Source organism: Lygodium microphyllum, chromosome 15 (genome assembly GCF_053477565.2).
Source record: "Lygodium microphyllum isolate KBCC chromosome 15, Lygodium_microphyllum_v1.1.10, whole genome shotgun sequence".
Taxonomy (NCBI): domain Eukaryota; kingdom Viridiplantae; phylum Streptophyta; class Polypodiopsida; order Schizaeales; family Lygodiaceae; genus Lygodium; species Lygodium microphyllum.
Window position 1 is genome coordinate 52,757,275 of NC_141149.1, and position 72,089 is coordinate 52,829,363.

Consider the following 72,089-nt stretch of genomic DNA (forward strand, 5'->3'; position numbering starts at 1 on the left):
GGATAGAAATTTTGCCAACCCTAAACCCTAAATCTTTTCATATATGGTATTCAATTAGCTTGCGAATACAATGCATGATTGATATAAACTTTTCTTACCGTTTGCTCAAAATCTAAGATCGCCTAATCAATGATCTCAGATTGAAACTCGTCGAAGCATCGTACGTGTTCTATAGACAATCGATGTTTTAGTCTAATTGTCAACTTACATTGAGAGCAAGGACATGGGACACGTTGATTAAGATACGCCTCGCAATCTTGAACATCACGACCTTCATTGTTTTCCATTTTGTCTATGTTACGACAAACAATTTGTTTTTGTTATTATTCTTTTTTTCTCTCTTAAATTGTTTGAGAAGGGAATTCTTCTCTTATAACTCAGCAAAAATTAATGTATGTAAAGTCTCCACCCACCCACAAATTAACGTATGTCGGAGTGTTTCCCATCTCGTGGTATTACGCGGACCTCGCCACCACTCTCTCTTTGTTTTTTATCCATTCATTCTCTCCTCTCCTTCCATCTCTCTCTCTCTTTATCTTTCTTTATTATGTTGTATGTTTATTCCCTCTCTCTTGTTCCTTCTTCATTTTTCTCTTCCTCCCCCTCTCTCATTTCCTTTAACAAGCCATATCTCTCTCTCTACTACCAATTTCCTTTAACAAAACATCTCTCTCTCTCTCTCTATCACTACCATACCACTACAATAAACAAGAAAAGAAGAAAAAACAACAACAACAACAACTACCACTACTACTACTGCTGCTGCTGCTGCTACAACAACAAAAAACAAGAAAAGAAGAAAAAACTACTACTACTACCACTACTACTACAACAACAACAACAAACAAGAAAACAAAAAAAACTACTACTATTATTATTACTACTACTACTACTACTACTACTACTACTACAATAAACAAGAAAACCACTACTACTACTACTACAACCATCACTACGATTACGTCTACGACCACGACTATGACGACGACTACCACTACCACTACCACTATAATAAACAAGAAAAGAAGAAAAAACAACAACGACAACAACAACTACTACTGCTGCTGATGCTGCTACTGCTACTACTACAACAACAACAACAAATAAGAAAATAAGAAAAAACTACTACTACTACTACTACTACAACAACAACAACAACAAACAAGAAAACAAAAAAAACTATTACTACTACTGCAACAACAACAAAAACAACAACAAACAAGAAAACCACTACTATTACTACTACCACGACTACGATTATGTCTACAACCACGACTATGACAACGACTACCACTACCACTACCACTATAATAAACAAGAAAAGAAGAAAAAAAAACAACAACAACAATAACTATTACTACTACTACAATAACAATAAACAAGAAAAGAAGAAAAAACTAATACTACTACTATAATAATAAAAAACAAGAAAACTAAACAACAATAAACAAGAAAAGAAAAAAAAAACTACTACTACTATAACAACAAACAAGAAAACTACTATTACTACTACTAGTACTAGTACTACAATCATGACTACGACCGCCACAACTCTCTCTCTCTACTACTACCACTACCACTACAATAAACAAGAATAGAAGAAAAATCAACAACAACAACAACAACTACTACTACTACAACTCTCTCTCTCTACTACTACCACTACCACTACAATAAACAAGAATAGAAGAAAAATCAACAACAACAACAACAACAACAACAACAACAACAACAACAACAACAACAACAACAACAACAACTACTACTACTACTACTACTACTACTACTACTGCTATAACAACTACAAGAAAAGAAGAAAAAACTACAACAACAACAACAACAACAAACAAGAAAACTAAACAACAATAAACAAGAAAAAAAAAACTACTACTACAACAACAACAACAAACAAGAAAACTAAACAACAATAAACAAGAAAAGAAAAAAAAACTACAACAACAACAAACAAGAAAACTACTATTACTACTACTAGTACTACTACTACAATCACGACTACGACTACCACAACAACAACAATCTAGAAGAGAAGAAATTAAACAACAACTACTACTATCACTATCACTACCACTACCACTACTACTACTACTACGACTACCACAACAACAATAAACAAGAAAATAAGAAATTAAACAACAACTACCACTGCTGCTACCGCTACCATTACAACTATCACTACCACGACAACCACAAAAATAACAAATTAAAAAAAAAGAAATTAAACTACCGCTACCACGACTACCATAACAACAACAAACAATAAAAAAAGAAAAGAAGAAATAAAACAACAACAACAAAAACAACCACCTTTCCCTTCTTCTCTCTCTCTCCCTCCCTCTCCCTCTCCCTCTGTTTCTCTCTTTCCCTATTATGTTTAATGCTTTCTTCCTCTCCCTCTTGTTCATTCTTTCATTTTCTCTCTTCCTCTCCCTCTCTCATTTCCTCTCCCTCCCTCTCCCTCTCCCTCTCTTTCTCTCTTTTCCTATCATGTTTAATGTTTTTTCCCTCTCTCTCTCTCGTTCCTTCTTTCCTTTTCTCTCTTCTTCTCCCTCTCTTTCTCTCTTTCCCTATTATGTTTAATGTTTCCTCACACACACTCTCTCGTTCCTTCTTTCCTTTTCTCTCTTCCTCTCTCTCTCTCTCATTTCCTCTTCCTCTTTCAATACACATGATTTTTAACAAAAACAAGTAAAAGAAAAAGAGAAAACACAAAAACAAAGCAAGAAAGAACAATGCACTCACCGTAAAGGCTTGAGGATGGATTTAGCGGCTCCTCTTTGCGATGGCGGCTTCTCTTCGCCATCCGTACACTTTCTCCTCTTCTTCACGAACGGCGGCGGCGGCGAGAAGCTTTCCTTCTCCCTCTTTCTCTCTTTATCTCCCTCTCCCTCTCAAATACAAGATGGAGTTTGCTCTCCCTTTCGCTCTCTCTTTCGTGTACTCGCGCAAAATAACGTGCTCGGGTTTTGACCTGCGTTTTTTTCGTCTGAGCACCACCATTAATAGTGATGCCGCTATTTTGCGTTGGAAAGCACCGTCACTATGCCTTCATATCCTTGTAGTGAATGGGCTGCTTTTATTCAAAGTTTCCATCCAATTATCTAATATCAACCCGGAAAAGAAAATGTTGTTACCGATGCCTTGAGTAGAAGACCAACTATTCATAATATTTATGTGATATCTTTTGATTTTCTTATTCCTATGAAAGATACCTATGATCAAGACCCTAGTTTTTAAGGTGATTGGAATAAATTAATTGCCAATAACTAGATTCCAATTGATTCATTGTCTTATGCTGATGGATTTATGTTTTATGAGAAAAGGTTATGTGTAATTGTTCCATTTAGATCATTTGTGTTGTACGAAATTCATTATTCCCCATATTAAGGCCATAGAGGTATTATTTCCACTTTACATACATTGGTTGAAGATTTTTACTGGCCACAGATGGAATCTGATGTTTCTAACTTTGTATTTGAATGTTTAGTTTGTCAAAGAGTTAAGCGACACCATGGTAAGCAATATGGTTTGTTAATGCCTTTACCAATTCCAAAACGACCATGGAAACATATTTCAATGGATTTTATTACTGGTTTGCCTAACACTCAAGCTAATCACGATATAATTTGGACTATTGTAGATCGGTTTAGCAAACAAGCATATTTCATTCCATGCAAGAAAACGTTAACTGCATCTTAAGCTATTCAATTATTTATGAAAATTGTTTTCACTAACCATAGTTTGCCAAAAGTTATTATTTTTGATTGTGATTCTAGATTTTGCAATAATTTTTGGACTATTTTGTTTGCTAATTTAGGAACAAAGATTAATTTTTCATCTTCATTTCATCTCGAAACAAATAGGCAAACAGAAGCTACAAACATTACAATCTTGGATCTTTTACGTGCATACACAATTTCAAAAACCACAAACATGGGATACATACTTGCATTTACTTCAGTTTGCATACAATAATACTCCACATACAGCTACACGAAAAGTACATTTTGAAATCATTTATGGATATAGATTACCTACACCTATTACTTCATTGTCAAATAAAGTTAAAGTTGCTGATGATATTGCCAATGTGCATGCTACTATTTTTTATGAAGTTAAAGATATGATTGCAAAAGCCCAGCAATCATATACTAGACAAGCTAACAAGAAAAGAAAAGCTATGAATTTCACAATTGATGATTATGTTTGGTTATGCATTGAAAAGCGAAGACTACAAAGTGTTGAGAAACACCCTTTTGTAAAGTTAGCTCCTAGATTTATGGACCTTTCAAAATCATTCACAAAATCAATGGCAATGCCTTTAAATTAGAACTACCCCAACCCTGTCTATGAAAATCCTCCTTTGTTAGAAAAAGAAACTAAAATCCTTGAACCCAAAACAATTTTAGGCATTGATTATATGACCACTAGAGCTGGCAGTAGATATTCTAGATATTTGGTGAAATTTAAAAATCATCCTATTGAAGAGGCCCAATGGATGCATGCTCGTGATCTAAGTGCTTACCCCTCACTGTTGGCTCCACATTGAGCTAATAGCAATTGAGGACAATTGCTATCCCACCTGGGGGTATGATACCAGGAGGTATATTCCACGATGGATTTCGTGAGACCACGGTGGATTCCGTGAGATTTTGCGGTGGATTCCATAAAATTATATTTATTTGCCGGGGCTCGTACACAAGGTGGATTCCTTGTGTGAAAAGTTGACGGAGACGCCTGTCCTTTTTGGGCATCACATTAATTTAATGTGTAAGTTGGTGATTCCGCAAAATACATATTTAAATTAATAGACGTTTATGAGTTTAGAGTGCGCACTCGTATTAAATTAAGGTTAGGACATAGTTCCAACCTATTTATTTATTTTGTAGCTGAAAACTACTAGGTATTCACATTTGTTGGTTTTATTTTATTATTTTTTAATAATTATGAATGCTTCAGTTTGATATGTAGAACATGCGGTGGTGGCATTGGGAAGCACTGGGCGATAGCATGTATTCAAGTTATTTAGAAGAAATTATTATTTTTGATGGGCACACGTCTTAGGAGTGGTGCCAATATTTATTTTGAAGCGCTTGACATATATTTATTATTTTGTATGCGCATGGGTGCACGATTTAAATATTTATTGTTGGACATTGTATTTGGACATTGCCTGACTCTTGGGCCGCCTAATTACTTTATTCTTTATTTGGACAAAAGCAAATACAAAAGCTAAAGCATGCTAATTGTAAAATTGGGCTATTTTTGAGCTTGGAGATGAAAAAAATATTAAATGCATTCTTTGTGGAGCTCTCACACAAGGCATGGGGGGAGATTGTACCCAATTGGTCTTTTTGCCTCATGTCGTGCAAGTCTATTCTCTTGAATTTTGAGCTTAAAGTAGAGTTCTTTGTTCTTGGGGACCTTCTAGTACTCGCTACGTATGCATACGGTATCCGATTTGTGCACCAAATAGGCTACAAAGATAGAGGGAAGTGCATTGGTGAGCTTTCTTTTCTCTTGGTTTTCATGCATGGGAATGGTTGGCTAAGAGGAAAGAGAGGGATAGAGTGGGATTTGTCCAAGCTAGGTGAGATATAAGAGAATTGAGAGTAGAGCAATAGCTCTTAAAGCAATGCGAGATGTGCTTGGCCCTTATTTTTGAGCCTTTACTAGAGAACATTTATTGCTCTTGCGAGCACTAATACCCACCATTTTGGAGAAATCAAGCATGCCTAGCAATCATATTGACTTTTGGTCTTTGTGTGGTGAGCACAATATGCCCAAAATCGATAATCGCTAGACCAACTTTAGATAGGGAGTGATTTTAGAAGATGATAAAAAAATCACAAAAAAGAAAGTTTCAATTAAGCTTGCCATTGTCAATTTGATGTATTTCAAGCATTACATTAGTCATAGAATTTTGTTTTGAAAAATTACTCTTTGTAATTATCTTGAGGCATTATATCAACACCTTGTGGTGAAAGTGTCCAACTCTTGGATACTTGGCATCAAATACTCCAACTCCACCTTTGGCAACTTTGATTCATCAGTGAGCCATCCTATATTCTTTGAAGTACTTGAGGGTCTAACAAGCTTGATTGTGATCATCCTTTTATTGAAGTACTTGAAGGTCTAGCAATCCAAAGAGCTCAAAATGAAAATAGTTACACAAATCCACTAAATTTATGGCTACAACATGAGATAGGAAGTCCAAATTGTTGCAAGGTTGTGGGGTCTATCCTATTGAGCAATAACTTTGTAGTTATTGTACATACTCCACACTCTATTGATTCCATTCGGAGGGGTTTGATGTAGCATCATAAGGTGAACCAACTATGAACTACTTCAACTTCTATTATCTTAGTCTCAAAATGTAGTAAATAGGGAGAGTGAAAGAGAAAAAGAGTAATTGTTTCTCCATAGTTCATTATTGTAAGCTACTCAAAGGCAAGAATTTGGTGAACTTTCCTTTTGGCTGAACTCTAATTACTTGTGAAGGTTTGCACTTAGGACTAACTCAACACACTCACAACTTATGCACAAACATCGATGAAATTATAAACTTCTTGCTAGTGGGTGTAAATCTATTCTCTAAAGTATTATAAATTTGATAGTTGCATTTCAATCACATACCTGCTTCTATGTATCTACTCTACCAAAAGGAGGCTCTTCATAAGCTTTGTTATAATGCAACATGAAACTGCGACTACAATGATTCATGCAATTAAGCTCACCCTTAGTAAAACTACAAATGAGATCCTATGATGTTCATGGATGAAATTGCTTAGGTTTAGTGTTTTCACCCAATAAGTTACCTTGCAAAATAGATAGAGGTAATTAGATATGGAGTTTTGATGTTCAACCTAGTAGCTAGTCTTGGTGCCTCCATCCCTTTATCTTCAGCACTTCTTCTTGGTATGTAATTTATGAATAAACACACACACACACACACACACATTGTGTGTGTATTGTAGTTCATATGACAGGAGAAAACATATGAATCTGCCCTTTTGAGAGGGCATTATCATTGTAAGCCCATATTACCAAGTAGAGATTTGTATGGAAAAGCATATAAACACACCCTAGGGGGAGCATTATCCTTGAGAGCACATATTTTGAGTGGAGTGCTAGACGAAAATGGCTATGAAAACGTTACAAGGGAGCAATGTCCTTATGAGCTTACATGTTTAAGTGGAATCCCATGTGTAATTGCATACAAACACATTGATCATGGCAAGCCTACATTTCCCAATGTCGTGCCATATGAACACGCTCTACTATCCTTGAAAATCCTGGAGAGTGGCTATATAGAAAGGCACATGAATGCACTCTATGGGAGAGCATAGAGCATTCCTTGCAAACCGAAGTGTTCAGAGTAGGATGTAAAGGGTTCTCGTGAAGCACGTGAACGCACTCTAAGTAGTCTGTCTCGTTTTTTTCTCCACGGACCCACACCCACACACACACACACGTCCACACACACACACACACACACACACACACACTCTCTCTCTCTCTCTCTCTCTCTCTCACACACACAAAGAGGGGATTTTATCAGCTGTTAGATCTCCTCTTCCCCCTCCCCTTCTACCCTGCAATACTGCCAGCGGAACTAAATCGATCGCATGCCGACTTCCAAACAGCAGGTTCTTTACAATTCCTCTTTGCACAGTTCGACTTTGCATTTCTTGTATTCCATTCTGGAAATGGCAATGTGGCACTCAATGGAAGAGAGATGAGATGAATGGCAGACATCGAAGAGCAAGTCTGGATTGGCTTTTTAATGAAGCTGCTATCTACCTTCCCCAACAGGAGAGGGGCTTTTCCATGACCCTGACATTCAATCAAGAACTCAAGAGAGGCTTTCTCATGAAGCTGACTTCGAAATCAGCAACTCAAGAGAGGCTTTTTACGGTCACAGATTCCATTGTTTGCGTCTAACGTCTCAACAGTTCTCACAGTTTCATACGGTCATTAATTTTGTGCTCTCATGATGATTCTCTGACATTAGATTTCGAAGGCTTTTAGGGGGAATGGCTTACACGTCTGATGTCGTGGCATTTCTTACAGTTTCATGTGGTTCTCCCTTTTGTGCTCTCATGATGATTCTGTAACATCAGATTTGATGGTTGTTAGGTGGAACGGCTTACACTGGACCAAAGCATGTCGCCTGGAAGCTATTTGCAATCCCCGAAATCTTCTGTTTGGTTGGAGACTGCTGAGGGGATTCAAGAAGTAGTAGAGCAAGAAATTGCAGTCTTGTGTCCACTCATTTGTAGAGAAGCATTGCAGAAAGGTAGAGGAATCTCCAGTAAGTCTGCCATAGTACTGCCACCACAAGTCACTCCAAATGCATTGAAATCCATACTTGAATATTGCCGATTCCATCAGCTCCCCGGGAGGTCCAACAAGGTATCTGCTTAGGCTTTCGGCATGCAATTGTGTGCTCATGTGGATGCAGCTTACATTATGCCATATCCTGTGGTGCAGGAGCGCAAGTGTTTTGATGAAAGATTCGTTCGGGTTGATACAAAGAAACTATGTGAATTGACTTCTGCAGCTGACAGTCTTCAAATGAAGGGCCTGGTTGATCTGACAAGCAGAGCCCTAGCCCGGATGATTGAGGGCAAAAATCCTGAGGAAATTCGTGAAACATTCAACTTGCCAGATGATCTAACTGAGGTATATTGGCTTCTTAAAGAGTGGCACTGTACATCACGTTTGAGTGGATTATTGACTTCACCAAGTGGGCTATCAGGAGGAGAAACTGGAACCTCTAAGTAATGCAACAGATGATCCACGGATCCGGTTGTTGAATCGCTTGTATGCAAGAAAAAGGAAAGAACTGCAAGCTAAGCAGAAGCTAAAGGTAGAGTTTGTTTCTATTTTATCATTTCCTCTATCTGGACCTCTAGTCAAGGAGGGTCTTACATTTCTAAACTTGCATCATCAACCTGGATGTAGGGTGTAGATCAGGAAGAAGGTTTGCAGGATGATCGTTCTTTGGAGGATTTGCTGTCATTCATCAATGGTGCTGGAAAAGGTACTTATTAAATACTTGATATGGTGGCATCTAAAGAAAATGTATGCATTTCCTGCGGTTATTTTGTGAAGGATAGGTTTCATTCATGCCATTGATTATTTTGGATTTGTACTGCTGATTTCTTGTTCTTTTGTGAAGATCCTTCTTCTGAAGCTACATTCTAATGTGGAACTATGAAATTGTTCAATGTGCATAAAGATTAGGTAACACCTGCATGCATGCATCACAAGCTGAAATGCTGGGAATGGCTGTGCAAAGCACTTCTTAGGCACTCACAGTGTAGTTACCGTCATGTCATCACGATGAGATCCTCGATTGATTTTGGAAGTGGAAACCAAGTAATAGCCTTGTCACCTTGAAGCTACCATAGAAAGCCCCAAGGGGTAATAATGCTAAAATTGGAACACATGTAGCTTTCTGTGAAACATGGAGAGGACAGGGAGGAGAGGGATCTCGGACAAACGGGCTAGGTGACCTTTGATCGTCGCGTGAACTAGCACAAAAATCTCTCCATCTCTCAGAGGAAGGAACAAAGACCTCATCCTTTGAGTCAGCAAAGAATTGGTGGTAAGACATCTTCGTATATATTTGCAAAACACCCACGAAATCTGTGTTTTATGTGACAACAGTGACGAAACAGGAAAATATTAGCTACAATCAGTGTAGATATTCTACCGGATAGTGGAATCACTGTCGCTTGATGTAGCAACCTTGCGTTTGCAGAGGGAAATGACTATGATGTTGACAACTCGTCCACAAAGATGATGACTTGAGCAGAGGAGCAAACGCCAAGGAAAAGGGACAATCACCTTGATGCAGATGTCGACAGAGCCCTATATGGTGACGATTGCCACCTTGATGTTGCCGTTAAGCCTCAAAATGAGGTCGCTAGGCTGTGTATGAAGCCGCCTTGCATCCAGAGAGGGTCGCCTCTGCACTGAAAGGGTGTGGATGCAAAAAACGCAGGTGAGTTTGGATGTGTTTTGGGCAGCTTGGGTGGTCTCCGCGGAAGTCAAATCTGTGTTCCTAGGTAGGCTCTGATACCATGTGAGAGTGCACAACGGAAGAAGGAACTCCAATACAGAGGAAGAGAGAGACAATCTGCTAGAGAAGAAGAAAAGAAACCTGCACTGAACAAGGAGTAAATGCTGAATACAGAAGGAGGACTGATCAGTCCTTGTACGCAGCCCACACCATCAGTGAGGGCACTAGATCAGGTTGACAATGGCAGCACCAAAGAAGATGACGGAGTCGAACGGTGCACCTGCCAAGGAAGGAGCGAAGATGATAATCTATTTGATTGCCTAGTGGGAAATGGTTATAAATAGCCAAAAAACCCAAAAAGCCCACAGCGCCAGTGAGGGCACCAGATCAGGCTGATGAGGGCAACACCGAAGACGGAGGAAGATGATGGAGTCGGAGTATGCACCTGCCAAGGAAGGAGGAAAGATGATAATCTATCTGACTACCAAGTGGGAATGGCTATAAATAGCCAAAAAACCCAAAAATTGGCCGATCTGAAATTTAAGGCCAAAAATATGTATGACCAGCATGTAATACTGGTAAAAATGCTAGAAATGCTGAGAAAAATCTTGGAAAGGATGGACAATGTCCGATAGGTGAGGCAAGCTAAAGAATTCAGAAACTATCTCGGGAAGTATACATAAAATCCTGACTGGAGGAGAAAATGCATTGAAATACAATAAACTAAGTGCTCTAGAATGAGCTATCTCCTCTATCAAAACAAGTGATAGACAGGTTAGAGCTCCTAAAGTCCTCGTTTGACTTAGACTAATTGAGGCTCACAAGCAGGAGATAGCAAGGCATGAAAATCACGACTGCTAACATTTGCATCCATCTTGTCCCTCTCTTCCCTTCTCTCTTTGTGTTTGTGATTCTTGCACTCACACATCAACTCATAATTGGGGTGCAAAAAATTTCTTGATGTCTACCAAGAATCTTGTTAGAAACTTGCCATTGAAGTAGTGCAAAGGCGTTTCAAGAGCAAGTGAGGAGGTGGTGCCTCCTGATCATGAGACCTCAGATGTAGAAGAGGATCCCTCTCTAACCTTTTTCGTTTCCTTCGTTGGAGGGGCCTCTATCCCATTGAGGAAAAGTCATTCAGGTGGGACATGCATGTTGAAGAGGCAAGCCACACTTGCCCGAGCAACGGGCCAAGTATGTGGTTGAAACCAGCCTTCTTTCTTGGAGAGGGTGGTAATTCCCAGATCAAGGACTTAATTATAGCAATCAATAAATAAACATAAATTGAAATGCACAATTTACCTTAATAATCTTGGACATTGGACATGTTGGCCCCAAAACTGGCTCCCCTTTCGATATTTCTTTAACTTCAATTGCTAATGGATTGATTACAATCCGAGGGATTCCACAATCTCCTTGGCTAATCATAAAGCCTCTTGTTAGTTCAACAATCAACAAACAAATTGGGCAATTTGCCCCTTTATTTTCACCTAGGACTTACTCTAATTGGACCCCAACTAGCCAAATGCTGCCCCAAATTTATACTGGATGGTTTGGCATCCGAAATCCCTATCAATACCACTAATTGCAGGTGCTGATTTTAGTGTTTGATGCCTTCTATTGATGGCATGGGTCTCAAGGTAGTTGCTAAACCCTAGTTTCTGCGAAAATTTAGGGTTTACAGTAGAATTCCCTTTGATATCTATCAAATTTGGTTGAGATCTTCTCTAAATGGTTGAGATAAGCTGAGATCTCTTGAGAATGGATTGAAGAAGGTGAGAGAGAGCCAAGATGAGAGAGAACTATGATTTTCTTTGTGAGAAAACCCTAAAATTTGCCTACTGCTTGCTCCAGACTGCATTTATTGCAGTCACCTATGGCCAAACACCTCCAAAATGTTCTCTCTTGATCAACAATGCTATTGCTAGCCCTTGAAAGGTGTCTCCCTGTTGTTGCTTGCCCCTAGAAGGTCCCAGATGGTTGTAGCCTTTATCCAATGCTGATTTTTACATAGATAGAATGACCGTCAACCTTCTCTCTCTCTCCCACTAGCTGAAAGCTAACTGAGTGGCTGAGACCTAGCCTCCAAAAACGTTTTCTTAGTTTGCATGGGCATTTTTTCCAAGGGGCAGCCTTTTAAACCCATTTTTCAGCATTATACAGCCATTAAATTGATTTTCAGAGTTAAATGATTTAAAAAATGAAATTTAGCTCTTTTGAACTAGCCCAAAATTTTTAATGTGCCCATGCATATTTAAATTGACTAGGCCATTTGCAACTTGGAGTGGTTCCCAACCTCTATTGACCCTTAGATTGGCATTAATTAATTAAGTAATGCTAGTCCCTAGTATCACCATTGACACTTATTGGCCAAACAATTGTTCTAGGGTCAAAATCGACACCAATTGACCACCAAAACCTAGTTGGCATAACTTATCACAACTTTTGCCTTTGACCCCTATTGCATCCTTGGGGTTCTTGGCTTTTTACCATAAACCAATTGCCATGTGCATCACATGTTCTAAACAACCGTGTGTTCTTGGCTTTTTACCATGAACCAATTGCCATGTGCATCACATGTTCTAAACAACCTTGTACATTTGATTAATAAATTAATGAAATGTTATTAGCAATATTAAAGTATCTCAAAATTTCACATCCGTGTGATAATTAATTTTCAAAAATTTAATTTTGAAACTTAATGAGCATTTGTTGGAAATTTCTTTTGGAAGGTTGCTACACTTGGCAAACTTGCCCATGCAAGTTGAGAGAGCTGTTGGGGCTGGTTGAGGGTGGTGGTAGTAGGAAGGTGATATCCCCAAGAGGCAGTACAACAGGTTTGAGGCTTGTAGGGGAAGCCAGCAGCATTTGAAGCTTCTATAGGTGGTGGCAACAATTGATTAGGCGGATCTAGCAAGGACAGTAGTAGATTCAAGCCATTATTGGCGACAAATTTCTGAAATTTCTCATTTCTCAGCTTTTTTTCTCATTCTCTAACATTCACTCAACAATTCTCAACATATTCTAGCCATTGTTGAAGAGCAGCAGTGATTTTTGTTACCAAAACCTTAATTTACAATAGCAATTAGGGTTTCTTGAACACCTTGGAATCTGTGCCTAATAATTGAAGACCCAAAGTTAAAGAGTAGAAGTTGTGAATTGGCAATTTATAGATGATGTGAAGGGTGAGGCCATTTCCATTTGATTTAGCTTACATGTAAGAGTCCAAGGACCAATTTGTGCTCAATCTTTAGTCAATTAGGGGGTAGATTTTCACAAGTGATGGGAGAGGATGCAAGGAGGATCTGACGGGATGAGGAGGAGAGAGGCCTTCTTGCAAATTTGGAACTTGGGTGCTTTTTTTTATATGATACTCAAATGGTTTGGCATTATAGCCCACCAAATTGGTTGTTCACAGAATCATTGTACTTTTAATTTACTTAGACACTCTCTTTAGAGTCACTTTGCCCTCTGTATTTTACCTTAGGGGGATTTTCTCCAAGGTGTTATTAATAGACTTTTCTTTTCTGAAAAAAAGAAAATCAAGAGGCAAATTGATTTTTGTTGTTGCTGATAATTTATTATAGCCATTTATATCGGAAATTGAAGGAGACTAACCCAAAATCTCAATGTATTTTGGGCTAAAATTTACCCAATTTCTTAACATTGATGCACATTGGACCTCGTGCAATTTGGGGCTTTTGCTGTTTGGGCAAAATTTGTGCGCCTTTGGTCATTTTATGTACATGCGGGTTTAATTCCATGCTATTTGGACACCTAGCACTCCGAAAAATTTGGGGGTTTTGCTGAAATTGCTCTATTTTGGCAAAATTGGCTTGTTCTATGCATGTCAGAGACAATGCAGATGTATGGTTGATGCTTTGAGCACGAAATTTTGGGGCTTTTGACCGTGTGTGTCAAATTTTGTGCCCGTGGGTACATGTACAACAGAAATTGTAGCTAAAATTTGGGACTTCTTATGTAATGTGATGCATTTGCCCTTGGAACAGCTGTAATTAGTTGTGGAGTGCTGTAGCACATGATTTGGTGCTTCTGAAAATTTACTTACAGATCTAAAATTTCTGCTTCTACATGGTTATTTATTGCTGGTTGGTACTTGTTTGTACCTTGGTCACTTGTATGATAGTTTGGGCCTGCATTTGCTGAATTTTTGGTCACATTTGGGCTGATAATCATGGCTGGCAGCAGTGACAGCAGTAATCTCATGCACATTAAGAAGCTTGAAGGAGCACATAATTTTGCAGTTAGGCAAAAACAGTGCTACAATAACCTGTTGTAGAAGAAGCAGGCAAAGCCGATTAAGACCAAAGGGGCAAAGCCTATAGATATGGAATAGGAAGATTGGGATGAGTTAAATGAGCTTGCAGGCTCAACCATTGAGCTATCGATTTTTGATGCCTTGCTGTTTAACATTGAAGGTTTGGATTCTGCAAATGCTATTTGGACTCGACTGGAAGAATTGTATGCACAAAAGAGTGCCGCAAGCAAAGTGTATTGGCTGAAAAAGCTTACGGATTTGCGTATGAAAGAGAGTACAACAATGTCTACTTACTTGAGTGAGTTTAACTCCGTTTTTAGCCAGCTGGTTGCCTTGAAATTCTTGATTGATGAAGAATTTAAGGCTATGTTTTTGCTTTGCACTCTATTAGAGAGTTGGGATACGTTCAGAAGTGCTATGAGTAATTCTAATGCGATTCTTTTGTATGCTAATGTAGAGAGTGCTCTACTCATGGAAGAAATGAATCGGCATAATAATACATCCAATAAGTCTTCCATTGCTTTGCATACTAGGGGCAGATCATAGCAGAAAGACAAATTTGATATCATGACAGTGATAGTGGGAATGGCGTACTCTTGGTCTCTTTACACTTTAGTGCACATGCTTTACTTGCAGACACAGATGAGGACATGCATACTTGGATTCTCGATTCAGGTGCTTCCTTTCATGTCACTCCTCATCGTGAGTGGTTCTTTGACTATACAGGAGGTCGACATGGTGTTGTCCACCTTGGGGACAACTATACATGTGACATTGTAGGTGTTGGCAGTGTGCAATTGTAGTTTTAGCATGGCTCTGTCTTCACACTTCAGTATATGTACGGCATGTACCTCAGCTCAAGAAGAGCTTGATTAGCACATGGCAGCTAGATGACGATGGATTTCATACTACCTTTGGTGATGGAAAATGGAAAATCTGTAAGGGATCTAGAGTGATTGCCAAAGTTGTAAAAGTGATACCTTGTGTCCTCTCCATGTATCTAGTGTGAGTGATCATGTTGTTGCCATGACCGAGCAGCCAAGTGTTTCTTTGTGGCATGACTGGTTGGGACACATGAGTCAAACTGGAACGAAAGTGCTTTCTCATTTGGGTTACTTATCTTATCTTCGTTATGTTGATTTTGAGCATTGTGATAATTTTGTTTATGGTAAAACATGCACAGATATCTCATAAGAAGTCTCTTTTGCTGAAATCTTCTCCTCTAGAGTTAGTACATTTCGATATATGTTAGATGCCAGGGTTATCTTTAGGAGGAAAGAAATACTTTGTCACCTTTGTCGATGATGCTACACGGAAGGTATGGGTTTACCCTATTCGTAGCAAAGATGAAGTGCTTGTCAAGTTTAAATAATTCTTGGCATTGGTTGAGAATTAGACTGATAAGACACTTAAGTGTCTTCGCTCTAACAATGGTGGAGAATATGTGTCCAAGGCCTTTCAGGCATTTTGTGACAGCAAAGGGATAAAGAGGAAGTTCAATGCCTCAAAATGGAGTTGCAGAGCATATGAATAGGACCATACAGGATAAGGTCCGCACGATGCTATCTCATACTACATTACCCCATGGTTTTTGGGTAGAGGCTGTTATGACCACCGTACACTTGATTAATCGGTCACCAAACATGTCTTTTTGGGGGGGGGAGGGAAGTTCCCCAAGAAGCGTGGTCGGGCAAACCACCTTTGTATACACACTTGAAAGTGTTTGGCTGCGAAGCATTTGTGTACGTTCGTAAAGAAAAATATAGCAAACTTGAGCCAAAGTTCTGTAAATGCATTTTTCTAGGATATGGTGACGAGGGTGAAATGGGGTATAGATTATGGGATCCCGAGAAAAAAAAAGTACACAGCAATGATGTTATCTTTCGAGAAGATCGCATGCTTAAACAACCCGAGAAGATTGAGGGGGTCCGTAGGGTTGTATTCCGGAAAGAAATACCTTTTGGACAACAAAATGTGCCTATTGTACAATAGCAAATACCTGTTGTAAATGAACTTGTAAATGCAAAAAATAATGTTGGAAATGATCAGCCAGCCATTGCCCATAATGATGAGCCATTGGATGTGCAGGAATAGCCAGGACAACAAGCTGTAAAATGCTCAATAACCAGCAAACAATGATCATTGGTTTAGGAGATCGTCTAGAGCTACTAGACAACCTAATAGATTCATTCCTGGTGCAAACAATGTGGCTGATTATGTCATGTTGACAGACTGTGGTGAATTGACTTGCTTCAAGGAAGCAATGGACAGACATGACAACAAGAAATGGTATAAAGCCATGTTGTCAGAGATGGAATCTCTTCAGAAAAATGGCACTTGGGACTTGGTGCAGTTGCCTAAAGGGCAGAAAACCCTTCCATGCAAATGGGTTTACAAGATGAAGGTCACTTCTGGTTCCTCACCAAAGTACAAAGCAAGATTGGTTGCGATGGGGTACAAGCAGAAACATGGAGTTGACTTTGATGAGATCTTCTCTCCTATAGTCAAGATGACTACATTGAGAACCATTTTGGGCTTGGTTGCAATTGAAGATATGGAGCTCATACAGATGGATGTAAAGACTGCATTCCTACATGGCGATTTGCATGAAGACATATATATGCAACAGCTTGAAGGGTTTGTGGAAAAAGGGAAAGAGAAGATGGTATGCAAACTCAAAAGGAGTTTTTATGGACTGAAACAAGCACCAAGAGAATGGTATCATAAGTTTGATACATTTATGCAGTCTCAAGGTTTTCATAGAAGTCAAGTGGATCACTGCTTGTATACCAAGAAGGCAACAGATGGTAGCCTGATTATCTTGGTTCTGTATGTTAATGACATGCTGATTGCTGGCAGGGATAGGTTTTCATAGAAGTCAAGTGGATCATTGCTTGTATACCAAGAAGGCTGCAGATGACAGCCTGATTATCTTGGTTCTGTATGTTAATGACATGCTGATTGCTGGCAGGGATAGGTTTTCATAGAAGTCAAGTGGATCATTGCTTGTATACCAAGAAGGCTGCAGATGACAGCCTGATTATCTTGGTTCTGTATGTTAATGACATGCTGATTGCTGGCAGGGATAGTGCCTTGGACTCACTGAAGCAAAGTCTTCATGGCAGCTTTGACATGAATGATCTTGGTGATGCAAATCACATTCTTGGCATGTGTATATTCAAAGATAGGTCAAAAGCATTACTCTATCTATCTTAGCAGGAGTATATCTCCAAGGTTTTACAGTGTTTCAATATGGAGAGGGGGAAAAGACTTGAGGTTCCATTGCCTCCATATGTGAAACTCAGTGCAGAGGACAACGCTACATCTGATGATGAGAAGGCTGAAATGGCCAAGATACCATATGCTTCAGTTGTTGGCAGTTTGATGTGTGCTATGGTTGCTACAAGTCTTGACATTGCCTTTGCAGTGGAAGTGGTTAGCACATACATGGCAAATCCTGGTAAAAAGCATTGGGAAGCAGTGAAAGGTATTATGAGATACCTCAAAGACACAAAGGATTTGTGCATCTACTTTGAAAAGCAAAAGGCATCTGTCGTTGGCTTTACGGATGCAGACTATGCTGATCATGCGGATTGCAGAAAGGCCACTTTTGGATATGTGTTTACCTTCATAGGGGGTATAGGGACGATCATTTTTGACGCAAAATAGCGGCGTCGCTATTTGTGTCACTATTTGCATCACAAATGTAACACAGTACAATCTTTTGTTTTTATTGTATAAATAAGAAATACTTTCTAATTTCTTCAATCTTTTGGATTATTTTCAGCCATCTGCGGACTAGGCAATCCAGTTAGAATTGAATTTTGAGGAGAATAGGGCAGGTTCACATGGAAAAAGGTCAAAAATACGCACGAAAAAGACATGAAACCACACAAAAATTAATTACAAACAAACCGTATATTGGAATAACGGGCGGGTAAAATGAAAAATGTCCAAGGGAAGGCGTAGGAGAGGGCTGGTTCGTCAGATCACGATTTCGAAATGATAAGGGCATGTTCGCATGGAAATACATCCAATTGTGCAGGAAAAGCTTCAAAAATTAATAATGCAAAAACGGTAAGCCAAAACAAGGGGATGTAAAAAGAAAAAGTATGCCATTCGAAGGGACGAACAGGGCTATAAGGTTGGATCAGGAGTTTGGTGAACGTAGGGGATGTTCTCATAGAAGAGGGAAAAATTGCGCAATAAAAGCAACCACAAGGGAAACGGCCTCGACGACAGGGGGTACGAGGGTGGGTGGGTGGGTGAAGAAGGGACCCCATCAGAATAAAACTAGTACGGAGTAGACATACATGATTAGGTAATGACATATGCAGGGGGTATGCACATCAGACGCGTAGGGACGTGTCTCCACACTTAAGACCTTACCAGAGTAGATTGATTGACACAGCCACAGACTTGTCAACCGGCTGAACGCTGGCGTCCCCACACTTAAGACATAATATACTCTTGCAAACAGAAAAGTAGGGTTAGGAATACTTGGCCCATTTCGTAGATGGTTGAAGGGAACCGCCGTTGTTGATGCAGAAAGATTGAAGCCGTCGTTGAGCGGCAAAAGAGACTAAGGCACGCCGCAGAACACGTCTAGCACGGCAAGGACCATGCAGCAGTACCTAGGGAGGTAGTTTTGTCGATAAAGTCTGTCGATTCAAGTGTCGATGACGAAGAATAGAACTCTCAGCTTACGGGCACTCAAGAGGATGATAGAACAGTCGCTCATTCCATGATGCACATCGCTCAATGAATAAGCATGAAATCCCATAACTCACGGCCGGTTTAGAATTGAACAAGGGAAAAGTGATTGGGAGGGAGTATGCCAGTGCGCACAATTGATAGTGTATTTGTGCGTTCCACCCATCTGGCGTAGGTGCAAGGAGAAAGGCCAAGGAGCCTTGTAGTGCAGTGCACAGAACAAGGTGACGTGTCATGTGCCGATGGCAGAGATCCGTCCCGTGTGTGCATAGGGAAACGGAAATGTACCTGACTCCAGGTGTTGTAACATCCCTCAATCTCACCTCTCGGAATTGATCGAGGAGAAACACCAGTCACACTTAGCCCACCCTCTGTCTCACACTCTGTTGAAAGTTACAGAGAGCAACCGATTCCTGAAACCCATTGATGTAATCCTCGCATTCACTTGTGCAGAGGTTGTATGCCTTGTATGCATTTGATGGTGTAATAGTGCATCCCGCCCTGTGCTGGCATACAGTGCAAGAAGGAAGGTCAGAGAGCCTTATGGTGCAGTGCACAGGAACAGATCGTGCATTGTGCATTGAGAGGCTCAACCCGTGCGTGTAACACTTCATTCACACATCTCACCTCTCATTTGATTTGAAGGGAAAGACTGGTCACTCAGTTCACTCTCTGTCTCACACTCTTTTGATAGATACAGAGGGCAGTCCATACTCACGTCCCCATCCTATTAGGATGAAAGCTAGCATCACTCAAGGGGGTTGGTGATGAAGATCGCGTCTGTTGTTGTTGTCACCGGAGTGTTGAAGATGATACGTACCTAGGGAGGTAGTTGACACGTCTGGTACTTCAATAATTTGTATGAAAGATCGTCTGTTAAGGAGGACAGACGGACTGCTATTGCAGAGACAACGCACCAAGGGAGGTGGCTTCAAATTGCTTGCAGAAAGGTTTTGCTGATGAATGAGCTATCCTGAATTGTGGGGTGTTACCACCTTTTCCACAGTCAGCTTCCCGCCCAAGGGTGTTTCCACATTTTCTTGGAACGAGGCCTACTATGATAGGGAATTTTTTCATTTTCTCCCATAACAGTTTGTTTGTTTTGTTTTGTTTTGTTTTGTTTTGTTTTTTTTGTTAATAAAGAAAATGGTAGAACCGAAGCGAGATGGCGCGCACCATGATGGAGCACCAAGAGACACCTTAGTTTCTGTGGGCCGAGACAGTGGCTACCGCAGTTCACATCCTCAATCGATCTCCCATTTTGGCCGTTGACAGGATTGCACCTTTTGAGGCTTACTTCAAGACTAAGCTTGATGTCTCTTATTTCAGGATCTTTGGGTGTAATGCTCATGTGCACATTCCGAAGATGCAGCGTGATAAGTTCAAGGCGGCTTCCTGACGACAGGTTTTTGTTGGCTACAGCTCCAGTCCCAAGGTTATCGTCTGTTTGATCCCGTCAAGTGGGATGTCTACACGAGCGGAGATGTGCGGTTTGTGGAAGTTCCGGCCACAAAGGGGGGTGAGGAGCACCCCGTTCTTGGAGATCCAAGGGAGAGTTGGGCTCCCAAGACAGTTCCTTTGGAGCCAGAGTCTTTTGATGGAGATTCTTCTTCTGATTCCGAGTCTTCACTTCCACTGATCACTCCTGAGGAGATTCCGCCGGTGGATGTTTCTGAGTCTTCAGCAGATGGAGAGCTACGGGGGGAGGTTCGTCCTCCTCGTTGGGCCCGTGACACACTCCGAGATTCAGGGATTGAGGGAGTCCGTAAGGAGTGGGAATCGCAGGATGGACTGTGGAGGTCACAGAGGAACCGGGCACATTCTTCGGAGCTTGTTTGCTCCAACTATTATTTGCTGACCCGTGTTATGCAGGATTGTGAGCCCACTTCCGTAAAGGAGGCTTTGCAGTCTAATCATTGGTGGAAGGCTATGGAAGCTGAGTTGGAGGCTATTGAGAGGAATGGCACTTGGTCTCTTGTGCCTCGTCCCTCTCACAAGAAGGTGATTGGTGTCAAGTGGGTCTTCAAGACCAAGTACCTTATCGATGGTTCTTTGGACAAGCACAAGGCTTGCCTTGTTGTTAAAGGTTTTGCTTAGCGCCCAGACATTGATTTCCATGATACTTTTGCCCCTAATGCTCGTATGGCGACTAGTCGAGTTGTTCTTGCCTTGGCTGGCCATAGGAGATGGCTTGTCTATCAGTTGGATGTGAAGTCGGCCTTTCTGAATGGTGACTTGTAGGAGGAGATCTATGTTGAGCAGCCTCTTGGCTTTGGATCCTCGGATGGGAAAGTTTACAGGTTGAAGAAGGCCTTGTATGGCCTCAAGCAGGCTTCACGTGCATGGAACGAGAAGATTGACTTGTTTCTTCAGTCGAAGTTGGGATATCGGCGCTCCAAGGCCGATCCGCAGCTTTATGTGCACACTTTCAAGGTTGATCGTGTGTTGTTTATGTTGTATGTTGATGATTTGATTCTGATAGGGGATCATGCACAGAAGGTTCGAGAGACCAAGATAGCTTTACATCAGGCATTCAAGATGACAGATTCGGGGCTTCTCCATTTCTTCTTGGGTCACGAGATTTATCAGTCTTAGAGAGGGATTTTCATCTCTCAACAGAGGTACATTCAGGAGCTCTTGGTGACTTTTGAGATGGAGACTTGTTGGCCCATTACTACTCATGTGGATCCGAATTGGAAGGTCACTTCACACTCAAATTCTCTCGTGATGGATGCTTCACGCTACCGTCAGTTGATTGGATCCTTGATTTGGCTTCTCAACACTCTTGTTGATCTTTGTTTTGCTGTGGGACTTTTGCAGGGTTCATGACTGAACCTAAACAGGTGCATTGGCAGGCTGCCTTGAGGATTCTTCGGTATTTGAGGGGGACCTATGACTTAGGGATTTCTTATCCCGCACGTATAGATGCTTCCAATCTGGTTCTTGCAGGTTGGAGTGACTCGGATTGGGTTGGCGATGTGGACCACCGACGGTCTACTACAGGCTACTGTTTTACCTTGGTTACAGGTGTTATCTCTTGGAGTAGCAAGAACCAGCCCACGGTAGCCCTTTCTTCTATTGAGGCAGAGTGTCGGGCTGCGTCTTCCACCACATGTGAGGTTGTGTGGCTTCGGAGATTGTTGGAGGAGCTTGGCTGCCCCCAGACTCGTTCTACTCTTCTGCGGTGCGACAATGAGAGTTGCATTGCTTTGGTGCGGAATCCTGTATTCCATGCCCGGACGAAGCACATTGAGATCCAGTATCACTTCATTCAGGAGAAGCTTCCGGATGGGACCATTGATGTGGAGTACTGCAAGACGGAGGATAATCTTGCAGATTTGTTCACGAAGGCGCTTCCCCAGGATTTACTTCGTCAGCATTCCAGATCCCTCAGTCTGATGCCTTGTCCAGGATCTGAGAGGGGGTGTTAGAGGTAGAGTCATCCCTTGGACAGGTTGTGTTAGGGTTTCTGCACAGTACAACAGTATACAGCATACGCAGAGGACATGTCAGCAGCAGGATGCCATGTCAGCACAATACGGACACCACGTCAGCAGCTGCAGTCGGATGGTCTGCAGTCGGACAGTTTTTGATTGTTTTTTACTGCAGTCAGCTGCATTTAATGCAGCCGACTTGGTGCTGGTATTTCCTATTTTTTGGCTATAAATAGCCAGTTGGTGGCACACTCAGTCATTCATTCATTTCAGATTTTGGTCTTGAGATCTGTTGGCTGAGACAGACTGTGCTCAGGCTGACGGAGATCGAGGTCATCAAGTCGGAGACACACACAGAGATTTCCTCTGCCCCCGTGTATATTTCTGCACTCTTAGATAGCATACTACACTGCAGATCTTCTGTGTTTACACTCTCCTTTTCTCTTTTTTTTTTTGTAAAGTCTCCTTTTCTCTCTCTCTTCTCTTTGTGTTCACCCTCTCTCAGTCTTTGTCCTATGCTTCTGCATTGCTGCACTCTGACATACTTGCCTAGAGGGCCACCAGGAATGATGCCTATTGAGGCAATGAATCCACTTTATGCTAATATTAGTCTATAGCCCGGTTATCAGGCTTTGCAGAGTCCTTATTTGATGCTTGGAGTACAAAATGCAGCGGCTGGTTTTTTTCAGTCTTGTGGGCATATGGCAGCTAAGATAGGTGAAATGAATGCTAATAATGCATCTAAGGGACTCCCCTTTTTACAGCCACCTGTCTATGACAACGTGACGCCAAAAAGTGCAAAGCCTAAAGACTATAAAGAGGGTGGTCAAGTATTAAAGTTTGAAACCTTCAGTGGTATGCAAGATAAGCTGAAAGCTTTGACATTTATACAGCAATTTGATTCAGCTTACATTGGAGGGAATTTTACTGAGACTTCTAAGGTGCGGAAGGTTGCAACCTTTTTGAAAGGTAATGCTTTGCAGTGGTGGAACATATTGTTGATGCAAGGATATGCACCTGCCACTTGGGTCCATTTCAAACAGTTGTTTGCAGTCTCATGGTTAACTGACACGTTTGAAGTAGATGTCATGACTGCATGGCATAAATTGGACGTGGAAAATTGTGCGGATTTAGAGGAGTATAATAATAAATTTTGGGAAGCACTTTTGCCCATGAGTTCTTACAGGATAGTGCCCCTGTCAACACAAATTGAAAAGTACTGTTACGGTTTGCCCGAAGCCATCAGGGATTATTGTACCAAGACTAGGGTTACAAATATGGTATAGTTCATTGAAAATGCTGGTGTGGCAAATGCATTGTTGAAAGGTAAAGCTGATAGCTTTAAAGGCACTGAAAAGAAGGATTCTCAGTTTAAGCAGGATCTTGGCAAGAAGAAGAAGCAATTTCTAGAAAAGACCAGCTTTACAAAGAAGTCTTTTTGGAAGAAAAGATTTCAGCAGCAATCTTAGACTTCTTTTAAACAAGGCAAAGGACAGAAGAGGCCACTTTTTGGCAAATCATTTGAAGAAAGAAAGGCTTTAACGATGGCTGGGAAATGCTTTATATGTGAACAAAAAGGCCATATTGCTTCTAAGTGTCCACAACAATCTTCTAAAGATATGGACGATAAAGATGCGCCGAGGCAAAAGAAGCCCAATATTGGCTTAGTGCTTGATATGGTGGGAGATCAATTAGCTGATGATGCTATAGAATTGTGCAGAGCTTGGGGAAAGATGAGAGATTCCACAGTGCTTATTTTCTTTGATCTTGGAGCTCGTGCGAACTTTATCTCCAAGGCATTGGCAGCTAAGCTGGATATACATCCCGAGGAAATGGGACTAGTTGGACAGGCTGATTTGGCATGCCCAAGACATACTAAACCTATCACCTCTATTCTTGGCAAACTCCATATGCACTTTCAGAGCTATGTGGACACAGAGGAGTTCCATATTATGCCTTTAGAGGGATGTGATGTTTTGTTGGGTATTCCATGGTGCCGCAGGAAGCATGCTATCTTAGATACTTACAATAGAACGATTACTCTTGTACATAGGGACAAGGCTCATGTGTTAGATGTAAAGCTTAAAGGAGAGTTTGTCCTAGTTGTTTTTGCTTTTGCAATTACTTCTGTAATGAAAAATCATATTTTTGCGTACTTGGTTTTTGCAAAGCAAGTCAATGAAGTTGACTGTAATGTGTCTGTACTAGATGAAAGTAGAAGGGATTTCTTGGATAAATTCAGTGACTGTTTCTCAGATTTGTTACCAGGAGAGTTACCCCTAGAGGTGTGAAGATCATACCATATATCTTATTCTAGGGACTAGTCCGCCCAATAGGCCACCGTACAGGGTCAGTGCAGCGTAGTAGAAAGAGATTATGACACAGGTTAATGAGCTTTTAGAGAAGGTTCTAATTCAGCCCAATAGTTCTCCGTTTTGTTCACGTGTGTTGCTAGTTCAGAAAAAGAACGGCTCTTGGCGAATGCGTATTGACTACAGAGCCTTGAATAAGAACACAATCAAGAATAGGTTTCCGATTCTAAGGATAGATGACATTCTTGATCGATTACAAGGAGCAAGAATGTTTAGCAGGATAGATTTGAGAAGTGGGTACCATCAGATCAGAATCAAGCCAGAGAATATCCATAAGATTGCTTTTAAAACGACATTTGGTCTCTATGAAATTTTAGTCATGCCATTTGGATTGACCAATGCTCGTGCTACGTTTAACAAGATGATGGATAGAATTTTCCGCCCTTATCGAAGTTTCGTTGGCACATTTTTTGATGATATAATTATCTTTTCAAAGAATGAAGAGGAGCATAGAAAACACTTAGTAATAGTCTTTAATGAGCTTAAGCATAACAGATTGCTCATTAATGGCAATAAGAATAAATTCTTTTTGGAAGAGATTCACTTCCTTGGGCACATAGTTTCTAAAGATGGTGTGAAGATGGATCCTACAAAGATAGAAGCAATTGTCTCTTGGCTAGGCTTGAAAACCATTCATGATGTCCGCAGTTTCCTTGGCCTATGCTCTTACTACAGAAGATTTGTAAGACACTTTGCAGAGATTGCTTCTCCTTTACATGTGCTTAAAAAGAAGGATGTCAAATGGCAATGGATTGACAAAGAGAAATTAGCATTTAGATGTTTGAAGGGGAAAATGGCTATAGATCCAATACTTATTTTGCTAGATCTGTCTAAGCCATTCGTAGTAGAGTGTGATGCATGTGAAAATAACATTGGTGTTGTATTAATGCAGAATGGCCGAGTTGTGGCATACGAGAGTAGAGTACTTTCTGTCATTGAAAGGACTTACCAAATTTATGAGAAAGAGTTATTGGTTGTGATCCATGTACTTTCTAGTTGGAAGCATTATTTGCTTGGTGCTGATTTTGTAGTGCAAATGGATAATCAAACACTCAGATACTTTCTTACACATGCTAAATTGTCAAAGAAACACGTGTTGGGCAAATTTCCTATCTATGTTTCATTTTCAGATAGTGTATGTGGAAGGAAGAAGAATGTAGTTGCAGACGCTTTATCTTGCAAACCACAGGTGTCAGCTGTTTCAATCTCTTATCACCATGAATTGGATGATATGAAAGAGCAGTATGCTGATGACAAAGATTTCTCTGAAATCTATGAACAGTTGATCAATGGCCAACATCATGATCATTATGTGTTCAAAGAAGGTTTTATCATAATGTGTGGAAGACTATGCGTTACAAAACAGCTAAGGCCAAAAGTTTTATTAGAAAGTCATGCTCCACCGTATGTAGGACATCGTGGTATTGATGCTACAGTCAAAGCGGTAGAGACTTTCTTCTGTTGGCTAGCCTTGAGATCTAATGTTGATATATATGTCAGATCTTGCCTTGTATGCCAAAAGGTCAAATTTGATAGATAGAAGGTACTAGGGTTATTGCAATCTCTGCCTATTCTAGAAAGGCCATGGAAAAGTATTGCCATGGATTTCATTTTTGATCTTCCAAGAACTTCTTTAAGGAATGATGGAATCTGAACTATCATTTGCAGGTTCAGCAAACATGCACATTTCATTCGTGTAAGGAAAAAGGTTAAGTCAGAACACATGGTAAAGCTATTTATGCATAATATCTTCAAATACCATGGAATGCCATGGTCAATTGTGAGTGATAGAGACCCAAGAATGACTAGCTTGTTTTGGAAAGCATTGTTTGAAAACATGGGTACTACACTGAAATTTTCATCTTCTTTCCATCCACAAACTGATGGACAGTTTGAAGAAGCAAATTCGATTGTTTTAGATCTACTGAAATGTTATGTTTCAGATCATAAGACTTCTTGGGAACACTACTTGCCATTGGTTGAGTATGCATACAATAATACAATGCACTCATCTATTGGCAAAGCACCTTTTGAGATTGTGGAAGGTGGAAAGAAATCGCCTCCCATTTTACAGATAAAAGATAACATTTTTGAAGTAGATCGTTATGTAAAAGATTAGGAAGAAGCATATAAAAGTTCAAGTATGCCTTAGAAAAGTCACAAGCTAAACATAAAAGAGCTGTTGATAGTTATTGTTGGGAACTCTTGTTCAAAAAGAATGATTGGGTCTTATTACGTTTTGAAAAGGCACGTTCGAGAAAACAGAAGGGCAAAGAAAGTTTGTTTCCAAAGCTTAGTATGCATTACTATGGCTCTTTTCAGGTCTCAGAGAAAATCAATGACATGGCATTTAGGCTGAAATTGCCAGAGAATTGAAAAATTCATAATGCATTCCATGTGAGCTTATTGAGGCCTTTTATTGGTGAAGTGCCAAAAGATATGGTTCAAGAGGAACAACCTGAAGTAGAGGAATTAGATGAGATTCTAGTTCCTTAGCAGATCCTGGCACATAAGGATAGAAAAGTGAAAGGTAGAGTTATAATAATATTTTTGGTGAAGTTCAATAACTATTCACCAATGGATGCCAAATGGATGGAAGAGGCTGAATTGGCAGATTCGCATCAGTTATTGCAACTTTACTGAGAAGCTTTCTTGCTGGAACCTATAGTGACTTAGAATGCTTTTTGAAGCAATGTACATTCTCTATTGTATAGTTGAATACTGCATCTCATTGAATAATGCACAATGTATGGTTTACACTTAGCATTAACATGTGTATCATTAAATAAAATCTTAGTGCTTTGAAGTTGTATTTGTTACACTTCAGTTGAATGATTATATATGTTGTGACACTAATAGTTCGGGGATATTATCGCCCGGTGTTGCATCTGGAAACATGTATATTAGAAAGGCTCCTAGTAATCATAGTTGGATATAGGATGTGATCCTCCACCTATGTGAGACTTGAACTTGCAATGAAACAAATGGTAGTCGGGAAACTCATATCATTGCCTTGTGTCATCTGTTAGCAAGTGGTACATGCGATGACACTAATAACATGGAGAATCTTATTATTGTCTTGTGTCATCTGTTAGCATGCATGGCATGCAATCGAGGTCGCTTGCTTCTTTCAAGAGGGGGATATGCCACCAATTGGTGATAGTTTTGACAGTTGCTTTTTCTTATTTACTTATATAAATATTTTATTTTTCTTTTCTTTAGTTGTTACTTTTTATCCCCAGAGTTTTCTCAAATTAAGTCGGAATCTTTGCATGGCCAAAAGAGGCAGCCATTGAGACAAATTGGACTAATGGTTTGTCTGAGCCTTAGGACCGGTTCCATATGGAATGGGCATTGAAGAATAGAAGGCTAGTGGTTTGGGACTGTGTGCTTAGCCACTGGAGATGGTGCATGACAATGAGCCTAGCCAAGACAAAAGATGCACATGCGAGAGTCATCGTAACTGAGCCGCATTATACTTTTTGATGTGGTTGCAATGATAAAAGTTGCTTAGAAGAACTTGAGGAATGCAAGGGTCACCATTCCTAAAAGTTTGGGAGTTACTATTTTTGGACCCAGAATCAGTTTGTGTCATTATCTTCGTTTTTGCACGAGGATTAATTCTCTGGTCTGTGCTGAGGTCAAATTTTGCACCGATCATGGATAGTTTTAGATCTGAAGGTTTAATCGAGAAAATTGTTACATGTATGCCATGTGGCACAAATTCCCAAGAGAGAGAGAGAGAGAGAGAGAGAGAGAAAGAGAGAGAGAGAGAGCATTAAAAAAAAAAACATAATAGGCATGAGGGGCAGATCTGAGAATAAAGTTGTGAGGAGCTGAGGGCAGATTGCTGCAAGTTCATCAGCTATGGAGAGTACTTCATCATCTTTGACTCATGTACGGAGGTAGAGCTTGCTTCCTTAGGCAACTCTCTCTCTATTCTCAGAGGAAATGCTCTGCATGATGGGCTGATTCCATCGAAGGTACAGTTCTGCATTTTCTTTGCACTTCTGTTGAGGCAAGAGCCTCACTGTCTAGGTTCAAGAGTAGCTGTTGGCTTCTCCAATGCAGGAACTAAAGAAAGTGATGACCATGCCACACAAGAACAGGGTTTTTCAGCTCTGATTTAGTGTTGTTTGTGGGACTGTTTTACTATTGGAATGATGCCAAGGTAAACGGGATGTTGTTCTGGATATGTTGGACAGTAAGAACAGTAAATACCGAGTTCTGCAAATTGCAATTTTGCACATGAATCATTGAGTTAGGGTCATAGAAAATGCTTTCCTAAAAGGGATGTTGTTTTGGTCATGCTGTATTGTCCTTTTGCAGCTGGGATTTACTCAGAAAATATGAAAACCAACTGTTCACAGGTTACGTATTTTGGAACATTTCATTTTTGTAACTTTCCATCTTATAATTGATAAAGAAATACCGACAGGGGTGTTGGTCTTCGGGGCCAATCTGGTGTTGAGCGAGGGAGTGAGGTCTTTGTTTGTGTGTGTGTGTGAAAAGACCAGGTGTTAATTGAAGGAACTACCGCTTTATGTGAGTCATAGACCGGTTTCAACTATTGTGGGCTGCCTAAGGAAATTAGGAAATTTTGCATAGACTAGCATGTCACAACTTATAGAGAGTGCATGTACCACATACGCTCTGTTGTGTGGAAAGTCTATGGGCTTCTTGGATTGATGATGAGAAGCCAGCCAACAAGTCCTCCAAGGTTGAGAAGTGAGGCAAGTCTGAAAATAGGGCTGAAAAGAGACAAAAATAGCAAGTAAAGACTTGGAAAAAATTGATGGCTGCAAATAAATGTTTTGTATCTGAAAATTTGCAAAAGGTAGCACGCTAGTAATGCTAAGAATAAGGGTGATCCTAAGGGAAAGAAGCCCAAAACCTTTGTTGGTTTGGTTGCCGATGTGGTTAGTGATTAGCCCAATGATGATGCAACGGAACTTTGTAGACCAACTAGAAAGGTGTTTGTTCTATTGTGGCCTTATGGAAAGTTCTGTATGCCGAAAGGGCTTTTGTAAAACGATCATCCTAATCATGGCGATGTGCGACAATCGTCCTTGTGAGGGTCAAACAAAGGATGCGATTGGTGACTTTGACTTGGCCGTTGGCTCTAGGGTAGTAGGGTGTGGACTTACGATGGAGGATTTGTAGATCTTTGTTAGCTACAAGCTCTACTTAGCTACTTCTTCTGCTTCTTTGAGATATTAAGAGCTTTCATTCTTCTCTTTCCAAGGTTAGAAAACATCCCTATTATGTAGACCAACTGGAAAGGTGTGTGTCTTATTGTGGCCTTATGTAAAGTTCTGTATGCCCTAAGGGCTTCTGTAAAATGATCATCCTAATCATGGCGATGTGCGACAATCGTCCTTGTGAGGATCAAACAAAGGATACGATTGTTGACTTTGACTTGGCCGTTGGCTCTAGGGTAGTAGGGTGTGGACTTACGATGGAGGATTTTGTAGATCTTTGTTAGCTACAAGCTCTACTTAGCTACTTCTTTTGCTTCTTCGAGATATTAAGAGCTTCCATTTTTCTCTTTCCAAGATTAGAAAACATCCCTATTAAAGGTGTCTGTCCTATTGTGGCCTTATGGAAAGTTTTGTATGGCTAGAGGGCTTTTGTAAAATGATCATCCTAATCATGGCGATGTGCGACAATCGTCCTTGTGAGGATCAAACAAAGGATGCGATTGCTGACTTTGACTTGGCTGTTGGCTCTAGGGTAGTAGGGTGTGGACTTACGATGGAGGATTTTGTAGATCTTTGTTAGCCACAAGCTCTACTGAGCTACTTCTTTTGCTTCTTCGAGATATTAAGAGCTTCCATTTTTCTCTTTCCAAGATTAGAAAACATCTCTATTATGTAGACCAACTGGAAAGGTGTGTGTCCTATTGTGGCTTTATGGAAAGTTCTGTATGCCCAAAGGGCTTCTGCAAAACGATCATCCTAATCATTGCGATGTGCCACAATCGTCCTTGTGAGGATCAAACAGAGGATGCGATTGGTAACTTTGACTTGGCCATTGGCTCTAGGGTAGTAGGGTGTGGACTTACGATGGAGGATTTTGTAGATCTTTGTTAGCTACAAGCTCTACTTAGCTACTTCTTCTGCTTCTTCGACATATTAAGAGCTTTCATTCTTCTCTTTCCAAGATTAGAAAACATCCGTATTATGTAGGCCATTTTCTGCCGACAAACCTTTTGTCGGAGAGGATGGTGGAGAGTGGGGAGCAAGTGGGAGGATGAGATGCGACTCATGGGAGACATTGGTTTGGCATGCAAGGGCTATGCAGAGCTCATCATACCTCTCATTGGGAAGCTTTGTTTGCACAGTGAAGAGTTTTTCATAGCACCATTGGAGAGTTGTGATGTATTGCTTGGTATGCCTCGTCATCGTGTGCATGTAGTGATTGATTTCCATGACAAAGTCATATTACTCTTTGCATAAGGGCAAGACCCACATTTGATGTGTGCTGAGCAGAAAATGCTAATAGTCCAGGAGCTGAAACCTACAAAAGTCTCAGAGAGGTTGAGTACAAACTTCAAACTAGGATGGCCTGAGGAGTGCTGCCTTGTAGAAGTGCAGCCTGTCCTGGAGTAAATGCAAGGGGCAGATCTGTATGTGATTGCACCAGCAGCTAGAAAGGGCCTGCCAGCTGGAGATGTACACCACCTGGCTGCAACATTGGCTTAGGTGTTGCAGAACTTACGCCTGCCTGAGGGCTGATACTGCCCACCCCAGAGGATGAGCCGCCTAGGTAAAACACAGCACAAGAGGATGAGCTGCACAGAAACACAGGCAAAGAAAGACCTGCGCCCCTGCAAAAAAAAAAAAAAAAAGGTCACCAGGCAGAGAATAAAACTGCTCAGCAAGAACAAAGGGTCATCTTGATCAAAGGCCGGGTGCAGGTTGTAGTCCAGCTCCAAATGCAGCAGTTTGTAAGGTGTGTCAAGCAAACAAAATTGCTAGGAAGTGGGAGAAACAGGCTGCCCTGCATAGGATGACTGTAAACGCAAGGTCAGCAGTTCCATGGTTGATGCATAGCTGGTTGGAAACCGGATGGAAGGTCCTCTTCATGGACTCAGGCTCCCAATTTGGCGAACGATACCATGTGAGAGTGTGCAGTAGAAAAGAAAGCAAACATAGAGAGGCGGAGACTGAATCAAATGTAGTGTAGAAGAAACAGATTGACTGAGGAGATACAAGGCTGCAATGGTCAGCCCCAAGATGCAGCTTTTAATGTCAATGTGGGTGCCAAATAGTAGCGGGTGACCAGAAAGAATGAGGGGGGACTGGTTGAATGATGATCGCAATGTATAAACAAATGATGTGGGCAGGCTGCCTTTAAATGGCAAATTGGGGCCACAATTGGTATATAAGTGGCCAGGCCCAAATTTTGGGTGCCCTAGTCAGCTAGCCCAACTGACCAAAAATGGTCACAGTGGCAAAATGGAAATGCGCTGATGCACCCTACATCTTAAGTGCCTAAAACACATAAAAAGATAGACAATGACAATACCAAAGCTCCTCATGTCCTTGTTTGACTCAGGCTGAGGCTTAGAGGCAGGAGATGGCTGTGCAAGACACACGTTTGCTAACATATGAAGGTTGATATAAAGGTGGGTACTTTGACATAAGAACTTTAAATTAAAGTATTGACCTCCAACCATCAAAGTAGACATTTCAATTGTGCTTATGATACTGTTTAGAATGAAGTAGGTTGTTAAATCTTTGTGAATTTTGTTACATGTTTAGTGTTTTCATGCTGACTTTGACTCCTAAACCTTTACAGTTCTCATGCTGCATTTGAAACTAAACGTGGCTTTGATTTTAACAGACCACAAAAGTGTGAATGTTGGCAAGTGCAAAAAGAAGCGAAATAGAAGGAAAAGAGACACATCCAAGAGTCAGGTCTCCAATGATGGATTCATGAATATGGTCTATGTGCTCAATGCATTTTCCTCCCAATGTGCTAGTAATTGGGATAGTGCAAATGTTGTAGGTGGATATTTTAAGTCTAATGTAAATCCCTTGTGGTTCCTCTGAGCAGATAAACAGTGAGGATGGTGGATTACGAGAGGCAACTAAAAGTGCAGCACACCTGTCATCTGATGCGGATCTACATCAATCCTGCCCTCCAGCTAGGGAGGAGGGCTCCTGTTTTGAAATAGGCTTTGATGTAGATGATGAACTTGATCCCTCAATAAAGGAAGAACTTGATAGGTGAGTTTTTTGAACTTATTCTGTCTGCTACACTTGTTTTTGCCATGTGAGATACTGAATTGGAAAGAATGATGTATTCAGGGAAGTTGAAGACTTCGCAAGACGATTGAATTCAGACTGGCCAGAGCGAAAGCAGATGCAAGATTATCCTGTTGTAAGCACGAATGGACAAAAGCAATCAGGCCATTTATCCCTGCAAATAACATCGATACCACTTTCTGATTCTTGGGGTAGGTAAACATTAGCAGCAGATTGAGGAGGGAGGTTGGAGGTTTCATTTGTTTAGGGGAGCATCATGAAGATAGCAGCCTGTCGCGCATTGTTTCGGAATTCTCATGCACTGGTCAGAATCCTGTCAAATTGATTCAAAACGCTACCAAACATTTGAATCAATAGGCCTATGTCTGCAAATCCAGCAGGTTTCTACTCTGATTTACTTCTCCATGTTGAAAATTAAGCAACATCTTTTTCTTTAGTTGTTATTCTCTTTTATCAACATCATTTTTTGTTGCATTACTGTAGCTATGATTTTACTGCCTTTGCAGGAAATTGTGAGCTCTGGGTGGACTTGCATTACAGCATTTGAAGCTTGTTTGACAAACCTTGGTTGAGACTGTAAACTAGAAAAGATGGAGGAATGTGTAATTAATTTAGTATGCATTTCGCTTCTGTTGATATTTGATTGATGGGCCAGTGTAAGACAAGGCCTGTTTGTAATGGTAGAGGCTTCCACAGATCTTTGACCTCAAATTTTGGTGGAATATCAGATTCTCTGGTCATGTACTCACCTGGTGCATTGAAGAGCTTGTAAGTATGGGGATTATTCAAATCTCTTTTACCCTGTAAGCAAGTTTGTCACAAACTTCATTTGGCTATGACTTAAGGTTGTTTCAAGCTAGTGTGATTCTACATTGGATAAGCACTGAAAATTCAGAAAAATAAATAACTGTGGTCCATCAATAAGATTAGATGCCACTGGCCATTTGAAGCAGCTATAATTACAGATTTACTAGAGTTTCTCTTTATCAGATTAGCTCTCGCAGGGCCAGCTTTCTAGCCGACAAGAACAAGGCACTACTAGCCAACAATAGCTTCTTTATCATACTAGCTTCCTGTAGGGCCAGTTTATTAATAGGCTCTGGCAGTAGCCAACAAGAATCAAGCATATTCAAATGTTCTCTCTCATAAGCATTTCTTTCAATCAGCTCAAAACATGTGATAGAGGTGGTAACGTTCTTTGATGTTTTTCTTCAACTGAAAGGGTTCATAATGCTCTTGTATTAGCAGTGCTAAACAAGGCCTCACAAGGAGGGTGCCTTAAGCCTAATTTCTGCTGCTCAAGTTGGAAAACGAGTGCATTAGTTTGATCCTTGCATAGGCAAAGTAAGAGTCATCCTTTCAAGTCAGCTTGCTATGTTGGAATGATCTGTCGTCTGCATCAACCTCCAGCCTAATTTCTGCTGCTCAAGTTGGAAAATGAGTAGTTTGATCCTTGCATAGGCAAAGTAAGAGTCATCCTTTCAAGGCAGCTTTCTATGTCGGGATGATCTGTTGTCTACATCAACCTCCATGTTCTCTTAGGCTACCTATGAGAGGGAGGTGAAGTTTTCTTAGAGGTTCCTTTCGTACTGTTAAAACATCACTTACAATAGCTGCTAGTTTTGTGTACCTATGAGAGGGAGGTGAAGTTTTCTTAGAGGTCCCCTATTGTACTGTTAAAACGTCACTAACAATAGCTGCTAGTTTTGTGTAGCAAGTGGCTCTGAAAACATCGGAACTTCATCTAAATTTGTAGATCAATACAGAAACGACACAATCCCAAAGAGAAGCTTGCCTTGGTTAGGGTGATTTTAAGGGCATGGGTAGAGTCTTGAAAAGAAACTGAAGCTCCTTTTGGCAATGGAGTATCAAGCGTGCTTAAGTAATAGTTCAATTGGCCATATGCTATGCATTGGCATTAAAATGTTAAAAAAGAAAAAAAAGGCCTAAAATGCAATTGTCACTCATGAATCATGTGCATATGACATCTTGTACATACACGCAATTAATTCAAAATAGTATGGTTAGGTTTCCATACAGCCCACATTGTTTAACACTTGACCAAATCGAAGAAATGTAACTAGTCTCAATGCATAAGTAGTAGATAAACATATTTGAGTTGCTTCCCCAAAGTTGAGAGGGAAATCGAGCTTAGATTTAGGGAAGGTCTTGCAAAATCTAGGAGTATAGGGACAACCTAGAGAACATGGACATATGCAATGTATGAATTGAAGAAATGTAAGTAGAATCTCAAGGCAAAGGGAAAAGTTTCATATCCAACTCTTTTTTTCCAAAAATTAGAAGAATGAGCATAGGGATGGTTTGGTAAGTTGTGAATAGCGGGGCAACCTAGAGAACATGCCCATAGGCAAATGTACTAGTTAGACAAGCTTTTGATTTGAGAGGAAGCTTGCTATTTAACATCATATGAATATAAAATTATTGGTTAGCTCTCAAATCCATGTAAGATAAATGTTATGATGATTGTAGTTTTGGTATTAGTGGTGGTAAAAGCAATGGCTTGGCAAAAAGGTGAAGCATATTGTTAGAACCTCCAATAGGTCAAGCAAAATTGATGATCGAGGAAATGTATTGGTTCAATAGTAAAAGCTCTTCAACATCAACACCATTTCGATTAATAAGGAATGCCTCGACTTTGTCATTGACCATGTCTTTAGCAATGCCTTGTTCATGCCAATGCAGTAGAATAGGAAGCTAGCTAAACTACCCTAAAAAATGGTTGAAAACAACTTCCCAATGGATGGGTGTCCAATGGCTAAGTTAGCTAATGACATTTGTGTGCATTGATACAACAAAGTTGTTTAAAGTTCACAAAGTCTAGCTGTAATGTAGTTTTTCTAACAAACACAGGTAACGAATGTCTGGGAGGGTATACATTATGCAATTTGGGAGAACACCCTTTAGAAAATGCCATCAATCAAAGTCCCTTATCAGTTTTAGTTTTTCATAAATTCTTTGTGGCCATAGACATACATTTACCAATAGTTCCTTGTTCCAAATGATGACAGGAAGAAAGAGCTGAATGGAGAACATTATGATGTATCGGACAAATTGGAAGACACATGGAGAGGCTAGATGGATGATTTTTTGTGATAAATAATTCGACACAATTTTTGGAAACATCCATTAAGGCATTTATCGAGAATTGTGAAACTCTAGCTCAATGTGTGGTCCAAATGTTGAACAACGTGGTGGTGAATGATGAGAAGTGTCACCAATTCAGAGCATATGATTGTTCTCTCTTTACAAGTAACTAACCTTATAGAATCTAATGTTCACACTTGCTATCAAATCACAACCTCCAATGCATTTGTGAGAATGCCAACATCATGTTGATAATTTCTAGGCATAAAGTATGAATTGTTAGTATATGCTCGCACTAAGAATTGATGTACACTTGGTAGGTCTAGGCCACATAAACTATCACTGGCAATCAAATGTTCCAAGTATGAAGAAAAGGATGTGTAGCCATTGCATTGAGAAAAGTGTACACACACATACATTAATAGATGTTTTTTCAAAGAAGTGAATCTCACATGTACAATTGTTGAAATGTACCGGCCCGAGATTCCCCACTCGAAGTGGGCAATGTATTAGATAGTTGTCCTAGAGGGCATTTCTAAAAACAACGTGAAAAGAAAAGAGGAGTGCAATCCTAAATGTATAGCTTATGATGAGAAGGAGATGATCTAAGTAGTTTGAGAGTCTAGAGATTGGTCATGGTGCACCTGGCGTACTGGTGGTGGTAGAAGAGATAATGGGAGTGAAGGAGTTGTGCCCTTCACTAGAGGTTGGTATGCCATAGGCATTGCACTATTTGTGAGTGGTTGGATTGATGGATGAAGGACTCATGATTGTTGCACCATGCTTGCTTGGTGGAGCACATCAGAAGAGGCTACGGTTTTGAAGTGCATGAGTAGTAGAGAGGGGGTACACATGCAACACTATGCTCTTAAATACTTGGTTCTCCTTATCCACAATCTGAACTGGCCTTCCATATCCTTTCCTTATTATGTTATGATCTTCTCCTTTGAGCTATCCTTCTAGGTGGAAGGCTATTATTTACCTCTATTCTTCTTTGTTTCTCCTCCTCTCTCTTAGCACTTTCCATTGCAAGGTTCCCTTCAGGTTCCACTATCAAATCCTTCTTGTCAATGTTTGCTTGATTCTCTATATATTGGCATAAGTCTTACATACTTCCTTTCTTTGGATATTCTTAGACAAAATGCCACCCTCTTTAGAAATAATCAAGTATTTAGGAAAGCCAAAAAGTAGCTTCAATAATAGGTTTGATGCCATTCATATCAAACACTTTGAGAACCTCCAATTGTATCTTCAAATGATGGTAATACATCCCACTTTCAATGGCAACATTAGTTTGATCACTATATCTTTTCCAATAATTGCAAATAAGATTAATAGTCCACAAAAGAAAGGCTTCACAGTCTATAAAAGCAAACTAGGTGATAAAAATCAAAAGGTCATAACATAGCCTAAATAGTACCACAATGCAAGATTGAATGGATATAAACCAAGCTTAAGACATTATGAGCTAGATAGTGTAGCATTTTTAAAGGATCAGGTATCATGCAAGAATTCTCCAAGGAGAGAGAGAGAGAGAGAGAGAGAGAGAGAGAGAGAGAGAGAGAGAGAGAGAGAGAGAGAGAGAGAGAGAGAGAGAGAGAGAGAGAGAGAGAGAGAGAGAGAGAGAGAGAGAGAGAGAGAGAGAGAGAGAGAGAGAGAGAGAGAGAGAGAGAGAGTGTGTGTGTGTGTGTGTGTGTGTGCAGAGAGAGTAAATTTTGACCAAACATTGGCAAGGAGTCTCTATGAAAGTGGCAGATGGCCCATAGATGTTGATCTAGGTTGGCGAATGAGAGCTGCAAACAACTCTTCTGGAGAGTTATATGCTGCATGTCCTAATGTGTAGGTAACTATTGGAGACATAAAAGACAATTTTCAATTTTTTGTTCAAGACTCTTGTAGTTACCTTATCTTTCTTGGGCAACCTTACATTTCTGAAGCCCGCTTGGAAACAAAAGCTTTTGATGATGGTTCTTCCTATGCTCGAATCCGAAGCAAGGATAATGAACAAGCTGTCCAATTTCTTACTATGTGTGTTAATGGTGCAGAGATCGGATGCTGTATGCTCGCGTAGTGAACACCGAAAGGTCCCCAAGAACAAAAGAACTCTACTTTTTGCACAAAACTCAAGGTAGAAAGCATGCACGACGTAAACAAGAGACCAATTGGGTGCAATCTCCCCCCATGCCTTGTGTGAGCGCTCCACAAAGCATGTATTTTATGTATTAATCATCTTCAAGCTCAAATAATAGCCCAAATTACAAAATAGCACGCTTTTGGCTTTTGAGTTTGCTTTAGCACAAAATAGAAATAAAGCTAATGGGTGGGTGCCCAAAGAGTCAGGCATATCCAATACAATGTCCAAATACAAATATCATAATCGTGCACCCATGCGCATACAAAATAATAAATAAATATCCAACGCCTCAATAAATAGGCGCGACAAAATATAGGTGCCATGCCTAAGGTATGCGCCCATCAAAATATAAGTGATAACTCGAATACACGCTATCCTCCAATGCTTTCCTTCGCCATTGCTGCTATCTCTACACATCAACTGAAGCATTCACAATCGTTAGTAAAATAATACAATTAAACCGACAAAAGTGAATATCTAGCAGTCTTCAGCTACATAAATAAATCAACTCGTTAGAAATCAATCCTAACCTTAATTTATTACGAGTGCGTACTCTAAACTCATAAACGTTTATTAATTTAATAAGTATTTTGCAGAATCACCCGCTATGGAACCACCCATGTACACACTAAATTAATGAAATGCCTGAAAAGGATAGGCGTCCCCATCAACTTCTCGCACAAAGAATCCACTTTATGTATGAGCCCCGGTCAACAAAGTTTACGGAATCCACTGTAAAACCTCACGGAATCCACTGTGAAATATGCCTCCTGGCATCATACCCCCGGGGTGGGATAGCAATTGTCCTCAATTGCTATTAGCTCAATGTGGAGCTAACAGAGTGGGGAAAGCATTTAAGTCTCTAGCGTACATCCATTGGGCCTCTTCAATAGGATGGTTTTTAAACTTGACCAAATATCTAGAATATCTCCGGCCAGTTCTAGTGGTCATAAAATTAGTATCTATGATAGCTTCACGTTCAAGTATTTCAGTTTCTTCATCTAGCAAAGGTGGGTTTTCATAAACAGGGTGTACAGGTAATTGGCCTCTAAAGGGTCGTAATAAACTAATGTGAAAAGTGTTGTGAATTTTCCAGTGAGGTGGTAGTTCTAACTTGAATGCATTGTCATTGATTTTGTGAATGATTTTAAATGGTCCATAGAATCTAGGTGCTAATTTCACAAGTGGGTGTTTATCTACACTTTGTAATCTACGTTTTTCTATTCTCAACCAAACATAGTCATCAACTTTGAAATTCATGGCCTGTCTTTTCTTATTGGCTTGTTTTGTATACGATTGCTGGGCTTTGGCAATCATGTCTTTAACCTCATCGAATATAGTAGCGTGCATGTTAGCAATATCATCAGCACTCTGAATTCTATTTGATAAAGATGCAACAGGTGTAGACAATCTATAGCCATAAATCACTTCAAACGGTGCTTTCTTTGTAGATGTGTGTGGCGTATTGTTATATGCAAACTGCAGTAAATATAAATGTGTCCCATGTCTGTGGTTTAGAAATAGTGTAAGCACGTAAAAGATCTAAAATAGTAATGTTAGTGGCTTCTGTTTGTCCATTAGTTTCAGGATGAAATGCAAATGAGAAATCAATCTTTGTTCATAGGTTAGCAAACAAAGTAATCCAAAAGTTGTTACAAAATCTGGAATCATGGTCAGAAATAATAACTTTTGGTAATCCATGATTAGTGAAAACAGTTTTCAAAAACAATTGTGCTGCCTGAGATGCTGTTAAAGTTTTCTTACATGGAATGAAATATGCTTGTTTACTAAACCTGTCTACTACAGTCCAAATCATGTCATGATTAGCTTTAGTATTAGGTAAACCAGTAATAAAATCCATAGAAATCTATTCCCATGGTTTTGAGTAAACCATACTGTTTACCATGATATCTCTTAACTCTTTGACAAACCAAACATTCAGAAACGAAGTTAGATACATCTGTGTCCATATGTGGCCAATAAAAATCTTCAGTCAATGTACATAAAGTAGATATGATACCTCTATGACCTTGATATGGAGGACAATGAATCTCATTCAAAACAAAAGATCTAAATGGAACTGTAACATATAATCTCTTTTCATAAAACATGAATCCATCATTGTAAGACAGTGAATCAATAGGAATCCAGTTATTTCCAACTAATTTATTCCAATCAGCATGAAAAGTAATGTCCTGATGATAAGTATCTTTCATAGGGGTTAGAGAATTAAATGATATAACAGAGATATTATGAATGGTTGGTCTTCTACTTAATGCATTGGCCACTACATTTTCTTTACCTGGTTGATATCGAATAAGGGGATGAAAACTCTGAATAAAAGCTGCCCATTTGATATGTCGGTTAGATATTTGGGGTTGACTAAGTAGATGTCTAATACTTTGTTGGTCAGTCTTAATCATAAACTCAGAACCCATTAAATAATGTTTCCATTGTCTTAAAGCTTGTACAACAGCTAACAATTCTTTATCATATGTGGAATATTTAGGTTCGGATTGGTTTCAATTTACAGCTAGAATAGGCTATGGGATGATTATCTTGCATAAGTATAGCTCCTATTCTAGATCCGCTAGCATCAGTAACTATTAAAAAGAATGGTCTATTAAAATCAGGTAGTTGTAATACAGGAGCATAGGTTAATGCATGTTTCAATAAATCAAAAGATTTCTGTTGATTATCAGACCAATGATAAACAATACTTTTCTTTAAAAGTTTAGTCAAAGGCAAAGCAAGTAATGAAAAATTTCGCACAAATTTCCTGTAAAAACTAGCAAGACCTAGAAAAGAATGTAACTCATGCACATTTTTAGGTATTGGCCAGGTCAATATTGCTTCTATCTTCTTAGGGTCAACTTTAATACCTTCTGATGACACAATATGACCTAGATATTCAATTTTTGTGTGAAAAAACCCACTCTTTTCTGGATTAGCATACAATTGATTATCTTTCAACAACTTGAAAACCAAAGACAGATGTTCATAATGTTCTTTCTCGTTTTTACTAAATACCAAGATATCATCAAAGAATACTATAATACAATGCTGGTATTTCAAAAATATGCGATTCATCATTCTACTAAATGTAGCAGGTGCATTAGTCAATCCAAAAGGCATCACTAGAAATTCATAATGACCAAATTGTGTTCTAAATGCAGTCTTGAATATGTCAGATTTATCTAATCTCATCTGATGATAACCAGATTTAAGATCTATTTTACTAAATATGGCATAACCTTGTAGTTTATCCATAAGATCATCTATTCTAGGAATTGGATATCTATTCTTTACAGTAATCTTGTTTAGGGCACGATAATCAATGCACATACGATAAGTATTATTCTTTTTCTTTACCAACAAAACAGGTGCGCCAAATGGAGAACTACTAGGTCTAATCAATCCTCTGTTTAATAATTCCTCAACTTGATTTTGAATTTCTTTTTGCTCTATCTAGTTATGCCTATATGGTGCTTTACAAGGTGGTTGTGTACCAGGAATTAAATCTATTTTGTGGTCTTCAAGACGTGAAGGAGGTAATCTAGGTGGTAGATCTTCAGCAAAACAATCTTTAAATTGTGCAAGGAATTCTTTATGCCTAGGGTGCATATGTTTTTCTTTAGCTTGCAGTTCATTCACCAAATTAGATAAGATTTACTACTTTTGCATAATGCACGTTTAGCTTGAGTATGAGTAAGCAGTGGAAAAGCATTAGATGCGTGCATACCATACAATGTAATGTTTTTTCCTTGAAAATGAATGTTAATTGAATGCGTTGAATAATCTATGTCAGGATTATGGTGATGATGCCAAGGTATACCTAAAATAATATCACTGGACTGTAATGGTACAACTATAAAATTCCTTCTTTCAGTATATTCACCAATTTGAATTTCTAGATCATGCACCTCTTGTGTTCCATTATACCTTGTGCCTAAGAATGTTGCTTTAATGCAATAATGCGTAGGAACAGTTTGTAATTTCAATTCTTTCACTAACTTTGCAGAAATAAAATCATGTGTACTACCATCATCATGCAAAATAATCTTTTCTTTTCCATGCATTGAACATTTCATTGTCAACAAAGAATGTGGAGTTGGCATACCTCGTAAAGTATCCGAAGGGGTAGCAATGTCGTCTTCATCTTCCGTAAAGTCAGGCATTTCCTCATGTTCTTCATCTTCCATTGCTCCAAGATAGTTAATATGGACAGGTGGCTTCTTTGATTGGAAATTGGCTGCTAGATGTCCAGGTTGATGGCATTTGTAACACACTATAGGTTTGGCTTTAGATACATTGTTTGCAATGGCAGGAAGTCTAGGAATATTAGGATTTGGCTGTGAAGATGGCTTAGGGTTTTGATTGGAATTGGCTGGTAAAGGAGGTGGTTTTGTCCAAGACTTACGGAAAGATGATGAAGGAAATCGACTTTGATTGAATCTTCTAAAATTTGAATTGAATTGCTTAGAACCTTACCATTTGCTTGAAATTGTTGTGGACGGTTGTCTCTTCCTCGAATCTTGTCTTCAGTGTCATGAGCTAAAGAAATTGCATCTTCAAGAGTTGCAGACTTGAACATATTGACTTCAGCGTAGTAATGCCCAAGTAATCCAGACATATACTTGCGCTTGTGAGTCGCTTCGGGTACGTCTTCAAGCATGCGTAATTGAAGTAAGGCATTCCAAAAGCGTTCGGTGTACCGAGAAATAGGCTCACGATCTCTTTGCTGAAGAAGGTCCCATTGCTTTATGGCTTTTTCATGGAATTGTGGAGGAAGGAAATTCTGCATAAACTTATTTTTGTAACTCTCCTAGGTAGTGGGACAATCTATACTCTTACGAACCACGGTCCACCAAAGAGATGCTCTATCCACTAAATAATTAGTGACACACTTGATTTTATCTTTTTGAGCGTATGTTTCCTCTTGAAAATAATCATCAAATTGACTGATGAATGCAAGAACGGTTTTTCCATCTCGAGTACCATTAAAAGTACATAATTTGAAATTTCTTTTACTTATCTTTGTTTCTTTGCGGATGGATTGAGCTTCAAGAGTCGCATCAATGGTTCGTTGGATAAGATCTTCGGGTTGTGGTTCCTCTTTGTCGGTATCAATCTTTGTAAATTGGCCAATTGAACTTGCAATGCTTGCCGGGCTCTTCGTTCTTCATCCAACTGCATCATAATTGAATCTAACTTTTGTTCCACCGTAGGTTCAGGAAGTTCGCCTTCAGCCATTAAATCATCCATATTTTGTTCCGTCATCCTGCAAAATTCAAAAGACCTCACATTCTCAAAATCCAATTAGCGGGATGAGCATAGCTCAAGATCGGGTGTACAAGGCTTATATATTTTTGTTTGGCTTTCACGGTCTTCGTCTTTGGCAATGAAACGCCCGAAAAGGATAGGTGTCCCCATCAACTTCTCGCACAAAGAATCCACTTTGTGTATGAGCCTCGGTCAACAAAGTTTACAGAATCCACCGTAAAACCTCACAGAATCCACCATAGCACGAAATCCACCGTGAAATATGCCTCCTGGCATCAGTTAACCATCATCGAAACAGAGATAAACTATGTGATTATCTTGTACCTCCTAATGCCCGAGAATTCAAGGGTTTTCGCGCTGCACTGCTATAAAAGGAAGCTATAGCGGTGCCTCATGTAAAAAAGATTGAACCTCCTTATGTTATAGAAACTGTCTCTCTAGCAAATTTGTATGTATGTACAGCCAATAGTATGGGCTCTTGTAAGTCTCTTCCAGCCATGACTAAAGCTGAAAGAAAATATTTGTATCATGTAAAAAGGGAGTTGAAAACTTATGACATGATGTATGAAAATGAAGATATTTTGGGCATTTTTTTTGGATTGATTACTACTGACACATTGGCTGAAATATATGCAGCTACTCATATAGAAAATCAGGCAGAAAATCAGTCCATAGAAGTATGTACATTGGATTTTTATCAAACAATGCAAGCATTTGTTGAGTAGGAAGACATTGGTTTACTCAACAAGGCTGAAGTGCAAGTGGAGACAAAATACAAGACGGTGGATAAGAAAGCCAACCCCACTGCCTCCTGAAAGTGAAGGGTTGGCTAATAAGGCAACAAATCAGCTAAGTCTTTGCCATCCTTCCAACATTGGTCACAAGTTTACATCTGAAAGTATAAAAGAGTTCAAAATAGGTGAAAATTCTATCCTTTCGCTGGCTAAAAAACACTCCTTTACGCAAATGCTAATGAAACATGGAAAAGCTTTTGCATTTCAATCAAGTGAAATAGGTTGTGTGGATCCAAATATTGTGGCTCCTATGGTCATTTTGACGGTCTCACATATGCCTTGGAACCTCAAGCCTATTCCTATTTCAAGGGCGCATTTGCCCAAATTACTGGAACTTCTAAATGAAAAGATCAGAATGAAGATTTTAGAACCTTCTTCAACACCTTAATCAAATCGATGGTTTACTGTACCCAATAAAAATGGATATTTACGATTCATCCAAGATCTACAGCCTGTTAATCGTGTCACAATCCGAATGTTGGTTTGGGTCCAATTGTTGACGAGTTTGCTAAAGCTTTTGCAGGTAGAGCAATTTATTCTATGGGCAACCTATATTCAGGATATGACCAATTTCAACTTTCATTAGAAAGCCGGGACATTACCACAATGAAGACACCTCTTGGATTGGTCCGCATGTGCACTCTACTACAAGGTGCAACAAACTCCATAGCCCATATGATGAATGCCATGCACAAAGTCTTAAGGGACTTTATTCCACAACTCAGTCTTCCATTTCTTGATGATGTACTTATCAAGGGATGTGAAGTTAATGAAAAGAACGAGAAGCTTGATGAACATGGCTATAGAACATTTGTAGTTAACCATATTCATGATTGTGATAGGATTTTGACAAGGCTAAAAAAGGTACATCTTACCCTTTTTGGAGCTAAGTCGATTTTTGGAGTAGAAGAAGTCCTAGTGGTCAGACATCTGTGTGGCCCTTACGAATGTAAACCTTCACCAATCAAGAAGTCCTAGTGGTCAGACATCTGTGTGGCCCCTACGAACGTAAACCTTCACCAATCAAGATAGATGCCATCAGCATAATGCAAGAAAAATGCACAAATATCTCAGAGGTGAGAAGATTTCTTGGCGCATGTGTATTCTATCTCATATGGTTACCACATTTTTCTCATATCACCAAAAATATTTATCAATTATTAAGAAAAGTCTAAAGATTCTCTTGGGGAAAGAGCATACTCACTGTACGCAAACTAAAGAAGTTGTTAGTTTCAGCCCCCACTCTCAAAAGGGTTGATTATTCAAATGGTCAACCCATCATCCTTACTATGGATACAAGTCCCATTGGGATAGGATGGGCTGTTAGCCAAGAAGACCTTGAAGGTAACAGGTATGCAATTCGTTTAGGAGCAAAGGTTCTCAATGAACGTCAAAGAAGGTATGCACAAGTAAAAAGGGAATTGTGGGGAGTTGTAACAGCATTAAAGTGTGATCGTGAATACTTTATAGGTGCTTCCGTAGTGGTAGAAACTAATTGTCTTCCACTCTTGGGCATGATTGCCAATTGCTCTATACCCGACATTGCTATGCTAAGATGGATTGCATATATTAAATCTCTCAACCCCGAATTAAAGCATATTGCAGGAAAGGCGAATCCAATTGCTGATATGCTATCACGTGCAAGATATGACAATGAAGAAGAGCTGATGGAAGAAGATGAAGCTGAAGAATCTATACTTGCTGAATTTTATTCCATGGTTGCTGAAAGTACATTTTCAGTCTGCATATACAAACCCAAAGCTGAATCTTGCAAGTGAAGCTGATCTTTTTAATGGTATAGCATTAAGTATAGTAAGAACATGAAAATGTACTGCTATAAATCATCATACAACAAAAAATATCAAAGATTTATCTATGGAAGAAGGGTGGTCAACTAGAAGCCAGCATGCTCATTGCGTTGCTCAAGTTCTAGTTCATTTCCTTGAAGAAGATTATGAAGAAGATTGGCTGAAGATTGGCCAATATTTAACCACAATGAAGAAGGAGGAGTCTTGGACTGATGAACAGTTCAAGCATATTAAGAGGAAAGCTTATGGATTTTTTCTTTTAAAAGAAGGGCATCTATGGAAGCATGCAAAGAAGAAGAAAGGAGCCTGTCCCAGTTTTAGGTAACAAAAGATTGCAACAACAGGTAATGAAGGAATTTCATGAAAGCCCGTGGGCTGAGGCATATGAGGAACCTTTAGTAAAGTCAAAGAAAAATATTGGTGGCAAAACATGTATCGGGATATAGTACATTTTGTTGAAACCTGTTATATGTGTCAGATGTATTCTATAGTCAAGCATCGAGATGGGTTACAACCAACTTATCCTTTGTCTATACATTATAGATGGGTTATTGATCTTATAACTATTCCTACAGGAATATGGAATATGCGATATTTAGTGCTTGCAAGAGAGGATCTAACCAATCAAGTTGAAGGCAAATCCTTAACAACCAAGACCACTCAAGCTGTTTGTCATTTTTTACTTGAAGAAGTATTTTGTAGATATGGTTGTGTGGGCAAAGTAACTCCAGATAGAGGAGAGTTGGATATTGATGAGACATGCAGCTTCTTTGCTCAATTGGGTGTTAAGTTGGCTTTAACATCAACCTACAACCCTGAAGGCAATGGGAAAAGTGAGAGAGGGCACCGGCCTATTCTCAAAGCTCTAGCAAAGTCTTGTAGAGAAAAGATCAAAGAATGTCCTAAAATGCTACCTTTTGCATTATGGGCTGACCAGACTACTCACATTATAGTGATTGGCTATATGCCAGCTGAACTTATGCATGGACAACAACCAATTATGCAAATTGAAGAATCTATTCTCACATAGAGTCTTCTACCTTGGGATGAAGGCATCAGTAGAGAATAATTGCTGACTTTGCGTATATGGTAGCTAGAAAGTAGGCCTGAAGATGTTCAAGCAGCTATTGAGAAGTTAAAGATAGCAAGACTAAAGAACAAAAGAAGATTTGATAAGCGACATCGACTTCGACCAAGAGTAATTCAAGAAAATGACTGGGTGTTTGTCTATGACAGCAACCTAGACAATTAATACAGTGCTTCTAAGAAGATGGTAAAGCATTGGTTTGGCCCATATGTGGTAAAGGTCGTTCATGACAATGCCACATATTCATTGGCTGAATTGGATGGGACCATCATAAAGATACCCTTAGCTGAAAAAAGAACCAATCTCTTCAAACGAAGAAAAAGTTCAACATATGAGTTAGAAGACTTGGATATAATTCAAGAGCATGAAGACATAGAGGAAGAAGAAGAGGAAAAAGATGAAGACATTGACATGGTAGAAGATACTTCTTCTAACACTGCAAATCTGTAAGACTTTGGCACATGCTAGAGAATCTGCAGGTTAGGAGGGGGTGGATGTTATGCCGCTACGCACACACCGTCTAAAAAAAGTGGCTTTCTTATTGATTTAGAGAGCCAATGCCATTTTAGACATTAATGTTAGTGTTCATGGTTCAAAAATATGAGATTTTAGCTAATTTTTGATATTTTAGATATTATCTCTTGTAAAAATCCATAAAAATATAGATAACTTCTAGATTAGGATAACATGTAAAAGAAAGCATGTAGCTTTCATCCGAATTGAGAGGATTTTATGTAAAAAGAGAGATTGACGAAATCGTGCGATGCACAATCGTTGTTTTCAGGCAGTGAACAACACTCCGAAGTGGGAGATAAAGAAGGAGTGATCTGGGAGAATTCTGGCCAAGTGTCCTAGTATTTCACCTCCCTTTCGGAGCCAATGGTAGCATCAAATTGACGATTTGAGCAGCATAGAGGAAGGTATTATTTTAGACATGTTTTTGTCTATTAGAGTTTTATCTTCTCATAATGCAGGAATAAACTGATAGGCTTCATCTCTGTTAGTATTCTTCTACATTTACTAATTCTTTTTGGGAGTATTCTTCTACGTCTTCAATTTCTTCGAACCCCTTCTCTTATGTCGACTCCTCTTCTTGAATCTACCTTCACCTTGTTGTCTGTTACCCCCGTGGTGGACTCTCGACACCAAATGCACTGACACCGTGTTAGGGGAAGTTTATGCTATCATCAGAGGTGAATTTCAGAAGATTTTTGGGATGATTTGGGGCTGAAATATTTAGCCATATTCAGAGAATTAGCTACAACATGGTTCTTTTAATTCATTTTTTACTCTACAAAAGATATATTGTCAAAATATGCAAGTATTATGTGCCCCTATGGCAGGGCAATGTTTGTAGATCATTCATAAATGCTTTGGGTTGAATTAAGAAGAGCTTTTTCTCTTATTTCTTGGATGTGGTAACTTATCCTTATCAGGAACTCAATTTGAAGCTCTCTTGAAGGAAGTCTCTTTACCCTACAAGGCTTGTAATTGGCTCATAAGATTTTGTCCCTAACAGTCTACATTGAATGTAATCATGCAAAGTTGATTCATGCTATGGCATCATGTATTGCAAAATTGTGAAAAATCATAAAAAAATATCAATTTTGGTAAATCACATCATTTTTCTCCATCTTTTATCTTGGACGACTTATTCCCTTCCTTGGCCTATTGTTCTTGTAATTGCACACACATCACACATGTTCTCTGTTTCTTCAAGAAATACTCGCTGACGAGGTAAAACTTACGATCTTTTTCTTTGATCCTTGAGTCTTCAAAATAAACATTATCTGGATATAAACCTATTTTTTATGCAGTGTGTTCTACCAAAAATATGGTTTTTTGAAATGAACTCCGTGCCAAGTCATTCATGATTTGAAAAAATATGCATTTGGTCGAATCCATGATATGCAACCAATCAAACAATGCTCACACGAAAAAATATAGACGGACTGTGCCTAGCCTATCTAGATGTGCTCATGCGTCATGCATAATGCAAACATAGTTCCTTGTTAATTTAAGTTTCCTTAACCTCACCTCTCAACACTCATAAAAAAGAAATGTCATACTTTGCTCCACCCAATTTCTCACAAACACTTAAGAAAATGATGGTCCTCAAGATATTGACCAAATAAGAACAACCCATATCACAATTGGCGGCATCCTTCATGACCCTCTAACTCACCCAACCACTTTATCCACTCAACCAGAGGTTCTTAACTTGGTGATGAATATCCTAAACATCGTGCATGCAAGAAATGTGCGTGCTCAATGGTAGGTGCTCTCTCAAGTGCGCATGCAAGTAGGATTTACTGCATATAGATGTAGTGGGCCTCATGCCGTGCAAGTGCTCAATGATGGTGCAAAACGTGCATAATCCCAACCCATGGCATGGAAATATTTGAGAAAATCAGGAGATGACCCCCTACTGCAGTGCAATCAACAAGTGCAACGTGAAGCGCTTGTGAACCCATAGTCCTTGTGATGTGCAAGAGTCTCAGCAAGAAAACAAACCTTATTCCAAAATGTTTAGCAGCTGCTAGCAATCTCCAGCTTCAACCTATCCAAAAAAATACCAAGCTCAACCAAGGCTATCCAGTTTCACACTTAACAAACCAAACAAAATGATGGAAACAAACCCTAAGCTAGATAAATTGAAAATCCAATCACAAAACGACAAAACAATAGTCACGCAAACAACTAAGCTAACAGAAATCAAACCTAACTACAATTTGACTGAGGGTTTTCAGTTTTCAGAAAAACGCTTGACAACTCCCAAGTAGCATTCTTTTTCAAATAATACATCTTTGACTACATATTGCGCTTTCAATTTTGACTACCATCCTTAGTGATAGCATTTGCATAACAAGAAGACTCACCACAATTTATGACCATGGCATACTCTACATATAGAATGTATCTATTTGGTGGTCTAAAAACCCTAATAGACCCACATAAGTCTAGCTCAACAAGAACCTCCAGCTATCCCACTTGTCTATCTTGTAAGACATGAGGAGATCTACGATCTCATGGCACTCCCATCTTAACATTAGCATTGGTAGCATGTGAGTAGACATGACTAAGACTACTTCTATGTGACATGGGGATTGAGATAGATGGTGGAGTTATCATGTATTGTGATAATACCAATAGCATTATGCTTGCAAAGAACTTAGTCTATCATGCAAGAATAAAGCATATTGAAATGCACATATCAAAACCAATGGCTAAGATGCAGATATCTTTACCAAAACATTATGTAAATATAAGTTTGAGTATTTTAGAAGTGCACTTGGGGTATTATGTTTCCAAGCTCATTCTGAGTGTGAGGAGAAGTGTTGAGAAGTAATCTTGCATAGGAAAAATTGCATGGGTGATCTTAGGGAAAATGGGTACAATCATGATGCTTTCTAGATGGGATACTAATCATTAGTAATGGTTATGTGTGAGTGAAGATCATAGAGGTATGCATTGCCGACTATATTTGCCAAAAGATAAGGCTAGTTTGGATCTTAAATTTGGTGACCTAAATGACTAAAATTTAGTCAAATATGATTAGGAAAAATGGATTCTTTGAAGTAGCTCCAAGCTAATGAGAACTATTCTTGGATTGCATGAGTAGAGAGTTAGATATATGGAAAGGGGACTACGGTTGTGACAATTCTGGCTATGAAGATTTAAGATGTGATAAGGGGACAAAAGGTGAGATGGGGCAAGAGCAAGCACTAGGTTCTTGTCTCCCTTCGAGCTCTTAGATTTTGAATATGTTGGGATGGCTCATATATTATTGAGATTTTATTTAGAGGTAAAGAAACAATACCCAACAATTGCAGGTATACATTGTTCAACAAGTGTATATGCATCCCTTCTCAAGAAGAAAGTGAACTCAACAAAGAATCCTTTCAACATAGAAGCAATATACATGAGGAAACTATGAGGGGAGCGTGAGGGCTAGTCTATGAAGGGAAAATCAACTACTTTTAAGCATTATGCCCACCACATTGTCATAACAACCTAAAGAATTATCATTATGATATTATCTTTGAAGTCATCACAAAAGGAATTAAATTTTATAGATCTAAAATAATCCACCACAAGGATATCCCTTTTTAAAGATTTAAGCATTTCATGAGGACTCACATCTCATGATAGTATCCAAAACACTTGCAAACACATCGATAGTATCTCATGATGGTATCCATGTTCTTCAGCAACACCTTGCATTCTTAACACCGTGTACAAAGAAGTAACTCAAACTTCAAGAACATCAATCCCACAACAAGGTGCAACGATACCCATTTTATAGAGCATTCTATCACAATGTGCATGAGCAGAAGTATGTGTCGCAAGGTGCTCCCTAGCATCCCCCTAGAGTAGCTGGCACAAGCACGAGCTACTATAGAACATAGAGATAGATTCATAAAAACTATCAAGAGCTCCTAGCATCCTCCTAAAATGTGAGATCCAAAAAACATCATGTTAAGACAAGAGAATAGATCTCCTAGCATCCTCCTAGAGTAGCTCGAGAGTTGGTGCATGTTATTTTAGCTAATGTAAATATTTGTAGAAATTATGGGGAGTAGAACATAGAAAACTTTGCAAGAACATAGAGCCAACACATGTAGATTTGCCCATAAAAAACTATTCCTTTGCTAGGTCAAAGAGTACCTATAATATAGAAATTAATATCTCATGCAAAAATTATCTCAAATGGAGGAAGTTGATGAAGGATTGCATGCACTAATGACTTGAATGTAACACTAGAAAATGTGGAGACAATGGAGACCGAAGAGCTCTCTCTATCTCCATCCCTCTCTCACTTTTGACCTAATGAAGATGAAGAGTATGTTCTTGATAACTGGTTGCCCTAAACTAGGACTCTTACACCTTATATACCCTAGTTACTAGATCAAGGAATACATGTAATGTGGCAATTGATGTCTTGCCCACAAATGACTTTGAATGGAGGAAGTTGATAAGGATTGCATGCAATAACAACTCGAATGTAGCATTAACAAACTTTGAGACAAGGGATGCCAAAGAGATCTCTCTCTCTCTCTCTCTCTCTCTCTATGCACATGTGTATGTGTGCATGTGTGTTTGCACATGTGTGTGTGCATGCACGTGCGTGTATACGTACATGTGTGTGTGTGTGTGTGATATTCCCGCCACAACGCTTCATATCAAGAAATGAATTTGGGCTTGAGGTGTTTTAAAAATTACTTGATGAGCTATCACATAAGTGATCGCACATAATTTTCTTGATATTGAGTTTTGCATTAAATCAATTCCGCAATCCGACATGAGAAGACACCTCAATGTTCCTAGCCAACAAAAAGCAAAGACGTCTCGTAAATAATATTACGAATGCTTGATCATATAATTTTTCCTGCATTATATTTGATTTGGCATTCTTGATTCCATTGAATGCATCAAGGATCACATTGATTTTGTAACCACACGACAAACTACAAAAGCCTCCATCGGTAGTAGACAACAAACATGTAAGAATGGGCATGATATTGAGTAAGTTCAGTATCAAAGAGTATGACATGACTTTATATACTAGATAAGTCATGAAGTAACTAGGCCAAAAACCACCAAAAGAAGTTGTTTTGAAAAGAAAAAGACGTTTTTGAACAAATAAGCCAAAATACATGATGTTTTTGACACTTGGAGGGAGAGAAAGCATTAAAAAATCATCCCCATGCCACCATCTAATATGTAAGCAATCAAAATGAATATTTAATAAAGCTCAATTGGCTCTTGACAAGTAGCCAAAGAATTAATCGACTGCATATTCCCCCACATGCCTACAAATACACCCCCTCTTTTACAAAAAGAGCAAGAAAGAAGACCTTTTGATGATGGAAATTTTTCTCTACTTTTCTTATCTATTGAAGCTTGAGCCTTGAAAGAGGAAAATACCCCCTTCTATCTCATTTTCATTTTCTCTACCTCCTGCTACGCCTTCGTCCCATACAACCTTACCGCTAAGCGAAACGTTGGTGGGAAATTTTTTTGGAGGACCACCAACTCTCCATGAACTACCACGTCAATTTCACCTAACATCCATTGGCTTTGTATGGCCGCAGAAATTCAAAAATGACATTTGAAGCAAGGGAAGCAAGGAACACGGCTGATGGAGAAAATGAGGCGATAGAAATTGGCAGACATAAGGGATTTTCCTATGAACGAAGGTTTATCTTCTATGTAGGCAGAAGCATAAAATCATTGTAAATAACTTTGCAAAATAATAAATAAATATATTTTTCCAAAAGACTACTTTCTCTATCTTTGTGTTGTACTGTAAAATTACGTGAAGGATCCAATGATAACGGGTTAATTAATTTTTATATGCCATAACTTAATGTGATAGGTAATTAGAAAACTAAAGAAAACCATTTGTGGGAAGCGGGTGGGCAAGATCCCTGACGAATCTGTCGTACGGATGGGTGGTCTCGGTAAGCTGGGAGTTTCTCTCAAGAGATTGAATGAAATGTTAATTAGAAAATTTTAGACAAAATCAAGTGTTGACTTAGGTCTTAAAACCTTGATCAAAAAATTTCTTAGGGGAAAGGTGCATCGATTGTGGCAGAACTCCGTTAAGGTTCCCTAAATCCTAACCAGTTTACTGGAAAAAAGCGTTGCACTCCATGAACCAAGGGTAATTACGATCGCTCCAATCAGACCAAAAGCCCTTGTGGGACACCTCCGATGGAGCTAGCTGATGTATAGATACCTCAATTATCAAATTAGGACCCAAGCTTGCAAGTTGATCCTCGTGGGGACGGTCGGTATCTTTCATTACGAGGTGGACTCTAGGAAACCTAGACGATAGATCCCATGCATTCTCACGAGTGGTACTAAGCAATGCCCAGGGTAAACATGCACTATCATGTAAGTGGATCTACAAGCTAAAGGTATCTCCATTTGATGCAGTGCTTAAGTACAAGGCAAGATTGGTGGCCAAAGGATATAAGCAAGAGAATAAGATTGATTTTGATATGATCTTCATATGGTTCTTGCTTTGATTGCCAGAGAGGATATGAAGCTAGTGTAGATGGATGTAAAGACCACTTTCTGGCATGGAGATTTGCATGAGGACATTTACATCATGCAACAACATGAGTGGTTTGTTGTGGAAGGCAAGGAGCAATTTGTATATAAGTCATATAAGATATTACATGGCTTGAATTAGGCTCCTAGGGAATGGTATTGTAAGTTTGATACCTTTATTCAGTCTCAAGGATACACCAGAAGTGAAACTAATTACTATCTGTACACTAGGAAGGCTCATGATGGCAACCTTATGATCTTGATTCTTTATATGGAAGATGTGATAATTGTTGGGAATTCAATTATGATTGTGGATGCTTTAAAGAAACTAAGCCATAAATAATACCTACCTACTTTTTCTTCCAATCCATCATCCTTTATCTCATTCTACTTGCTTTCTTTTCTTCATCTATTGTGTGCCCTCGTAAAAAGGTTAGAGTGTTCATTGAGATAAGACATTCCAACATGGAAAGTTTATCTTCAATGATAGTGCAAGGTCGTGACCAATGATGCTATCAATTATAATACCCAAAAATTAGGTATGTTATACTTAAATATAAAAAAAAAATATTATCTTTAATAGGTAAAATTTCAAGGCTTTTAAATAGCCAAAAATATAAGCATTAGCTAATTAGCAACAATAATGAGGCAGTTATAAGATAAGAGGTTTTAAAAGTTTTTTTTCTTATGTATAGATATGATACAAATCGGTCATGCATGGGTGAAGATATCAACCCTACAAGTGCACAACCATGAGGACGGTGATGTTACAATAACATTAAATGTGTTCTTGGATGTGTATAAAAAACATTGTCTGGTTAATGTAAGAAATTTAGCTAGAATAAAGGATAATGGTGGATTTTTTTGCTTGATAAAGATGTTATAGCCAATTCAAACTTTGGATGGGTGTGGCTGAGTATGGTTGTGCTTAAAAAGACCAAGAAGACAAGATGTAATGATTTAGTACAAATTTTCTACAAAAGACAATACTATGATTTATGTGATGATGTAGTGTAGATTCACCGCATGAGGTGACACTATAGATGGTGCAGATTTGCCACATGAGGTAGTACCATGGTTGACATGTACGCACCCCAAGGTCTTGCCATCATTGCATACACTCAACCAGTCTATATCTATCTACAGTGTAGATTGCCACCTAGACAAGAGATCAAACATGTGAGAAAGGTTCATCCTTTATGGCGATGGAGAACCAAGGGGGCTTTGGTAGTAATACTCAAGCCGGTCCTAAGATAGAGAAGGAATTCTTTGTGGGCACAATGAGTGGGACAGGTACATTGGAGAGACCTTGAGATGAAGAGAGGATATAAGGTGGAAAAATAAGTATGATGCAAGAGCATCAGAAGCCCAAAAATTATGGGCTAGTTATTGCTCTAAAGAAGAGAGAAATTTCTGGAAAAGATTAATGTCTTTATTATTTTGAAAGGACTATTTTCACTACTTTTGTGTTGTGCTTAATGAAGACTTAAAATAAACCTAGTGTAAAGGGATAATTAAAGAAGCTAGTTTTGAATATCAAATAGCATGTTAATGTGCTTTAAAAAAATAAAAAAAAACATATTTAATTGGAAAGTGGGCGATCATCTTTCATTGATGGAAAATGATTGATGGATAGATAGACAAGTTGGGTGCTTTTCTCATATGAAAATTGAGGAATAAGAACTGTACACCGACTTTTCCTAGGGTTTGGTCTTAGATCTTGGTCACTCGCCATTTTAGAGAAATGGAGATGAGATTTTGTCTTATGGATGAGAATTTTTCTCCCCATTATCTCTAAGTCATTATGAACCACGTGTAGTGATTGACCTACTCTCAGTCTTGCAGGATCACAATGTGATGGCCTAGGTTGAGTGCTAGAATGATGTTAGTGATTGTTAAGTCTTGGAGGAATCTTCAGGTTGATCCTTGTGGGTCGAGGCCAAGTGCTTCATGGCTAGGTAGACCTAGGATTGCCTAGTCATCCGATTATTCCTGTGGAGTATAGACGGTGGTAGTTGGGATAAATCCTGGATGACTACCAAATGTTACCTTTTGCAATTAAGCAATGATTATGTTGTAGAAACTTAGCTAGGAGAATAGCCCCAAGTTAGATGAGTAGAAGGTTGAAATGGACAAGGTTCCTTATGCATTTGTAGTGGTAGCTTAATGCACACCATGATTGCTACACATCTAGATTTTTCTATGTAGTGGGAGTTATTAGCAGGTACATGGAAACCCCTACCGAGAAGCATTAGGAGGTAGTAAAGAGTATCATGAGATACTTGAACATAATTAGATCTATATGCATATGCATTAAAATGAAGGATACATCTATTCTTGGATATGTGGATGCTGATTTTGCTAGCAATGTAGACTCTAAGAGGTCTACTATAGTTTTTGTCTTCACTTTCATAAGTGGTGCAATATCTTGGATCTCTTGATTACACCTATATACAACTTTATCTCCATTGAGGCAGAGCATATTGTAGCCAACCACTGAGGCCTATGAGAAGCTATATGGCAACCTCTCTTACTACTTTTCTTGCTAGAATTCAACTTCAATGTAACATATCCCAAGTTGTGATGGGGAGAAGGCTATTGGAATCAATGTCAACCTTTTCAACTCCCACTTTTTATGATGCAACAAGAGACAAAATTTTAAAGCCAATCTAACACCCTATTGGTTATATAATATTATGCAAATACTTAAACATGAATTGCTTGAATGGCCAATAGAGAAATTGAGACTCACATGCCTCATTCTCAAGAGTAGACCTTACTAAGTGATTGTGGGCCAAATGTATAGATTGGAATAGAATAGCTTACTAAGAAGATGTGTTTATGAGTATGAATTTGAAGGCATGTTACAAGAGGAACATGGAGGTATAGTGGGAGCCAATTTCGATTCTAATAGGTTGGAACATAATAGCTTACTAAGAAGATGTGTCTATGAATATGAATTTGAAGGCATGTTACTAGAGGAACATGTAGGTATAGTGGGAGCCCATTTCGATGCTAATACCACCTCTTGGAAAGTGCTACAATCACAACTATGGTTATCAATCCTCTTTAAAGATGTTGCTCATTTTTATTAAATGTTATGGATCTCTCAATTGTATTCGCCCATCAATCCTTTGAAAAATGCAAATTCACTTCATGGGTTCAATCAACCCTATAGTGTAACGCTCTCAAGCCCACAATATCATAGTTGCTATAGGCCACATGATAAAATTGGTTGAAGTTAGAGACATGAAAAAATGATGCTTGAATGAAGACTTTCTTATGGGAGAAAATCATATCAAGATTTAGGTGTTCCATTGAAATTGTTAATAAGCAAGGGACCCATTTTGTGAACAAAGTTATAGAACACTTACTCTCTACCTTCATGGTTATCCAAAGAAAATCAACTCCTTACTATTCACCAGCAAATGGCCAAATACTTAAAAAAAAGGATTAGGATTTTAACAAAGATCGCCTAAATTGGATCATGAGTAGACTAGGATAACAAACTCATGTCTACACTCTGGGCAATATATAGAACATTATACAAAATGGCCATGAGTCAAACACCATTTAGGTTGATTTGTGGCATTGATGCTATAATGCTTATGGATTTCATGATCCCTATTCTATGCATGACAATGTAGGATAAATGGGAAGAAAACAAGGTTTGGATCGAATGCCAATGCCATAATGCTCGTGGATTTCTTGATCGCTACTCTACATATAATAGTGTAGGAGAGTAACTTGAAAACAAGGCTTGGACCAAATGCCCCATCAAGTGGGAGCACCTCATTGAGACTAGAATCTTGCCACCCATGCAATGATTATTGAGAAGGCTTGACAAAAGGCATGGTTTGAAAAGCATGTGCAATAAATAATGTTTGGGGGGAAGGGGACTTAGTCCTCCTATATATTGGCACAAGGACCAAAAATAGAAGATGAAGTTTAGGGGATTAGAACTCTATCAAGGTTGTGCAATTAGCCAAATTGAAAATGCTTAGTTGGAGACCTTGAAAGGGGAAAGAATTGCGAACTTTAATGGAAGTGCCATTAAGATATACTACCCCTTAGGATAGTAGAATCATAAACATCGCTTAAGGATAACATAAGTTCTAGATGATGTCAACACAATTGTAGATCCCTCACACCAAAAGGACAATGATCCAACACAATCATTGATCTTTAATGTAAGCCTATTAGCTAAAGAGTATTGCTAGATCTTTCTTTCTAAGATTTATACGGGCTTCTCATATTCATCCATATAGGTAAACTTGATAAGCATGACATTCATCTATATCTTGTTATGCTTTGTTTCTAATTGACAAGATTAATTTTTTTTTTCTTCTTAACATGGGTTTGTCACTTGTTTTTTCTTACACTACAACACAAGATGGATATAGATGTGGTTTGAATTGATGGGCATGCCTATAATCATGTTTGTATGCACTTCCAATCATGATACACCTATGTATAGGCTTACAAACAACTTTAAATAGTGATAAGACATTCAAACCCACAATTACTTCATTTCAATTTTAAGTGTGCTTTCAAGGGAATAATGTGGAAGAATAGTTGAGTGATAGACTGGACACAAGTTGAGACACAAGTGCACACTTATGGGAGCTATAATATTGGAGAGTTGTAGAAGATGCATTCTATTCTTCTTCTCAAGACTAGCCACATTTTTCTTACTTTTCTTCTCAAGGAAAGAATTCACACTTTCTTATTCTCAACAACAAAATAACATCAGTTTCTCTTCCTCTTATCATCATCATCATCATCATCATCATCATTCTTGTTCTTCTTGCTCTTCTTCTTTTTCTTGAGATTAACAAAGGCCTAATCATTATTTCTTTGTCTCTTTCTCAAGAACATAAAGGCCAATGAAGGTCCATTGTGTGCCATTCAAGAGGGGAAGCTAGGGCAGTGAAAGGGAAAAGTATGTGTGCGTAACCAAGCTTAACAAATTGAATGGTATTTTTCTTCCTCTTCTTCTTTAAAAACAAAAGTGTGAATTTTTTCACTCACTCATGCTGTTTCTTTGGTAAACTTTTAATTTACTACTTGGTTGTTGTCCTTGTTGTAGTACTCTATGTAGAGTTTGTTGAAGCGTATCATTCATAATTGTGTTTATTAGCATGGTACATTGCATTTAATTGTGCTAATAAATACCCTTATAAATGCATCCTCAAAATTTTAGTTTACTATTATGTTACTTTACTTATAATACTATTTTACTATGGTGTTTTACATCTACTAGAATGTGAGTTTAGTGTGGATGTTAGGGTTAGTTTATGTAGTTTAGTATGATGTTAATTTATTTCAATTTGAGGTTTAGTGTAATTTTAGGATTAGTGAAATCTAGTGTTAGTTTACTATCATACTAGTTTAGAGTATTTTCAAGAAGCCCTTTTATAGGCATATTTAACAATATTGTTAAATGATAATTAGTTGTGCTAGTAGACATGCCTATAAATATGGGCGCTTTAGAAATGTTAGTCCATTCCTTTCTGAGTTATTGTAATGTTATTTATTTTTAGTGTATTTTTATTTTTTGTAATATTAGTTTATTATTATATTAATGTAGTGCGATTTTAGGATGAATTTATGTATATTTTTAAACAAAAGCTAGTTTTTTGGGTCTAGTCTATGTCAAATATTTAGTTTCCATTAGTCTTGTTTGGTTTTATTTTGTGTCTAGATGGAGCAACACATACTTGTCTATGATGTAGATTGAGAAATTCTCAGTCGCTAGGGTGTTGCGTGTAGGTTTGGCAAGTTGCTGTGCAGGCATGTGTGGAAGGTGTCAAAAGAGCAAGCAACTTTGATGTGGAGTAGGTTGCTTTGACACCACACACTACGCGCATCTCATTGCAAGGAGATCCTTATGCTTATCATTGATTTGTGTCTTCCCCCTATGCATTTCCAACAAGTGATGTAAAAACCTAAGGTTTGGTAATAATAGCCTCAATAAGAGTAGGTTCATTAAACCTTAAACGCTTTGGCAAGAATAGTCTCAAGTTGCGATTCTTTCACATCGTGTTTATGTGATGGGCATGAAGGGGTGTGATAATTAGTTGGGGGTGCATGCTCGGAGAGATCTCCATGCAGGAAAGGGAAGGAGATGGTCTCTGACGGCGGGGTGATGGTGGTGAGGGGAGTGTTGTGGCGGCAGGCAGATAAGGAGAAGAAGAAGTATTGAGAGCAAGTAAATCATAAAGAAGAAGAAGAAGAAGATGGCGAGCCCCGGCAACGTCGTGTATGACGAGAACGACCACCCTCGCATGGGCGCCGTCAGGCCTTCCTTCCGCAAAAACGTCCTCCTCGTCAAACCCAAATTAGGAACCGTCAGTATATATCTCATAAATTCCTTCACGCCTCATAATTCACCCACTCATTCATCCTTCACTGCATCAATCGATCAACCCACGTATTCATCAATGTCACTCACCCGACTGCATCACGTAACCCTAATTTCATCAGCCTGTCTCATCCTTTTCTCTCATTCGCATCAATTTATCATTGCATCTAGTCGACCTCATCATTCGATGCCTAGTTTATCATCGCATCAATCTATCACTATCGCCTGACCCCTTCATTCATTCATTACTTGCATCAGTCCATCCATCTGCAACATCCACCCCGTTCATTAATGACTCGTCCATTCAGTCACTGCATCATCGCATACATCAATAAGCCCGCCGTCTAATCCCTATCATCTGACCCCTTCATTCATTCATTACTTGCATCAGTCCATCCATCTGCAACATCCACCCCGTTCATTACTCGTCCATCCAGTCACTGCATCATCGCATACATCAATAAGCCCGCCGTCTAATCCCTTATCGTCTGACCCCTTCATTCATTCATTACTTGCATCAGTCCATCCATCTGCAACATCCACCCCGTTCATTACTCGTCCATCCAGTCACTGCATCATCGCATACATCAATAAGTCCGCCGTCTAATCCCTCGCTCATCATTCGCATCAACTGATGATCATTCCATCAGTCGTTCTGATTATTGATCATCGTGCGCTTGTTAATTCTTCAATTATCAATAACTGCATCAATCATTCAATCCGTCGACACTCCCCCTGATTGATCTTTCCATCATTCATTTCTATTCAATCCATTATAAGTTCAACATCATTCCTCCGAATCAACACTTTCTTTCGTCGTTTCCATCGCCCTTTCTTTTCCAAGTATGTAGGGTTTGTTTGTGAAGCTACTCTACTACTGTCTTTGTTCATGTTTCAAACTAATGTTGCCATCTTGTTTGGAAGTAGCTTGCAAATTCTTCTTGATATGAAACTTGGGAAAACGAACTTACTAATAGGCCCTTACATATAGAAAGGGTCAAATGCCTCTTTAAATTTTATAGATATAGTTACAATCTTAAAGAGAGGAGATATTTGCATGTGCTTGGCATACATTGTGGCTTCAGCATTTGACTACATATAATGTAAGGCACTCCAAAAACAAAATAACATTGGATAGACACTTGTCACATGAAAATAGGTGATGAAATCAAATGTTGATAATCTTTTCCATGTGATCAGGCTAGACAAGTGAATGTTGATCTCCCTGACAATGATTGGATTTATGGAGTTTGCAATGAGTATGATGAAGAGGGTGTAAGAGAAGGCAAGTCTTTGTTAGAAACTAATTATATCTTTTATCATGCTTTCTTCCACAAGGATATCATTTCCATTCTTCACACATATCTATTATAGGGCTAAGTATTCGTGTTTTTGTTGAAAAACTATTTTATGCCATTTCCAACATCTACGTTTTCAATAATTTGTGTTAGCAAACAGTCCTTATTCATAAAGAAAATGAACCCGACTTGGAAAGAAAGAGAGGACCAGACATCCTTGCCATGAACAAGTTAGCTGCTGTTAGGTAAGTTCTTATGTTTGCAAGGATGAATGCCATTGTGCTTGTTCAAAAAGTGAAGTGTCGTATGGTTCTCTTAACAGCTTACACACTTGAAGCCTAGAAAAATGTTTATGTAGAGTTTCACATAGACTTCCTGTGGTGATATGTATGTAGGAATGTCTCAAGAGCATGCCAACAACGACCCTTTCGGAACAAGCATCTTATAAGACTACACATCAGTAGACGAGTTGTAAGAATTCTTATCACACACCAAAATTTGAAGGCATAAAAGTTACAAATACAAAAGGTAAGTTTGACTAATTATTATTGTCACATTGATGGTAGGGAAAAAGTCCATCTGCAAAGTTGCCGTCAAAGGTTGATCCAAATTATGTTTATGGAAGGCCTGGGGAAAAGTAATATATATATATATCTCTCCACACGCACACGCACACGCACATGCACATGCACACGCACACGCACACGCGCACGCGCACGCCCACGCGCACGCGCACGCGCACATGCACACGCACACGCGCACGCGCACGCGCGTGCGTGCTCACACACACACACACACACACACACACACACACACACACACACACACACACACACACACACACACACACACACACACACACACACACACACACACACACACACACACACACACACACACACACACACACACACACACACACACACACACACACACACACACACACACACACACACACACACACACACACACACACACACACACACACACACACACACACACACACACACACACACACACACACACACACACATTTGTGTTTGTGTATATGTGTGTTGTCTACATGTGTGCATGCATACACATACAAACATGTAAATGTGGATGTGTACATGTGCAATTTTCGTGATGCACAAAAATGCGCATGAATGCTTGTGTGTATGTATCGATGTATGTATACATCCATGAACGTTTGCATTATGTATGTAATGTGTGCATGTATATGAGAGTTTTGTAAGTTATACAGGTGTGGCATCTCCTTTTGTACATTTTCTTGTAAATTAGGGTGAGAAAAAGACATTCAATTACTTCACCCTAAAGTCAAAAGTTTTGGAGAAGTATTGGAATAGTTTTAAGAAGCAAATATACCTTATAAAACATATATTCTTACAAACACCTATCTCAAACAATACTTTCTAAAACAAAAATCATCTCAAATATTGGTTTGTATTGTTTGCTTATGGTAATGTGTGATAGGGATGAAGACATGTGGAAAATAATGGAGTACAGATATTCTGATGAATGGATTAAGATGAACCTACAACATCCTCATGTGTTTGGAGATCAAAAGTTTGACTTTAGATATCCAAAAACTAATCATAGTGCATTGCTTAGGTGTTATGAAACCAATACAAGAAAATATGTGATGCCAAAAAAGGAGCGCTTCATTATTAGTCGATTCAAAAATGTGCCAAAGAGGATAGACAATGTGAATACTACGCCCCTTAAAAGAGACTAAGACTGGTTTTTGACTTAATCATTTATCAAAGAAAGATTGGGAAATTGTCCCTAAGAGTGCTCTTACCTCTTTTTCTAACTTTCAAGTTGTCATTCTATTATTGCCCATGTCACATGTATACGTGCTTTGCACAAGAAGTGTGGGTTACAATGACCAAATGTAAGATGCTTTTCTCAGATTGATCGAATTATCGGATGACTATTGTGTGTTAAAAGAATCAATTGGGTTCAAACTATATTCAAGATATAAGAGTGACTAGAAGCACTATTTGAAATGATATTCCTATCAATGACTTTTGTATGAACAATACATGTTTTTAATGTTCATGCCAGTGTGTGTTAGTGGATAACTCTCTTCCTCTCTCTCAAAATCTTTTCTTCCCTTATCATATAATAGGCTAAACTTACATAGAATAAGATCACAAATGTATGGTTATGTTTACATAAAATAAAAATGGAAAATAGATTAAAATGAGACACCCAAGGTTTGATGCTCTAAAATCTAAAAAGATAGTTCTTCTAAGATCCTTATATGAGTTAAACTCATTTAATAGCTAAGTTAAGCAGACTATTTCTCATATTTATTCTAAAGGGACTGACTTAGACATAATTTACGCTTAAAATTATATTAGGGGAGCCATAGAGGGAAAAGAATAAGCTAAAATCTAAGGGAACCAATCCCATTACAAGCACTACTCTATTTCCAAGATTGAATGACTTATGACTAAGAATATACATTTTCATGTATACGTTTGCATGGTATAGTGGTTTTAAGTCCTTAGAGATCAAGGGATAGGCGAAGGCCATGCTTAAGAGGGTAAGTGATATATATGTTTAGTCAATGATAGAAAATTTTCAAATTCACAATCTTATTTCAAAATTAACTTGGCTAGAATTCACACACACACACACACACACACACACACACACACACACACACACACACACACACACACACACACACACACACACACACACACACACACACACACACACACACACACACACACACACACACACACACACACACACACACACACACACACACACACACACACACACACACACACACACACACACACACACACACACACACACACACACACACACACACACACACACACACACACACACACACACACACACACACACACACACACACACACACACACACACACACACACACACACACACACACACATACATGCACGCACACACACACATGCATGCACGCACACACACGCACGCATGCACGCACGCACGCACGCACGCATGCACGCACGCACGCACGCACACATGCACACGCACATGCACGCACAGGCACACACGCACAAAGCCTAGGGTTCGGTTCACTATGTAAATCCTCTATATCACATGCATTTAAGGCCTATTTGAAAATACATTTATCTATGAATTTTCTTTAAATAAAAGACACTTTTTTCTATTCAATCTATGAATAATCAATTTATATGGCACCCTTTTTTATGTAAAAAATGTGTAAAAAAGGTATTAAAAATAAATTATTTTGAGTCCACATGATATGCTTACATATTTTCAAGTGACCCTACGTCCAAAACAACCCCCCTTCCCCCCCCCCCCCCCCCCGCCCGCCTTCTCAGTGCAGTATTCATAATTTGAATCATCTTTGAAAAAATATTTCCTTCACTCTCCTATATGGCACAATATACTCGAATGATGTGTTTCTTTGATGATAGTAGAGGCTTCAACCATGATAGAGCTACTATTACCAATATTGAATGCAATAGAATTAAAAAGAGCCTGAAGTCAGTGTTAAGGGTGGTGAGGGTGTCTATAGGATCATGATTATTTTACATGGTAATTTAGAATATTTCACTTTAGGAAAATGAAGAAGTGGCAAGGGAAAAGATGGTCAATTGGTAGGGGGTGAGATAGTGAGATAGACATGGAGACAATGGAAAGGGGTTAACATGTAAGGGAAGAACAAATATTCGGCTTGGTAGAGATGCGTGTCATGCACAAGATAGGGAAAATGTAGGGAAATGAGAGGTTTGGGGAGAGGTGACAAGCTTAGAAATAGAGGCGATAGCTAGGTAAGGAGGAGAGCTCATGGTTTGTGAAAAGGGGTGAAATGTAGGGACAAAAGATAAGGAAAGACATTGGCGAAGATGGTGCACAACTCATGAACTTGTCAAGACATATTGTCTTTGCATGGAACACACCACCATCTATACCACTACCCATCCCTTTTTTACATGCTTGGATTTGCCACCTCTTTCATTTTGATGTTATATCCTACAACTTGTCAAACCACCTACATCTCATCCCATGTGGTTTTGATAAAGATAGTACATTTTTAGGCATGAGTATACCTTATATATAAAATACACCTCACAAAATAGTGGTGGTGGACGCCCATCAAAGCACTAAAAATAGGTTATTTTAATGTTTGTATGCACATATACACACGCACGTGCATGCACATGTGCATGCGTGCACACACACACACACACACACACACACACACACACACACACACACACACACACACACACACACACACACACACACACACACACACACACACACACACACACACACACACACACACACACACACACACACACACACACACACACACACACACACACACACACACACACACACACACACACACACACACACACACACACACACACACACACACACACACACACACACACACACACACACACAGAGAGAGAGAGAGAGAGAGAGAGAGAGAGAGAGAGAGAGAGAGAGAGAGAGAGAGAGAGAGAGAGAGAGAGAGAGAGAGAGAGAGAGAGAGAGAGAGAGAGAGAGAGAGAGAGAGAGAGTGTGTGTGTGTTTCATCATCTTCATTCTCAAAATTTTTATTATCTACTTCTTTTTCTTCTCTTTCACTCACATACGAAGGAATGGATTAATAATGAGTGGGAACATGAGGATCTTCCATACCTTGGAACAATTGAATATTAATGCTTCATCCTTGAAATCTAGGTTACAACAAAGAAGGAGATATGTATATATGTGCATTCCTCACTTTCTCTTGTCTTATTTTCTTATTCTGTTACATTCATGGAAGTATGAGTAAATTAGGAAAGAGTTAATGTCCCCTTGTTGAGCTCATAGAGTCCATATCTTATTTCCACTTCTAGGGTCAATGGAAATCCATTACTTGACTGTTATGACCTCTAAAGGCCACAACAGAAACACAAAAGACACCATACTGCTTGAAATTACCCTGTTGCTCTGCATATAACTTCCTAAATCATTTTACATCCATTTTAAGCATTTAATATTCAGGAGTGATATGCATACACAAAGTACATATTATATTCACTAATACAAAACTGTTGTCTTGAAAAATATCACACAGTTTATTGTCATCACGACCATTCTTGATCACACAAAATCTGAAAAGATACTTCGTGAATCTTAGGTCACACCTGGACTTTAGGTGAACATCATATGAAATATAAAGTCCCTTTACACATGTTGATCTTAAAAGCCTACATGCATATAAGTACTAGGGTATAGAGTACTAAATAGACAATGGAATCCAAACCTTAACACCTGGCACAACATGGTGGATGACTGGGACAGTTAGGACTCGAACCCACAAGCATGCAACTAACTATCAGAAAGCATGAAAATTGACTATAAGAGAACACAATAATACCAAGCTAGAGACCTTGCACCCCTTGACAAATCACATTGAGCACTAGCGAGTAGAGCCTCTCTAGGATACTCACAGCCCTCTAGTCCTAAAAGTCAATGAAATGAACTAAGAACTATCATGAGTGAAAACAAAAAAGTACAATAGAGATAAAAGCTAAAGAGCTCTTGGGACATAAAGGATAATATCCGTGCATGAGGACATCTGCACAACTAAATCATCAGTACCATGCATCGTAGTAGCATCATGATTCTTAGCACTAAGATCTTGATTAACTTCATGAATCACCTCTACAAATACATATTCTTTGTTAACAAACTTAAAATCCTTTTGCTGCAATAATGATGCCACATAATCCTCACTTTGTCTTTTTGCTTTCAAAGCATTTTCCAACTTAGCATTCAAGTACATACACCTAGTCTCTAACTTAGTCACCCTCTAAGCCAATGCATCTTTTTCTTGCACCAATGCATCATGTTCTATTGAAACAAAGATATCTTAAAGCATGTTATATGGTCCAGATATTACAACATCAAATTTCTCAACAACCAACTACCGTGCATTTTTAGCATCACTCAACAAAGCATTTCTAATATCTTCAACTTCAGAATTCAAGATAACAGAGGCATCTACATCCACCTCCACACTTTGCAAGATCCATTGCTCCACCTCTTGAAGAGGCTGGAATCTCTTTAACATCAGTTTATGTTCCACTTGCAGCTTTTCATACATTTCCATGAAAGTTTTCATCTCTACCAGATATTTAGTCTGAAGCTCATTTGTCCATCTTTCAAATAAGGCAATATACATTTTATCCTTATCTATCAACTACTGCATTTTTGCAAACACGCTGTAATTCCAATGAGTCATAACTCAACTTGTTTTACTTGCAACTGTTTAGACAAATTCTCTGATTTCTTTTGGTGAACATGTAATTGACCCTGCAAATTTTTTACCCTACCTATAGTCTGAACATTATCTTCATCATACTGCTGAAAATAAATCATCACCCTCTACATTATAGCCATTGCATCAGAGACACTACCAATAGTCAAATCATCCATCCAAGAAGGTATAGAAGCAGATGGAGCATTTGTTACATGAGCAACCACATGTTCATCTGATGCTAGGAGGCATATTATACAGTGGATTCCATGCCACGGTGGATTCCGTGAGGTTTTACGGTGGATTCCGTAAACTTTTATTACCGGGGCTCATACACAAAGTGGATTCTTTGTGCGAGAAGTCAATGGGGACGCCTATCCTTTTCGGGCATTTCGTTAATTTAGTGTGTACATGGGTGATTCCATAGTGGGTGATTCCGTAAAATACATATTAAATTTATAAAAATTTATGAGTTTAGAGTGCGCATTCGTGATAAATTAAGGTTAGGATTGATTTCTAACCAATTGATTTATTTATGTAGCTGAAAACTGCTAGGTATTCACTTTTGTTGGTTTAATTGTATTATTTTACTAACGATTGTGAACGCTTCAGTTGATGTATAGAGATAGCAGCAGTGGCGGTGGAAAGCATTGGAGGATAGCGTGTATTCGAGTTATCATCTATATTTTGATGGGCCCATACCTTAGGCATGGCGCCTATATTTTGTCACGCCTATTTATTAAGGCGTTGGATATTTATTTATTATTTTTGTATGCGCATGGGCACACGATTTAGATATTTGTATTTGGACATTGTAGTGGGTATGTCTGACTTCTTGGGCGCCTGCCCATTAGCTTTATTTCTACTTGGTACTAAAGCAAACTCAAAAGCCAAAAGCGTGCTATATTGTAATTTGGGCTATTATTTGAGCTTGAAGATGATTAATACATAAAATACATGCTTTGTGGAGCGCTCACACAAGGCATGGGGGGAGATTGCACCCAATTGGTCTCTTGTTCATGTCGTGTAAGTCTTCTACATTGATTTGTGTGCAAAAAGTAGAGTTCTTTTGTTCTTGGGGACCTTCTGACAGTCACTACGCGCGCTTACGGCATCCGATCTGTGCACCAGTGGTATCAGAGCGAAGCTGAGATCAAGAGCTTCCAATTGCTACCCATCTTGCGCGAAGGCGGAGCTCCTGGAATGATCGAGCTCTACAATGAGTTTCATCGCAAATGGTCGATACAGGTGGATTCCTGGCGGTCAAGAACCTCTATCTGCAGCCTTTGATCGCAAAGGACCGGCCTGAGGAGGCGGAGGACCACTCCTACATCTCCCTTTCCAAGTCGTTTGGTAACAGAGAATACAGTAAGCTCCATATCTTCAAAAAGCTTAAAAGCTTAAATTCAAAGGTTAGAAAGCTTAGTATTAAGCTTTAAGAAGCTTAAAACGTAAAATTGTCATCAAGCAGCAAGATGTGCTGGGCGGCGAAAAATCCGTCGAGGACATATTCATGTCCTAAATTTCCACGACGGCTTCAGAAGCTTAAAGCTTCTTAGCCTTACAAGTCTACTAAGGCTCTCTAATCTCCCAAGTTCAAACTTACTTACTCTGCAAGTCCTGCAAGTCACAAAGGCTAATCAAGTCACCACAGACTAACTCCAACTATTCCCATAAAGGCTGTTCCTGTGCAGAAGCACATAACCACAAAATTGCTCCCTGGAAGACTCTGTTCACATACACAAACTTGCTGAACCAATTTCAGCACACGCAGAAGGTCATATGCAGTTTCTACGAAGACTACGAACATCGCAACCGCAAAAGACAAAGATTGTAAAAGCCAAACAAAAATTATAAGCCTTGTATACCCGACTTTGAGCTATGCTCATCCCGCTAATTAGATTTTGAGAGTGTGAGGTCTTTTGGATTTTTAGAGGATGACGGAACAAAATATGGATGATTTAATGGCTGAAGGTGATCTTCCCGAACCTACGATGGAACAAAAATTGGATTTAATTATGATGGAGCTTGATGAAGAATGAAGAGCTCGACAAGCTTTGCAAGTTCAATTGGCCAATTTACAACGATCTACCATCGACAATGATGGACCGCAACTCGAAGATCTTATCCGACGTACCATCGACGCGACGGTCGAAGCTCAATCCATCCGCAAAGAAACAAAGATAAGTAAAAGAAATTTCAAATTCCGTACTTTCAATGGATCTCGAGATGGAAAGACTGTCCTTGCATTTATTAGTCAATTTGATGATTACTTTCATGAAGAGACATATGCTGAGAAAGACAAAATTTAATGTGTCACTAATCATTTAGTCGATCGAGCATCTCTTTGGTGGACTGCGGTTCGCAAGAGCTTTGATTGTCCCACTACCTGGGAGAGTTTCAAAAAGAAGTTTTTGCAGAATTTCCTTCCTCCTCAATTCCATGAAAAAGCCATAAAACAATGGGATCTTCTACAGCAAAGAGATCATGAGCCTATTTCCCAATACACTGAACGTTTTTGGAATGCCCTACTGCAACTACGCATGCTAGAAGATGTACCTGAAGCGACTCACAAACACAAGTTTATGTCTGGCTTACTTGGACATTACTACGCTGAAGTCAATATGTTCAAGCCTTCAACCCTTGAAGATGCAATTTCTTTGGCTCATGACATTGAAGACAAGATTTGAGGAAGAGACAAGCGTCCACAACAATTTCAAGCAAATGGTAACTATGGTTCCAAGCAATTCAATTCACATTTTAGAAGATTCAATCAAAGTTGTTTTCTTCCATCTACATTCCGTAAGTCTTGGACAAGACCACCTGCTTTACCATCAAATACCAATCCAAACCCTAAGCCATCCTCATAGCCAAATCCTAATATTCCTAAACTTCCTGCCATTGCCAACAATGTATCTAAAGCCAAACCTATAGTTTGTTACAAATGCCATCAACCTGGACATCTAGCAGCCAATTGCCAATCGAAGAAACCACCTGTCCATATCAATTATCTTGGAGCAATGGAAGATGAAGAACATGAGGAAATGCCTGACTTTACGGAAGATGAAGACGACATTACCACTACTTCAGATATTTTGCCAGGTATGCCAACTCCACATTCTTTGTTGACAATGAAATGTTTTGTGCATGGTAAAGAAAAGATTATTTTGCATGATGATGGTAACACACATGATTTTATTTCTGCAAAGTTAGTGAAAAAATTAAATTTACAAACTGTTTCTACACATTATCACATTGAAGCAGCATTCTTAGGCACAAGATATAATGGAACACAAGAGGTGCATAACTTAGAAATTAAAATTGGTGAATATACTGAACGTAGAAATTTCCTAGTTGTACCTTTACAGTCTAGTGATATTATCGTAGGTATGCCTTGGCGTCATCAGCATAATCCTGACATAGATTATTCCACGCATTCAATTAAAATTCATTTTCAAGGAAAACAAATTACATTGCATGTTATGCACGCATCTAATAATTTTCCACTGCTTACTCATACTCAAGCTAAACGTGCATTACATAAAAGTAGTAAATCTTATTTAATTTGGGTGAATGAGCTTCAAGCTAAAGAAAAACATATACATCCTAGGCATACACAATTTCTTGCTCACTTTAAGATTGTTTTGCTGATGATTTACCACCTGGACTACCACCTTCACGTCCTGAAGATCACAAAATAGATTGAATTCCTGGTACACAACCACCCTGTAAAGCACCATATA

General features: G+C 39.0%; 2 protein-coding genes across 3 annotated transcripts; both read left to right on the forward strand.

Annotated features, from left to right (window-relative positions):
- Window positions 1-7,500: 7,500 nt before the first annotated feature.
- Window positions 7,501-33,926, forward strand: LOC148024521 (SKP1-like protein 20). 2 transcript variants are annotated; one of them, XM_087694174.1, is made up of 10 exons: window positions 7,536-7,667; window positions 7,834-7,991; window positions 8,158-8,433; window positions 8,512-8,703; window positions 8,780-8,890; window positions 8,986-9,064; window positions 32,695-32,768; window positions 32,908-33,080; window positions 33,162-33,499; window positions 33,626-33,926. In XM_087694174.1, the coding sequence occupies exons 3-9, from the start codon at window positions 8,185-8,187 to the stop codon at window positions 33,316-33,318; spliced, it is 1,035 nt and encodes a 344-aa protein (XP_087550300.1). In that variant the 5' UTR covers window positions 7,536-7,667; window positions 7,834-7,991; window positions 8,158-8,184; the 3' UTR covers window positions 33,319-33,499; window positions 33,626-33,926. The 2 variants fall into 2 exon arrangements, with proteins under 2 accessions (XP_087550299.1, XP_087550300.1); XM_087694173.1 differs by lacking the exon at window positions 7,834-7,991 and having other exon boundaries at window positions 7,501-7,667.
- A 26,529-nt stretch (window positions 33,927-60,455) lies between these two features.
- Window positions 60,456-63,980, forward strand: LOC148024522 (uncharacterized). Its single transcript, XM_087693716.1, has 6 exons — window positions 60,456-60,739; window positions 61,954-62,038; window positions 62,212-62,296; window positions 62,447-62,522; window positions 62,618-62,688; window positions 63,525-63,980. The coding sequence occupies exons 1-6, from the start codon at window positions 60,629-60,631 to the stop codon at window positions 63,784-63,786; spliced, it is 690 nt and encodes a 229-aa protein (XP_087549842.1). The 5' UTR covers window positions 60,456-60,628; the 3' UTR covers window positions 63,787-63,980.
- The last annotated feature ends 8,109 nt before the right edge of the window (window positions 63,981-72,089 follow it).

Bases quoted from the DNA above. Each gene is read 5' to 3' on its own strand.
- LOC148024521 (XM_087694173.1), top strand. From the start codon at position 7,647: ATGCCGACTTCCAAACAGCAG. The intron at 8,704-8,779 runs GTATATTGGCTT...GTGGGCTATCAG, and splicing joins TGCCAGATGATCTAACTGAG to GAGGAGAAACTGGAACCTCT. The intron at 9,065-32,694 runs GTACTTATTAAA...TGATTTTAACAG, and splicing joins CATCAATGGTGCTGGAAAAG to ACCACAAAAGTGTGAATGTT.
- LOC148024522 (XM_087693716.1), top strand. From the start codon at position 60,629: ATGGCGAGCCCCGGCAACGTCGTGTATGACGAGAACGACCACCCTCGC. The intron at 60,740-61,953 runs GTCAGTATATAT...CCATGTGATCAG, and splicing joins TCAAACCCAAATTAGGAACC to GCTAGACAAGTGAATGTTGA. The intron at 62,523-62,617 runs GTAAGAATTCTT...CATTGATGGTAG, and splicing joins TACACATCAGTAGACGAGTT to GGAAAAAGTCCATCTGCAAA.